At 37.9% G+C, this 62,243-nt stretch overlaps 8 protein-coding genes and 1 long non-coding RNA gene across 18 annotated transcripts; 6 read left to right on the top strand and 3 right to left on the bottom strand.

Annotated features, from left to right (window-relative positions):
• Nucleotides 1-6,939: 6,939 nt before the first annotated feature.
• LOC141606859 (putative polygalacturonase) lies at nucleotides 6,940-10,890 on the top strand. Of its 2 annotated transcripts, none has more exons than XM_074426198.1 (6): nucleotides 6,940-7,617; nucleotides 8,405-8,722; nucleotides 9,268-9,388; nucleotides 9,555-9,729; nucleotides 9,819-9,889; nucleotides 10,018-10,890. In XM_074426198.1, exons 1-6 carry the CDS (start codon nucleotides 7,582-7,584, stop codon nucleotides 10,662-10,664), a joined length of 1,368 nt encoding a protein of 455 aa, XP_074282299.1. In that variant the 5' UTR covers nucleotides 6,940-7,581; the 3' UTR covers nucleotides 10,665-10,890. The 2 variants fall into 2 exon arrangements, with proteins under 2 accessions (XP_074282299.1, XP_074282300.1); XM_074426199.1 differs by having other exon boundaries at nucleotides 7,171-7,593.
• A 1,811-nt stretch (nucleotides 10,891-12,701) lies between these two features.
• On the bottom strand, nucleotides 12,702-14,302 carry LOC141609522 (uncharacterized). 3 transcript variants are annotated; one of them, XM_074428564.1, is made up of 3 exons: nucleotides 14,173-14,302; nucleotides 13,983-14,067; nucleotides 12,702-13,875 (listed from the first exon to the last, which is right to left on the bottom strand). In XM_074428564.1, the coding sequence occupies exon 3, from the start codon at nucleotides 13,831-13,833 to the stop codon at nucleotides 12,850-12,852; it is 984 nt and encodes a 327-aa protein (XP_074284665.1). In that variant the 5' UTR covers nucleotides 13,834-13,875; nucleotides 13,983-14,067; nucleotides 14,173-14,302; the 3' UTR covers nucleotides 12,702-12,849. The 3 variants fall into 3 exon arrangements, with proteins under 3 accessions (XP_074284665.1, XP_074284664.1, XP_074284663.1); XM_074428563.1 differs by having other exon boundaries at nucleotides 12,702-13,907; nucleotides 13,983-14,092; nucleotides 14,173-14,300; XM_074428562.1 differs by having other exon boundaries at nucleotides 12,702-13,907; nucleotides 14,173-14,300.
• Nucleotides 14,303-16,199: 1,897 nt separating this feature from the next.
• On the top strand, nucleotides 16,200-19,537 carry LOC141608866 (F-box/LRR-repeat protein At4g14103-like). Its single transcript, XM_074428211.1, has 4 exons — nucleotides 16,200-16,263; nucleotides 16,381-17,249; nucleotides 17,913-18,080; nucleotides 19,154-19,537. Exons 1-4 carry the CDS (start codon nucleotides 16,200-16,202, stop codon nucleotides 19,535-19,537), a joined length of 1,485 nt encoding a protein of 494 aa, XP_074284312.1.
• Nucleotides 19,538-20,152: 615 nt separating this feature from the next.
• On the top strand, nucleotides 20,153-25,757 carry LOC141606854 (uncharacterized). 7 transcript variants are annotated; one of them, XR_012526858.1, is made up of 6 exons: nucleotides 20,153-20,641; nucleotides 21,572-21,744; nucleotides 23,121-23,249; nucleotides 24,442-24,597; nucleotides 25,303-25,371; nucleotides 25,486-25,757. It is a non-coding gene; the product is annotated as an uncharacterized LOC141606854 (long non-coding RNA). The 7 variants fall into 7 exon arrangements; XR_012526853.1 differs by having other exon boundaries at nucleotides 20,154-20,641; nucleotides 21,565-21,744; XR_012526852.1 differs by having other exon boundaries at nucleotides 20,155-20,641; nucleotides 21,565-21,744; nucleotides 25,308-25,371.
• A 2,231-nt stretch (nucleotides 25,758-27,988) lies between these two features.
• On the top strand, nucleotides 27,989-29,717 carry LOC141608865 (F-box/LRR-repeat protein At4g14103-like). The gene is made up of 2 exons (XM_074428210.1): nucleotides 27,989-29,248; nucleotides 29,346-29,717. The coding sequence occupies exons 1-2, from the start codon at nucleotides 27,992-27,994 to the stop codon at nucleotides 29,715-29,717; spliced, it is 1,629 nt and encodes a 542-aa protein (XP_074284311.1). The 5' UTR covers nucleotides 27,989-27,991.
• Nucleotides 29,718-31,599: 1,882 nt separating this feature from the next.
• On the top strand, nucleotides 31,600-33,375 carry LOC141608864 (F-box/LRR-repeat protein At4g14103-like). Its single transcript, XM_074428209.1, has 2 exons — nucleotides 31,600-32,901; nucleotides 32,982-33,375. The coding sequence occupies exon 1, from the start codon at nucleotides 31,600-31,602 to the stop codon at nucleotides 32,665-32,667; it is 1,068 nt and encodes a 355-aa protein (XP_074284310.1). The 3' UTR covers nucleotides 32,668-32,901; nucleotides 32,982-33,375.
• Nucleotides 33,376-39,826: 6,451 nt separating this feature from the next.
• Nucleotides 39,827-40,741, bottom strand: LOC141609521 (transcription factor UNE12-like). The gene is made up of 3 exons (XM_074428561.1): nucleotides 40,630-40,741; nucleotides 40,179-40,238; nucleotides 39,827-40,064 (listed from the first exon to the last, which is right to left on the bottom strand). Exons 1-3 carry the CDS (start codon nucleotides 40,705-40,707, stop codon nucleotides 39,897-39,899), a joined length of 306 nt encoding a protein of 101 aa, XP_074284662.1. The 5' UTR covers nucleotides 40,708-40,741; the 3' UTR covers nucleotides 39,827-39,896.
• Nucleotides 40,742-48,019: 7,278 nt separating this feature from the next.
• Nucleotides 48,020-50,006, bottom strand: LOC141608862 (F-box/LRR-repeat protein At4g14103-like). The gene is made up of 3 exons (XM_074428208.1): nucleotides 49,008-50,006; nucleotides 48,330-48,500; nucleotides 48,020-48,259 (listed from the first exon to the last, which is right to left on the bottom strand). Exons 1-3 carry the CDS (start codon nucleotides 50,004-50,006, stop codon nucleotides 48,020-48,022), a joined length of 1,410 nt encoding a protein of 469 aa, XP_074284309.1.
• A 6,109-nt stretch (nucleotides 50,007-56,115) lies between these two features.
• LOC141609520 (F-box/LRR-repeat protein At3g59190-like) lies at nucleotides 56,116-58,259 on the top strand. Its single transcript, XM_074428559.1, has 4 exons — nucleotides 56,116-56,204; nucleotides 56,403-57,433; nucleotides 57,542-57,709; nucleotides 57,849-58,259. The coding sequence occupies exons 2-4, from the start codon at nucleotides 56,411-56,413 to the stop codon at nucleotides 58,230-58,232; spliced, it is 1,575 nt and encodes a 524-aa protein (XP_074284660.1). The 5' UTR covers nucleotides 56,116-56,204; nucleotides 56,403-56,410; the 3' UTR covers nucleotides 58,233-58,259.
• The last annotated feature ends 3,984 nt before the right edge of the window (nucleotides 58,260-62,243 follow it).

The following is a 62,243-nucleotide window of genomic DNA, read 5'->3' as shown; positions in this document are numbered from 1 at the left end:
CGTTGTAGTTTAGCATTTATTTACATTTCGATTTGAGAAAGATAGTTTGGAATAATGTATTGTACTTTCGGTTTGGTTTCGAGGATTGTATTTATTCATTAAACTATTTACAATAAATGTTGTTTTTGTTTTGTCTATTTGATTATCATACCTCGGGCGACCGAGATGGTGATGTCTTCATACCTGAGTGGTCCCGGTAAGGCACTCGGAGTATGGGGGTGTTCTGAGAGGGATCTCCCTCGTCCGTAAAAAGGAAAGAGCCCACCCCTGCGTCGCGATGCTTCGCCGCAATCGCGCCGGCGAGGAGATGCGTCCTCCGAGCAAGAAGGCCAAGCATGGTACGAGATATATCCCGTGGCTCGACTTAGCCGGTTCATTAGGCGTTCCGATGACAAGCTCTCCTATATGTCCATGTATACCGACACGGATGTTTTAATTGATTTTTGTAGATCAACCGTCGGCAGCCGCCGTTCTCACCGTGTATGCGGCAATTAGAGAAGCGACTGAGAAGGCGGGTGATAGAAATGTCGCCGTCGATTCCCTACTCCGAAGGTTTCCCCACCGAGCTTGTGGCGGAGGGGATGAGAATATGCAAGAGGTCGGCGAAATGGACTCGGCTAGCCGGCTCCCACATTATGGAGCAAGAGAAGACCATGGTCAAGCCGCCCACGCTCGAGCGGCTAAGGCCGGAACTCGACGCGGCGAACAAGGAGGCTAAAGAGGGCCAAGGCCGAGGCCGAAGAGGCGTCCGTCGAGAGAAAACTCGGGAGGACGCTGAAAAGGAAGTCCTTCACGAGAGAGCCAAGGCCGAGGCCGCGACGGGTGAAGCCGCTAAGTCGCCGGAGATGCGTGACCTTGTTCAAGCACGCCGACCTTTACCGTACGCAGAGGGACGAGTTTAGGGGCTTGTTCCAGGTCCAGGGGAAGGTGGTTCGGAACAAGGATGTTATCATCGCCCAAAGGGAGGAGGACATTGAGACACTCCAAACCGTTCTCCTCCCTAACATGTGCGCCCAATACCGGGACCTGGCCGAAGAAGCTGCCAGGGAAGTGATAGGGAAGTGATTGGGGAGCTCTTCCCTCTTGATGGCTCCTTTCCGTGGGACAAATTTGACGAGCTGTTTGATGACAAGCTCGAAGCTAAGGAGGAAGCCGCGAAGGAGAAGGCCAAGGAGGAGGTAAGGGTGAAGAAGGAGGAAGAGGCGGCCGCGGAGAAGGCAGCCCTCGCTGAGGAGGCTAAGGCGGCCAAAGAGGAAGCCGAGAGGATGAAGGCAGCTGGGGCCGCTGAGGCTGAGGCTGCCAAGAAGGTTGAGGTTGAGGCTGAGGCTGCTGAGAAAGCTGAGACGGCTGAGACAGCTTCTGGGTCGCCCATTAAGGACGATGTTGCTAACGCTGATGGCAAGCAGCAACAGGCATAGGGAGACGGGCGGTCGTCACCAGGCTCACCCGGCGTCTCGGATAGCTTTAGCTGTTAGGGGGCCAATTATTAAGCCTTTCCTCCCTGCCATCTTTTGGCGCTTAAATGATATGTTTGTAACCTTTTGCCTTTCTTTCCCTTGTATTTTGTACAACTTTGGTAGGTTGTGTTTTGGCTTATCCTTATGGGGACGGCCGTCGTCTGTATTCTCCTTGTAACCTGTTATAATTTTTAATAAGAGTTTGCTTATTTTGCCTCTGGCTTGGCCGAGGTCTTTTCTTGTCTTCGTCTGAGTTGTCTTCTTACGTTATTAATTGAGCGCTTCTTTTGTTTCTACCTCGGCCTGACCGAGGCAGTTAGAATGCGTATCTCAACTGTGTTTAACGTTCCTAGGGCGTGCTGATCGCTTTCGCGAGTATCAACCGCGCTGGTAGTGACTGCCATGACGTCCGCTTCCTTATAGTGATGGCCGTGGCGTCTACCTCTTGGAGTGACTGCTGCAGCGTCTACCTCTTGGGGTGACTGCCGTAGCGTCTACTTCTTGGGGTGACTGCGACGACGCCTATTTCTTGATGGTGACTGCCGTGGCGTCTACCTCTTGGAGTGACTGCTGCGGCGTCTACCTCTTGGGGTGACTGCCGTAGCGTCTACTTCTTGGGGTGACTGCGACGGCGTCGCTTGATGGTGGATCGCCGTGGCGTCTACCTCTTGGAGTGATCGCTGCGGCGTCTACCTCTTGGGGTGATCGCCGTAGCGTCTACTTCTTGGGGTGACTGCGACGGCGTACGCTCTTGATGGTGACTATGGGGGAAATGAATACTTTTATGGAAAACTTGGACGATTCTTCATTAGATATAAACATGCGTCGGGGTGCCCACAGTTGTCTTGGGCACCTCCGCCGCTTATACAAAATTTTCCCGAGATTGTCAGTGTCCTAATGGCTCATCAAAGGTGCACCCTCCATGTTTGTCAGCCGGTGTGTCTTGAGGGAGCGTCGGACCTGGGAATGTACTGTATCTGGAAGGACTTCAATTTGGCGGTGTCGGCTTTCACCCTTTCCAGGTATCTTACCATCCCGTCATCTCGAGCCTCATACTCTCCCCTGATTTGGTTGGCCACCAATAGTGAGCATGTTTGAACCACGACGTGCTCCGCCCCGGCAGCCCTAGCTAATTCGACTCCATTTATCACCGCCTCGTATTCGGATTCGTTGTTTGAGGTTGAGAAGGTAAATTTTAAGGCGTGCTCAAACACGTCCCCGTTTGGGCTGGTGATAAGAATGGCGACTCCCCGAGCCGTTCGCCGTGGGGGACCCGTCAGTAGTTATTTCCCATACGCCGGGATGCGACTCTTCTTGGTCGGTCGGGGTTCCTTCAACCATGCCGACGTCGGTATTCATCGGGTCGCCCTCCTGCTGCAAGGATGTGCTCTTCCCCTTCCATGCCTTCTTTGCCACTTTGAGGGATTGCATGTTGCACCCTCTGGCGGATATCTGGGTGTTGACCACCTCGTCCTTCTTGTCCTTGGAGACGAGCTTATGCGCTTCCCCCCGGTCCGAGACATACATCAGTGTCAGGGCCCGGATTGACATTACTGCATCAGCCTCGCTCAGGGTGACGCGGCCTATGAGGACGTTGTAGGCGGACGAGCCGTCAATGACTACGAACTCAAATAGGACATTCTTTGCCGCATTCCCTTCGCCGAACATCACCGGATCGATCAACCCTGTGGGTACCAGGCCGGCCCCGGAAAAAATCGTACAACGGATTGGTGCGGGGGCTCAAGTCTTCAACCTTCGACCGAGGTTGAGAAAGCACTCCCGAACATGATGTTCGTGTAGGCGCCTGTGTCAATCAGGCACCTCTTGACCAGGTGGTTGGATATGTCCAAGTGGACTACAAGTGGGTCGCTGTGAGGGGCGATGACTCCCTCGTAGTCCTTCTTCCCAATAGTTATGTCGGGGATGTTGGAAGCGGGGACCGCTGTTTTGGGCACAAAGTTGATGGCCTGATACAGCTCGTTCAGGTGCCGTTTGTGCCCATGAGCGGACCCACCGTTCTCGTTGCCCCCGATGACAACATGGATCACTCCTATCCGTTCAAAGACGGATTTCTTATTTGAACCGCCGGCCTCAGTCTTTTGGCCTTTGGCAACATACTTGTCGAGGCTCCCCTTCCGGATTAGCTCTTCAATGGCATTCTTCAGATGCCGGCAGTTGTCATTAAGGTGACCGGTGTGGCCGTGATATTCACAGTACTGGCTCGTGTCGCCGTCTCCCTTCGGCTTGGGGGGCCTTTCCCACTTTTGGCCCTCGTTCTTGCTCAGGGCGAAGACCTCGGCGGCAGATACGACCAGGGGGGTGTGGCCATTGAACCGTTTCTGGTAGTACGATCCTGAACTCCCCCCAGCGCCCGCCGAGTTCTGCTTCCTGGCAGATCTATCAGACCGTGACCTATTATTGTCACGGCGTCTTTCATCCGGGTTGTCCTCCCGGTGGCTCTTCTTTTCTGAGTGCCCCGCCTCGCTGTGGCCTACCCAGGTCTTGTGATAGTCTTCCACCTTGATGGCCTGGTCGGCCATCTTCCTAGCGGCGTCTAAGCCCAAGCCGCCGCACTTGATGAGCTCGTTTTTTAAGTCTCCCCTTGGGAGGCCTTTCATCGCCGCGAAGGTCGCCACTCATTTGTTCACTCACGAATCTGCCGAACCTTGGCGTCGAACCTCTTTACATAGCTTCGGAGAGACTCGCCTCCCTCCTCGCTTGATAGTCGGGAGGTCCGATGTCTCCACGGCCCTCCTTTTATGCAAGAGTCTTGGGTTAAGAAGGCGTCCCTTAGGTCGGCGTAATAAAGATACCGAGCCGTCGGGCAGCCCCTTGTACCACCCCCGAGCCATCCCATGCAAGGTTGTTGGGAAGACTCGGCACGGACTTCGTCGGGTTGCTCCCACACCGACATGTACGACTCAAAGGCCTCGGCATGGTCGGTGGGGTCGCTATCCCCTTTGTATGTGAATGCCGGCAACTTTAGCTTGGTTGGCACGGCGGTTTCAAGGACGTAGGCATTGGGGGGGTGTCGACCACGTGTCGAACGACACGCGCGATCGCTCCTCGCATTCCTAGTCGGCTCCTCTCCCCGTGGCGGGAAGGGCTTCTTCTCCGACTCGGGTGAGTCGGGCTTCTTCTCCGACTGCGGTAAGTCGGACTCCTTCTCCGACTCGGCGAGTCGGACTTCTCTCACTCCTCCGAGGCAGCCTCGTCGGTCTTTGGCGGCGACGCCGTCTTCCCGCGGTCCGGGAAGGACTTAGGTCTACCACTAGCACTTTGGGCTCCTCCGGCGTCTTGACGGGGCCAGCTTCTTCCAGTGCTCCATTCAAGTCTCTTGGAGTCACATTCTGGGCCCTGGTCTCCTGGACGGGTTCCGCCGCTCTTGTCGGTGTGACAGTGTGAGCCGACGTACTACCAATGAGGTCCAGGAGTAGCTTCGGTTTTCTTTGCATCAACCACATGTCCCATGATGGTGAACTGGTTGGGCGGGCGGCGTATCTCGGTATTATTGGCATCCGTACTCCGGTTGAATTACCCGGCCGGTGGAGGGTCGCGCAACTCGTAAGCGTGGACGGTATTATCTTGGCAGAACTCGGTTTCGTCAGTTACGAATACCTCTTGTTGTTTTGACATCTTCTTAGCTTTTTGGGTGAGTTTTTGTTTTGGTTTTTTTTGTTTGGGAATGAATGTGACTAGCTTCTAGTATCTTTCCCCACAGACGGCGCCAATTGTTCCGGGTGTAATTCCAGAGCAGTTATTTGTTACCACCCGTGCTTGTAGAATGACGTCTTTGGTTGAATCCTCCTTGCGGTCTCCTGAAACGATGAACAAACTGAGGGCTCGGCTTTGGACCGAGCGAACTCACTCCGACGCTCAAGTCAGTAAACTTAGAGAGATAAGTTGTTGTTACTTGGTGAAGTATATATTGTAGAGAGATAAGGAAAATATTACCAGATGAATAGCGATTCTTAGGTTAAATTCTGGATCTCCTCCTCAATGAGAGTTGGGGAGTATTTATAGACTTTCACCTTTTGTCACGTAGTGGCCAAGTGGCTAGCAGGTGGAAAGACTGATCTACCCCTCGGCCGAGGGACCCATGGCAGGCCGGCGGGCCCTGTTGAATCACCGCCGAGGGTCTTGGATATGAGTTCGCGGATGTGTGCCTCGGTGGCTAGTTGCCCAGTGGGACCCACGAGACAGCCGACAGGTTGCGTCGGTTAAATTTGTCTAAGCCGTTGACTTCTTGTGGATATCTTTCGACTCTTTCAATATGTTGGATTTGGGTGGGGTGAGAATATCCCATCACTATTATATCAAGTTATTTAGTAATAAAAGTGGAGTAGTTTGTAACAATGTACATTTAAGTGCCTAGGGACTCCCATATACTTGTCTTTATCCTCTTCATATGTGTTTTATTCGACCCGTCTTTCCAAAAAAAAAAAAAAAAAAAAAAAAAAAGGGCTCAACATCACATGAACTTTCAGCTCCCCTGTATGCCAATCAATCACATTGTTTTCATTCTGTTATCTTTCTTTTGTAATTTAAGAGACAAACACTGTAATTAATTTGTACCATAAATCTATCTTTGTTTTTCTCTTGCCTACTCTACTCCTTCCTTAATCACCTTTGCAATTTGGCAAGAGGGCCGTTACTTGAAATTTGTCGGCTACACATTCCTTAATATGATAATTTAATAAGATTATTGTACAACATACAACGATCCATTACGATTATAATTTGTAAATTTCATTTAAAATTATCCCAAAATGAATACATTCAATACTCGTATATATAAATTTTGTATATTTGAGTTATAATGACTATAAGTATGGGATAACTTTGGTATATAACTAGTATAGATCTCGCGCGAATGCGCGGTTTTTTAGATAAGAATATTAAAAAAAATAACAATTATACAACTGATTTTAACTCAATTTGAAATTTAATTGTAAAATTTATTATTATTAATGTTTTGCATTAATCGGCTGGAAAAGGGAAAGTTCGTAGTTATAATATAATGAAAGCCCAATTACAGATGTAATAATAATAAAAGCCCAATTAAAGATCTTATATAATGAAAGCCCAATTATAGCCAAATTTATTTAGGCGGGAAAATTTGGGAGATTTCTTATTCTTTTAGTATAAGGGGATAAGATGTAGTATAAGAGGAACTCTAATAATTTAGATATTTTATTTTTTAGGTGTTCTTTTCAGACTCCAACAGTCGAACATGCTCCTCGAGTCCTTTCACAAGCAAACACTCCGTAAAACACATTATATTTTTATCTTTTGCATAAATTATAAGACCTAATGACTACAATCCAAACTTAGGGTTTGATCTCACGATTAACCAAAGTAATGGACTAAAATATCACTTTCGCGAATGCAAATGGCTAGAATATACTCATACCGATTTGTAAAAGTAGATGATTCAAAAGATATCGTCCGTAACACTCCTCTTCAAACTTATGCGTAATTTATACTCGATTTTTCTCATTTATTAATGAAGAATTATCCATATAAGTTAAATTAAATTAATCGTATATTATATACTAGGATCTTATTTTAAAATTGGAGTCAAGAACGTTTTTCTTTACATATTTACCAAATCAAAATTATTATACGGAGTATTTCCTTTTCCATGCAAGCTTTAGCTTCATGAGTTGTATGCTAAAGATTTATGATCATAGTTGTGCTAACATTCGCTGTCATTTCCTTAAATTAATAATTAATAATTAATAATTTCCTCTATATTTTCTCAATTATTAATTCTATTCAATTTCTCTCTCTCTTCAAACTCCTTCATCTCCATGTTCTTCTTCCCTCTTCTTCATTCACCTGTCACGCTTGATTACCCCATTTATTATTTTGTCGTTTACATAATCACACTTATTTAATATTAAATAAATAATAAAAAATAATAATAGAGGGGGCACAAAATATTTAAAAAAGATTTGATTTTGATGTTTATAATTTACCCTGGTCCATTATTATAAATTATTTTCTCAAGGGTTTTTATTTATTTATTTTATTATATTTTTGCAAGATTTTTTTATTTTTTTTTGCTATAAATTATCTCTCTTCTACACATTGCACATTTTTTTGCAGAAGTTGTGACCACATGAAGATGCTAGTAAGTATGTTTTTTGATTTAAGGGTATGACAATTTCTTGAATTAAATGTTATTTATTTTATTTTCCTTGATTTTTGATGTCAACAACATTACCCGAGTGCCTCAATAGTTCCCGCAAATTGTGGGGTAAGGGGGTCGGATGTATGCAGCCTTACCCTTGTGTTAGCAAAACAAACTCTTGATTTTTGATGTAATTACTAATTAGTGTTAATTAGCAGATTTCATGATCTGGGTTTGCTGTAATTTGATGATTTTGAGTAGATCCTTTGTTGCTTGTGATTGAATTGTTGTTATTTTTGCTGAATTTTGCTCAAATTTTGCAGATTTTTGTGATTTTTTGATGGAATTATGTGTTTGATCTTGTTTTCTGTTTTGGCTGCAATTAAGAATACCCAAATTCTTACATGTGACGTCTCACAACCGATTTAAATTATGTTAAAACGAATTGTGAGACGTCACAAGCTTGTGACCGCCACCAGCAAAAATAGGTGGAATGAATAATGTACACTGTTATACTGTTATTTTCTGCTATCTATCTTTGTTATAATTGGATTTCTGAAATTTTGAAGTGTTTTTACTTTTTACCATGTTCATCTATCTCTTGCTTTAGTGTATTCTCAAGTTCTACCCATTTATTGCATAAAGATCCATGCTTTTTGATCAAGTAGCTTTGAATTTACTCCTAGATTTTTTTGTCAACTTGCCTTTTATGGTTAAATGATGTTTTTGATTGTTTTTGGTGTGCATTGTTCTTCTGATGTAATTTTGGTAGTTGTTGCTAATAATTTTCCGTCGCCCGGCTGTTATATAGGTGGCACTGCTTCTGCTCTTTGTGCTTTGCAATGCAGTAGATGGTATTGGAGAAGAGAACAAGGATCAATGCGAATACAAGCCGCAGTTGGATCCTAGACCGCATAGTGTATCCATTGTGGAGTTTGGTGCCGTTGGGGATGGAAAAACATCGAATACCGGTGCCTTTCAAAATGCTATTTTCTATCTGAACTCATTCGCGGACAAGGGTGGGGCCCAATTGTACGTGCCGCCTGGCAAGTGGCTTACCGGTAGTTTCAATCTTACAAACCACCTCACCCTTTTCTTGGAGAAGGATGCTGTTATCATTGGATCTCAGGTTCGGTTTGCGCTCCTTAACCCCATTGCATTGACAGTTTGCTGTTGCGATTCATGTTAGCTGACCTAAATCATTGGAGCTGAAACTTTTTCACCATTACTCTTATGGATATTACGACATGTATTGTTTAATGTTCATAGTAAAATTACTTTCCTGGGTAGGGATTTGGCACATTATTGGCTCGCATGAATTTCAACTTGGTGCATGCTAATTTGATGCCAGTGGTCTTGTATGTGATATATTGTCTCACAATGTCACACCGGGACAAATTAGCTATTTATATACACCATAATACTCATAATTATATGGCCAATAGACCGGTCTCACATATAACTAAACGTGATTTGTGTTTAAATATAAATATAAACTCTTTTGTTGGAGAAGTCATCCGGAACTTGCATATGTAGTCATAATTTCCTAGTTCCCACCAGCATGAAGATAATGGACTAGTTGGTAGACGAAAACAATCTATTCCTATATGAGATTAGTCGTTGATCCACTCAAAATTTGTCGGACATCTTAACTAATAGCCTTAACCTTTGTAGGATCCATCCCATTGGGGAATCGCCGACCCTTTGCCGTCATATGGCAGCGGATTTGAGCTTCCGGGAAGTAGGTATAGGAGCTTGATAAACGGATATAACTTGCAAGATGTTGTCATAACAGGTGATTACCGTCTAGCCTTTCTTGTTTTGTTTTGTTTTTATCATGAGTATAGGCCAATGCTGATGCTGATGCTGATGCTGATGCTGAATGGTAATTCGTGTGATCCATTGTTTACGGAACCCCTTCTGACAATATAATTTGTGTGTATCGACGGATACTGAACTAGGCAACAATGGGACTATTGACGGCCAAGGATCATTTTGGTGGGATGCCTTTCTCTCTGATACATTGAATTACAGTCGCCCTCATCTCGTAGAGATTGTGGATTCTGTTGGAGTTGTGGTTTCAAACTTGACATTTTTGAACGCACCTGCATATAATATCCGTCCTGTCTATTGCAGGTATCTTGGTCAACTTTTTCATTGTTTCTTGATTATGAATTTAGTTTCTAAAAAGATCACAAAATTAATTGTACTTCAATTGAATGCAGCCATGTACTAGTACAGAATATTTCAGCTTTTGCTCCGGCGTCATCTCCTCACACAGTCGGGATTGTCCCTGGTTAAGTTTCTATCCTTGCTTTATTTATCTGGTTAAGTCTCTTTTCATTTATGCCTTTATTTCCAAAAGTCGGGTTGTTTTTTGAAACTATGAATTCAGATTCTGACTAGGTGTAACTGTGAATTCAGATTCTTCCGATCATATGTGCATAGAGAACAGCAACATAAGCATGGGTTATGACGCGATATCCCTTAAAAGTGGGTGGGACCAATACGGCATTGCCTACGATAGGCCGACTACTTACGTCCACATTAAAAATGTCCAACTTCAAGCATCAACCGGTTCTGCCATAGCATTTGGCAGCCAGATGTCCGGTGGCATTTCCAATGTTCTTGTCGACGGTGTCCATATAAGCAACTCTTTCTCTGGTATTGAGTTTAGAACCGCCATTGGCCGAGGTGGCTACATGGAAAAAATAACCGTCTCTGACATCGTGATAGAAAATACCCACACCGCGTTCAATGCTAGCGGGCAGTGGACCAATCACCCAGACGGGGAATATGACCAAACAGCCCTTCCTGTTTTGGGTCAAATTACGTTAGAAAAGGTGGTTGGCTCTAATATCACAATCGCAGGAAGTTTCTCTGGAATCGAGGAATCTCCTTTTAAGTTCTCACTCTCGGATATCTCCTTGGCTCTCAATTCAATCTCTACTACTCCTTGGATTTGCTCCAATGTTGTCGGTTCTTCTAAGAGCGTCTTTCCCGAGCCTTGCCCTGAGCTCGAGAATTCTTTATCCACCCGAAGTTCTGATGGTTTGGTCTCTTCTCTATAAACCCTATTCATCACAAACATAAAAAAAAGGACAGATTCTTTGAAAATAAGCTACAAGTTCAATTACATTTATTTGGTCATTTATTTTTATCTTATTGCATTCTTGCATGTTACAATTAGTGTACAGCTTCATTTCTTCATTCTTGTGTAAACAAATTTTTGGTAGTGATGACAGAAATTATTATTATTAGTAGTATTAATATACATTGCTCTGTATTTTCATATTTTTCTCAGTTTTTTCTTTCTTTCTTATTTTTAGCATTAATCAGTCATTAGGTGAGACCAAGCTGTTAAATGTCAGCTGAAACCAATGGATATGTTTATTGATAAATTCTCTAATAAGGTCGTTTCTGACACGTGTCGAGTGTCGGATACGGCTATTTTGTGCAATTTTTTCAATTTTTTGGTTGAAAGTGAAGTGTCAAAAGTGTCTTGTCGTGGCGGACGCACGACACGACAACAAAGTGCCGTTTCAGAGTAACATAGTTATAAATTCGTTGTATGGTGTACAACGATCTTATAGAAGGCCGAAAAGTCTAACCCTTGACCTGTATTGGTAAATGTAAGTGTAAACAGATCCAGATGATGATTTATGTCAGCAGACCCCAAATCGTCTTGGGACAAAGACTTTGTTGTTGGGTTGTTGTTAGAGTGAGTTGTCAGGTTTTGGCTTTATTAAGGGAGTGTGAGCTGTTAGTTGTATACTTGTATGACTTTAAGTCAAGGAGATTGTCAATTCTTGTCTGCACTAAATAAAGGCATATATGGTGTGTCAAACATTCCTAGTGGAATCCCAGGTAATGTAATTATGGAATGCCCCTCTTTGTATTCTTAAATCTTACCTAATCATTGGCATCCTATTCTATTCCTTCTCACTTTTTATATAGTTTTTTTTTCTTTATTTTTTATGTTACTATTTTATTATTCTTTATTACTCCGTATTATATATACAGGAAATTGAATCGAATCATTTGGAGTAATTAGGATCGATGCCATTATGATTAGTATTATATACTCCGATTAAATTATAAAATTATAGTTTTATAATTGTAGATTGGTTGGTCAATCTACTAGTTAGGCTGGAATCTACTAATTTCACCCACTATGTTTACCAAACACGGCATTTGTATTAATTATTTTCTTTTTATATTTTAGTTCGTCTTTTGATTTAGTTGTTGGCGGTTTAATGATTCATGGCGGCCATCATTTTGGTATTAGAATTTGCTTTTCTTGTCAAATAGGGAGTAATAAGGTTTATATTCAATATGGGATTTTTTTTTTCGCAAATCCTTATAGTGAGTGATATTGGCATTATCGCCCCCAAAAAAGAAAAGCTTTACTTTCGGATTTTTATTCCTTCACATCTTCCAAAAAGAAAAAATAAAGAGATTAAGAAGCTTTAACTTTTATTTGGGCGTGTGTTTCAATTTTACCTTCCTCCTAAGTGAAAAAGGTGAAAATGGGGACGAAAATATCGTGAAATCATAGTTTTAAGGTCGAAAATCGTACTCTATTGGATGATACATTTACATCTTCCAGTTAAGGACAAGACATACATCTGCATTAGATAGTTGCTCATTGCGAAACTTCCGTCTCTGAGAGCTGAAGTTTTGTAACGAGGTTGAAGCCTTGCTATTAAGAAACTATGTTTTGCATAACTATCGTCTTTCTTCAGTCTTTTGGCCTTGTACATAGCTTCACAACTTTGTATTTACTATCTAGTACTGCTTCCGTCCCAATCATTATTTTACCTTTGATTAAAATACACCTCACAAATAATTAAAAAAAAAAGGTAAATAAATTATCGGGACGAAGGGAGTATCATATAATGCTCTCTTGTCCCATGGAACTTAATGCTACACTGGTTGCTGCTAATGATAAAAAGTCATGCTTTTCGCTTTTCTTTTTAATCGCTTTTCCTTTTACTTTAGTATGGATGGTTGTCTTTACTAAACGCGATTCCTGTCTTATAACTCGCTATCAGTATAACTCCCTTCGTCCCAGTCATTTGTTTATTTTTGATTAAAATACCCGTCACAAAGAATAATTAGTTTCAGAAAAAACAAGGTAATCTACAAATAATGTATTGCTTGTATGGATTCTTCTATGGCCACAAGCCAAGAATCCTATTCCTTGTTAACAAATGTCATCACCATTACCTCTGCAATGAAATTTATGTTATATTCCTATACTATTGTACATGAATTTGGATTCTCATCACTGAATATAGAAGGGACATTCCCGGAACTAGTACTGTCATACTGATATGAATCCGTATCGTAGTAATAGTCTGTCCGATGACGAGGTGTGTATCTTGGTGGTGACTGAGCGTAATGGTATTGTGTGACCGAAGGAGCCGGTCTGTACATATTATAACTCTGAGTTGCATATACTTGCTGAGGTGGTTGCTCATGGTAAACAGCTCGAGGTGGTGGTGGTGGTGGTGGATCATGATAACGAGCTCGAGGTGGCGGTGGTTCATGGTAACGGGTTTGAGGTGTTAGTCGTTCATAATAAACATCTCGAGGTGGCGGACCTGGTGGTTCATGATAAAATGGACGAGTTGGTGGGTCACTGTAGACAGGTCTACGCTGCTCGTGGAAACCAGGTTCGTGATAAACTGGCCTGGGCCGATCACTATAACCAAAACTCGGTCCAGGTTGACTGCTCCATGGGTTACCGTAGTTATCACGGTATCCAGGGCCGTATCCATGTCCATATCCATATCCATATCCATATCTGCGACCATTATCGTGTGGGTTATGATACGTCACATGAACCTCCTCTTCCTCATCAGCATCTGATGGTCCTGGTCCTGCTCCTGGTCCTGCAGACCCTGACGGGTGGCTTGGTTGCATATCAGCTTGCCCGGGTGTAGGGTTAGATTCCTGTTGTGGCGGTTGAGTTGGGGGAGGGTGCTCATTAGGTGGCTCTTGTGGCGGAGGAGGAGGAGGAGCAGGAGCAGGAGGAGGAGCTTCTTCTGATCGTGGAGGTTCTGCAGGCTGAGGCTGAGCATCCCCTAGGGCCGGTCCCTCTGCAGGCGGAGCTTCTCCTTCTGGTGGAGGGGCTCCGCCATCTTGTGTGGGTTCTGTAGGCTGAGAATTCGGGTCAGGTACTTCTGTGTGGGAACATAATGTAGCAACTTTCCGGACTTTTTTTATCGCTTTCATGATTCTTTGAGGATCTGCTCGTCCGATGATTGTTAACTTCTGCTGTGGGACGTCAATGTAAAGTTCATGTATCCCTGCAACAAGTAGAATTCAGCAAACTCATAACCAAGAAGATTATATTGGGACGGAGGAAGTAATAATAAACTTACCGTTTAACCCGTGTAAAGCCTTTTTTATTTTCTGCACGCATCCGTTGCAGTCCATCCTGACATTTATCTCGGTGATTCGAGGTCTCTGCAATTTGATCATAGCAGGAAAACTGAGAAAGGCTTAGAAAGGCTAAAGATTAACTACTATCTAATATAACTGAATACGTAAGACGAGATTATAGAGCCATACCTCAAATTCTGAAGCCATGTTGCAAGAAGAAGGGTAAGGAGAGGTGAAAAATTGAGAAAGAATAGGTGGCATTATATTTGTATTTGAAGAAGGAATATATAAAAGGTTAGAGGTGGGACAATGCAAAGGAATAACTTTTAATAGATGATGAGGCCATGGAAAAGAGATGTAAAGTTGTACGTAACGATTTCGGATCGTAAATGACCCGACGGAGGGAATGGCCAAATTTACGAGTTCCAAGTCGACTTTTTGTGAGTGGAAAATGGCCCGTGCGACTAATTTAATAAATTTGAGGGAGTATTTGAGACGGTAATTGAGAAAAAGTGTTAAGAGAAAGAAAGGAAAAAAATATCGAGTTGTTTAATATGAATTAATTATGTTAATTAGGGAATCAGCCACCCAAAAAGAAAGATGGAGATATGTAGGAGGAAAATATAAATATCAAATATTATAGTGTTGTGCAGTTGTAAGATGTTCATCATGTAGTGCTCAAATTTTAAGTCAAAGTAGCTTTTAAAGAGATGGAGGATGTCCACTCTAAAAGAATCCTTTTATCAAAAGAAAAGAAGAGTTCACATTGCCTAATCCTTTGGATTTGTTTTAAGGGTAATGCTAAATACAACCTAGTTAAATACCTTCTAATTTGGGTATTAATGTAGGAATTAAGAACTAAATTACACATTAATCAATACAATTAATGCATATATTAAGAATTTATTTTCTCTTTTGGTTTCTTAAATACAACTCAGTGGGTTGTATTTATCATTACCCTTGTTTTAAGGGTTTGTGGTTTCAATAATATTTCATAATAAAAACAACATTACCCGCTACTGGTACTTTAATTACTCTCGCAAATTGCAGGATGAGGGATTCCGAGTAATTACTAGATTATACAATCAGTTGTATGGTTTAAAATTCGAGCTGTGTATTAAAGTTTTCGAGTTTTGTTTAAAAAAATCTGAGTTATATTGTAAAGTTTTTGAACTCACATAAAAAAAAAAAAAAAAAAAAAAAAAAAAAAAAAAAAAAAACCTCGGAAAAATTACACATAAACTCGGATTAATGTATAGAGTTGTACAATGCTTATTATACAACTGGTTGTATAGTAATATTTGTGGGATTCCGAGTAATTACTAGATTATACAATCAGTAATACAGAACTACTATTTAACAAGAGAAAAAAACGTAACCACTTTAGCGAGTGATGAGAAACATACGAGTATCCATTTTAGCTACAAGTATGAGTTGTAGTGTTTGTGTTATGAGTTAATAATTGTATACTTAAGTAAATAAAATATTTTCCTTAAATTGATCATATTTTTTATTTGAGTATGACAATTATCGATCTCTTATTCTAACTAAATTATACTCCTATTATAGTTAGCTTAGCCTGGAGTTTAATATAAATACAATGCCAATATATATTATCAATTTATGAGGACTTCATCTTAATGTTCCGATTTCGTTCACTTTTCATCCTAGTATAGTAGTAAGTCATCCTTTTCTTCACTTAATTTAATTTGAAGTATTTCTTCTCTTATGATGATTATTTTTACTGAATTTATCTCATTTCCTTTAACTAATCTTGCCCTAATTCTTGTTTAAGACCGTCTTGAGTCTTGACCTAAAATTACTCTGACACCCGATTAAAACAGGGATGGATTTTTTTAAAAGCCGTGAGAGGTCTTAGTGTAAGACAGTCTTAAGCAAGACCAATATAAACTTGCCCTTTTGCTTGTTTATCATCAAAGTTTATTCCTTTAATCATCATTATTATCATTCTCTTATGAAGATTATTCTGTTTTTCTGTTGCTTCCGGAATACTTCCTCTGTCTCAATCATTTTATGATAAATAATTTTGCGCACACAATAATTACTGTTTTGATTGGGAGATTATGTTATTTCGACTGCTATTTGCTTGTTATCTAGTGCTAATTGTCTAGTTAGGGTTATTTTATCACTTTGTCATCATCAAATTTAATAGTAGTAAATTGGATTTCGCAGTATAAATCAACGAATTAGATTCGATGTATATTTTCGGAGTTTGGATGGACAGTTTGGACCGGAAACAGAAAAGGTGTTGTACAAGTCGTAATTGTGTGGATAGATTAACCAGTTTACCTGATGAGTTATTGACTCGAATTTTATCAATGCTCTCAACCAAGGACGCTGCTGCGGCCCAAGTACTATCCAAGAAAATGAGATGAGCTTTTTGTTGGATAACAAATCTGGACTTTGATAATTCTCCTGTATCACATTGCGTCGAACATCCATATTTGGTTGAGCGGTTCTCTCGTTTCGAGTCATTTATCGACAATGTACTACATAAATTATCTCAGTATCAGCAGCCTCTTACCCGGTTTAGACTTTGTTTGGGCTCGGACAAAACCATTAGCTATTGTTACTTCGACAATAATCACACATGCAAGAAAGCCTGTTTCCCTGAACCCGCCCGTCTTTATGCATGGATATCTTACCCGTTAGCCCAATGTAGCCTTAGGGAACTTGACCTATCCTTTCATGTAAGGAACTCTTCTGAATGTAAGCTTCCCCCGGAAATTTTCACTCACCAGTCGTTAGAGGTGTTGAGGCTTGATATCAATCTTGAGATTATTAATGGTAACAACAATGAAATCCCGGTTATTTGCCTCCCGAACTTGAAACTCCTTCACTTCCGTTCCTTTGTTTTTACTGAGGACGACTTCCTCACAAGGCTTGTTTCGAATTGTCCTGTCCTTGAAGACCTCTCTATCAAATGTTGGTGGATAAAAGCGGATCGTTTGATTATTACCTCTAATTCGCTTCGGAGATTTGTCTTCGTTATTCTCAAGTATCATAATGAAGAGAAAAATAGTGAGCTTGTGCATATCAACACCCCTAATTTACAGTATTTTAAATATGAAGACATGTTAGCATTTAACTATATATTACATTTGAATTCGCTTGTGGAAGCTTGCATCGATGTTAGGCGCCCGTTGCAATTTGACAACTTCGACACTTCTTTCCGGAAGCAGCTTAGTCTTTTAAGAGCCTTGTCTAATATTAAACATTTAACTCTGCTCGGATGGTCTATTGAGGTTAGTACTCCGTAATTTATTTTATGATCATATAAGTTTTTTTTTTCGGAAAATTCACGTGGTACCCTCGAACTTTGCCATTTTTCACGTGGTACCCAACTTTTTAAGTTTGTGCACATGATATCCTTGAAATTTGATTTTCAAGCACAACTTGTCCTTTTTATCGTTTTTAAAATTTTCAATTGAGCATAAATTATAGTCCAGAAATCGGAATTGTCTAATTTTTTTTTTCCAAATTGATTAACTCTTCGAGATCTATAAATTGATAAAACGAAATTGGTCATTCGGAAATTTATGATCGAAGATATGTTTGATTTGAGGTTTTCGTTAAAAAAAACTCTATAAAATGTCAGTCATCAATTTTTTTTTTTTTTCAAATCGTAGATTATGACGACATAATCATTTAACGAAAAAAATTGGCCGATTCTGAATTCCGATCTAGGAGTTATGCGCAATTGAGTTTTTTTACAGCGACAAAAAGGATATATTGTGCATGAAAATCAAACATGGAGAGTATAATGTACACAAACTTAAAAAGTTGGATACATGTATAAAATGACAAAGTTCAAGGGTACCACGTGAATTTTCCGTTTTTTTTTCCAATGATATTGTCTATAAATGTCTTAAATGCCTAATTGCTACTTTATCTTTTGTTTATTGAAGGGTTTCTATTATGCTGCTGTGTTAAAGGATCCGCTACCTATGTTTAGTAATCTAAGAACTTTAAAGCTGGATGCACTATGTTTTTCAGTATGTAACGCTATATGGGATATTGTGTTGTTGTTGATCTTTCATCGTTCACCTTTGCTAGAAGAACTTGTTTTTCTGCAGGTTAGTCCGTATTTTCTTCCCCGTCCTAATTTTTGTGACTATCGTACAATTAAAAATTACTCTCTTTTAAAATCCTGTTTTCTAAAATTACTCCCTTATATAATTTTTTTCTAAAATTTCCCTTAAGATGCACTTTTATCAACAATTGCTTCAAAACTCAAATTTAGGTGACATATTACGTCTGATTTGAACTTATTCTCCATTGTTAAACGTTTTAAAGTATAAGAGCATCTCCAATGGTTGAAAAAAGGGACTTGCTTGCAACTTTTAGAAATTGTAAGCTAGTAGCTTAACCATTGGAGTTGTACATATAGATTAGCTTCGCTCAAATAATTTCAAGCTAGTAGCTCCATGAAGCTACTTGCTTAAATGGATCCACAAGCAAAATATAACCAATAGAAAATTAGTTGTCTCATTTATAAAGTTTTTATTTTTTATTTAGAAATTAAGAATTAAATAAATTAATAGAAAATTGTGTTAGTTAGGTCTCATCAAGCTAATACTAAATTGACTTCACCATTGGAGTAACTTGTAGCTTGAAATTGTTCTTGCTCAAAAAAAAAAATGATGTGGCGAAGGTAAGCTAGTATCAACTAGCTTACCATTGTGGATGCTCTAAATTGGCTAAGACACAAACGAAATAAGTTCATAAATGATGGAATAAATAACTTAAGTTGGTATTTTGAAGCAATTTTTGATAAAAGGGCATTTTAAGGGAGTAGTTTTAGGAAAAAATTATATAAGGGAGTAATTTTAGAAAACTGGATTTTAAAAGGGAGTAATTTTTAATTTACTCTACAATTAAACCCAATTTTAGAAAAAAATGCCATATAAGGAATAAAAACTTAACTTTTTTTTTTATTAAAAGGCGGGGTAAACCCCGAGACCTACAACGAGTAGGGTCCCAAACAAGTTTACAAAACGAAAAACAACACAAAAAAAACAAATAAAAAAACTTAGCAATTGCCCGCATCAAAACTCAAATCGCGGAGTCGTCCTTTGCCCTATCCTTTTCTCCTTCCATGTTCTAAATAAAAACCTAACTGTGTTGCAAAATGGTGTGTTGTTTGCAGGGTTTCTATTATTCGGTAAATGATACATCTGATACATGTGATTTTCATGATCGAGCCGATTCTGAGACTGCTACTTTTATAGCTGCTTGGGAAGGAGCTAGTTGGGGAGTAACTCAAACAATCCCTTCATGTTGCCAATCTCATCTCAAACGAATCATGATTTACAATTGCCATGGCCGTGACCAAGAACTTAATATGATGAAATTTCTTCTTGGTAGAGCATCCGTTTTGAAAGAGTTTGTTATATCCATGTCAAAAAGACCTGAAGGAATCCAATTTGATGCTCCTAAGTTTGATAAATTTAAGAACGAGCTCGAAAAGATACCGAGGGCGTCCAACTCATGTTCTATAATATATTCCGATGATGAACCAAACTATAATTGATTTTTTCATAATTTAATTAGGTTCAATGTAATCATGAAAACTCATGTCCGATTTTTGTTATTCTTATTTACATTTCTGCACTATATTGTTGTATATCAGTAGAATTCAGTATGAGTTATGGTGTTCTGTACACCAAACTCATATCCAAGACGATTATAATGGGACGGAGGAAGTAATTGAGAACATTTTTACGAGAAAGAAAGGAAAAAGATTGAGCCGGCTAATATGAATTAATTATGTTAATTAGGGAATCATAATGAAAATAATATCACCCGGTATTTTAATAGCTACCGCAAATTGCGGGGTAAGGAGGAACAAGATATACATACGCACTTTTACTTTTGTAATAGCGATACCAAGATGATGTTTCCACAATCATACAAGCTGAAAATTGCGTCGAAAATTGCATCAAAGAATTGTTTTTTTACCAGAGAAATAGACGTAACCACTCTAATGAACCATTTTGGCTATTTCATACTAATAATAATAAATTACATGCTTTTTTTGTTTCTTTTGTAGACAGCAGAGAAACATATCCATTTTAGCTACAAAATTATAAATATGAGATACGGCTTATATGAGTCCATGTTAATTGTACATCTACCTACCTTACAAAAAAGTGAGCAAGGTACTTTACTGTTCATCGATGAATAGTAACTTATTCGCACAACTTTGGCAATTTTGCTCTCAAAACACAGCATTTCAACTAACCTAAAACAAGTCGCTCACTCGCTCCTTTCACTTCTCTCTCACTCCCCTCTCTAGCTCTCTCCGCTTCTCCTGTCCTCTCTTCTTTATCTCCTTCACTAATCAAACCTCCTTCCCCTGAAACTAACCTCATCTATGGCGACCCGATTAGATCTTGATAGTAACCTGATTAAAATAAAGACGATATGCCTGATCAGCGTTGGCGTATTCGTCAGATCACCCCTCCACGAGAAACTCATTTCTGAAACATCTCATACAGTTCTTGTCGTCTAAGTTTACAATAACAAGATTAAGCATCCTCCACACACCTGGGCGAATCATATACAGTTTCATCGAATCAATATTAAGCATGATTCTCGTCTTGAATGAAAGTCTCATCTAAATGACATATATATGGTAAATTTTTATCTTTTGTTAGATAATTGTTGTTTATGTGATTGATTCTCTGATGCGTATATTTTCAGCGGTTTATTGGTGTCGTTATTGTATTTTCATCCCCAATCCTTATATTACACTCATCAATTGGCTTGACAAATTTATACTTTCAATAAGTAATGGTGATTCGTTTTGTCTCAATGAGGGGACACTTTTCCTTTAAAGATCATAAAACATTATTCTGATGGTTCTGAAGATTAAGATGGTAAAAAGGCATTTTTTTTTCGTTTTGTTAAATCCGGATGAAAAATTAGGGGTTTTGATTTGATGAAATACAAATGTGGCCCTTTCCATATACTTCATCTTTTATTTTTTATTCAGTTACCTGCTTTATTGCGATTAGTTCCCCTGGATTCTATGTATTTGTTTGAGTTAATTTGTTCATGTATTTGATATGTTTGATATTATATTGGGTTATGGCTTGACCTGGGTTTCCATTGATACAATTTGATTTATTATGTTAATTATAAGAGACTAAGGAGGAGAGCGAGGCGAGGATTATGAGCTTATTTAATTTTTCGATAAGTGGAGCAATGGGTATTTGGATTATGCTGAAATTGAGGCGGGTTTAACTGGGCTTCATAATCAGTTTGATCTAGGGATTTGGATCCATTCATCCCTTTCAACTCTCACCCCCTTCGAAATCAATATAATGGTTTGCTCCATCCCGCTTCTTCCTCAAACACCCAGTTTTGCTCCCTCCTGCTCCTTCCTCTTTTCTTCATTTCAGTTAGCTACCTTACTTTTGCAAACCCTAATTTGTTATTAATGGTCACCACCACTATACTTGATCACTTTCTTGGTATATCTATGTTCCTCCCTCTTTTTTACAGGAATGGGAATGATTATCTATTTTTTACTAATACGACAGTTTTCTTTGCAAGGGTGTAGTCCTATTTGATGGACAGATGTAGATGTGCAAGGCCTGCTCCTATTTGATGGACAAAGATGTTGATGTAGTGACGTTTCGTAGGAAAGAACAAAAAGAGAAGAACGAGAAGCAATAATTGAAGCTTATGTTACTCGCTCTCACAACACCTATTCATCACTTCTGCTTCTCTTAGGTATGTCACATAGTTTTTGTATTACTTCCTCCTGTTAGTATTAGCTTGGCACTTTTTAATGGAGTACGTATATAGTATTGTAGCCTATAGTATTGGAAATGGTAGGATATTTGGAACTGATTCTGATAGAATTCTTTTCATATACGGAGTACTGGCTGTTTTGTGTTGGGTGGTACTCAAATGGAAGCTCTTGTTACTTTAGGACCCCAAGTATTTTGGACATTTCATATGAATTACAGTTTTTGATTTTGACAATGCCCTAAATCTATTATCCTTCATCAAATTCAAAGAACTTTAAATTACATCCGTCCTTATGGAGTTGTTAACCATATGATTAATACGAGCTTTTGGAGTAGTTAACCATGTGTTCATTCATAGCCTACATAAGTAAGAGGAGATCAAAGACAATCGTTTGATGATTTGCTAATGGAGTAGTTAACCATGTGATTTATACGAGCTTTTCGCAAGTTCGATGATTTTAGATGAGGTAAATCATATTTTGATGGTACTTCATAATTAAATGTTGCCTTAGAATGACATTTGTTGGTTTTTGAGCCTTTGATTTCGATTTTGAGATACACTAGCTTTGTTGTTAGTTATAAATATAATCAATGGTTGGTAGAAAGCAACAACTTCGGGGAAAATGGCTGAAAATATTTGAACGGAAGTTTATACTCGTATTAGGCATAGTCGCAAATACTAATTTATTACCTTGTGTTTCTAATTAGATCTGAGAGCACAACCTCGTGTTATAAACATTCAGTTTCAGAAGAAAGTGAAACGGCAAGTAATAGAGCCAATTTCTTGCCTATTTGTTGTTGTATTGTGGCCGTATATGTGGCATTAATGATGGCATTGAATGGAGAAATAGAGTGAATCTGGGGATTAGAAATGAAGTCTGGTTTGAGGTTCTAACTGATAAGCTTGAATGTGATTTACTCCTGGAATGAAGAAAATACTTGGAAAAAATAGAGCGGGTTGTTCACAATTCCGAGAATTAGTTTGGAGGTACTACCATAGAATTAAGTTGTTAATTTTTTTTTGATATGCATTTCATGTTATTCCTAAATGTCAATGAAAAGGTGGTATATTCATCTGGGTAAATAATCTAGCACGCTTTGTCACGCTTATATCTCTCTGTATGTCTATTTTGTTGTGCAAGTTGCTACTGAGGGTTTTCTATGTGTGTGTCTGCGGTTAAAAATCTATTCTTTTACTTGGGTTTACTAGATACTTCCTTTGCTACTTGGAGAAACTAATGACTAGAGTTTACTTTGGTTGAACACCAAGTACTGTGCGACTTTGTTAACCCATAGTATGGAGATAATTGAATTTGTATAATTTCAAATGGCATATTACCGTCAATGTATCTGCAGGTGATGAGTCACTTTGCAACTGCGGAGCACGAGAAAGAAAGATTACAATATTTTGCCTCACCTGAAGGGCGTGAAGGGCGTGATGATCTGTATGAATATAACCAAAAGGAAAGGAGGACCGTCCTTATGGTAATTCTTTGGTTTGTTTATAGCTTATGTAAATACACTAATATTTAAGATTTCTCAAATACACTAATATTTAAGATTTCTCTCATTTATGCGGATCCATTTCAAATGAATTTAAGGTTTTAGAGGATTTCCCTTTTGTCCAAATGTCTTTGGAATGCTTAGTCCAGGGCTTTTCTCCATTTCCTCCTCTCCAACTGCTCATCCCATAGAAGTCCATTTGACCGTGATCATTGTCTCATGCATGGACAAAGCCTTAAGAGAAAGCGGCCTGGTCTTTGCTCAAATTGGCTTGCCGGAATTGATCCTGAACAAGGCATTTGCCTTATAACTTTTACAGAAATTCAAGTTCCATCAAAACAGACATTCTTATGTGACTTTTCTGTGAGGATGTCTCTTATCCCTCTGTAAAAACTGTGTCAAAAAGATCTCTTCTACATAAACAAGGGGTTGTAGTTCCAGTGTGGTTTCAGAAAGGCTTACTTCAGGCCCCATCTCCATCACTCCAGCTTCCTGGTTTAGAATAGGGTACTTAATATGTAGGGTTCTACGGATTTTTTGCAAAGGTCTATTTGAATAACTTTATTCCTCGTCACCATTACCACTTTGGGGAGAGGAATTTGCATTTTTACCTTACAAGTTCTCATTATAGGCTATGTTTTGAAGCCGAGTAACCATGTCATTAACACGTTAGCGTGTGGTTTCTTAGGAAACCGCTATTATAGCAAACTATGTATCATACAAAATTGGTGGCTTGAATGTCGCTAAAATGATTTTTTTTTTTTTGCATTGTGTTGCAAAATTGTTGCTTAGAGTTAGATTGTGATGGGGTATTGAGTTTGGGTTGATGGGTTATCGTTTTTTATATTTAGAAGTTGATTTTCATCAAAAAATTCCTTTTCTTATTGTTTATTATTTTGTTTGCCGATTTTTGAGATGGTTATTTTGTGGGGCTGGAGTTGTGGGCACGAGCTTGGAGCTGGAGATTCGTTAAGTTCTCCTCAAAGGCTAGCGATTTACGGCCATGTATTGCTTTTGTTAGCGTGTGGTTTCTTAGGAAACCGCTATTATAGCAAACTATGTATCATACATACTCCATCTTTTGCCGTTTAGGATCTTTATGTTAGTTAGCTTTTGAGTTATAAAGCTTCTTGTGAAATGCTTAATTTCTACTTTTTTTTGGTGTTGTATGTAGGAGAGCTCTCGACTATGAGCAGAAAACAAATGTTCCACAAATGAGGAACAGGTAGAACAAAATCAAGCTATGGAGCCGAGTTTATGGGAATGGCTCAAGAAATTGAAAAGCTTTGAGTAGAGCACCTCAGCATGGACATGAGAACACATGGACTTGGTAACTAACTAAAATTCTTCCACATTATCTATTTCTTACCTGAAGGGGAGCCTTGGCGCACCGGTTAAGGTGTTGCTTTGTGACCATGAGGTCACGGGTTCAAGTCCTAGGAGCGGCCTCTTGCCAAAATGGCAAGTGAAGGCTTGCCCTTATTACACCCTTGTGGTGGGAACCTTCCCCGGACCGGACCCTCGCCTAGCTGGGACGCCATCGTGCACCGGGCTGCCCTTTTTTATCCATTTCTTACCCGATTTTTCAGGAGCTACTGCTGGGTTTTAGTAAAAAAAATAAAAAATAAAGATTAAAACCTTTTGGTTGAAGAGATTGAATTGTGCACTTGATTTAAGAAAGTTATTGTCCCATTGGAGATTGAAGAGATTGAAATAGCAGTTGTCCTATTGGTAAATGATTAAATTGGGAGATCGAAGAGAGTAAAGTGTGTTTTTTAATTTAGTTGATCCGTGATTGTTGTTTGTGTTTGTGATGTGAATAAAAATTGAATTGTGCACTTGATTTAAGAAAGTTGAACGGTCATTAAGGATTGGGGATTGTTTCTATTTAAGGCGAGTGAGAATTGAATTGCTATTGTTTTAAGAAAGTTGTACAGTCCTTAGGACTACCGTAACTCTAAGCATTAACGAGAGTTGATTGTAGGAAGGATATATGAGAAAATTCTAGGAATATGACTTGAGTGTTTAATTGAAGTGTAGGATTCCCGTCGTAGAAGGTTGAATTCTGATTTGAAAGGAAACGTAATTGTTGGTTATCATCACGGTCTGTCCCCATTATCTCTTTCCTTTCACTATCCCATATAATCCTCATAAAACCTATTTTTTCATGCTTGTGATCCAGCACCTAACATGACTTTGGATTTTGATGATAAACCAGGTAGAAGAGTGGGTTCCGATGATGAAATTGACGGTAAAGCCATGAATAAGATAGAAGCAAGAAGGGATGAAGGTAGCAAAATTGTGATTAACAAAATTTCACATCTTTTGGTTAGATGTTCAATTAGTTTGTACCGTAGCGATAACGTATCAACTACAATATTGATGTTGAATGCCAAATTTTAAGCCTTTTCAAACCATGTTAAATTCTTGGGCTCTCCTTTGTTTTAATCTCGAATTACTTCATTTAAAGAAAGAACCTCAGTTTTGTAATGGATCGGCTACACTCTTGATAAACGTGGATCAAAATTTTTACCAACAAACATTAGTTTCTATTCATTTTTTCTAGAAAGATTTCAGGGAAAAGGTGTGATTGTAATCAATCCTCTTAACTAATGAAAATCATTTAGTAAGTGTTAGCACAATAGTTTTAGTTCGAATTTATTTGCCTTGAGAATATGATAGTCGAAAGTTTTCTCAAAAACCAGGTTCTAAGATTAGAAAGTTAATGTATTAAGATGTGTTCAATTACTTAAAGAATATGGTTGCCAAATGACATTGTGCGCACTGGAAAGTTGTAAGAACACTATATTACTAGGAACGACAAATAAACGGTATAGATCCATCAACTTTACTTTAACCTATTAACACCAGCAACATGCATTGATCATAGCCCAAGAAACAAGTCGAAATATCTTGGGGTATCGCGCGCAACGCGCGCGATACAACAACTAGTTTGTACAAATGTTCCGCTGCCTTTAAAGGCAATGATGCACTAAAAAAACAAATATGCTTATAATCGTTGGTTGGCGCAGTGGTAGTATGGGCTGCGCTTGGTAGGGAGGTCTGCGGATCGATCCCCCACAACTGCGATTGGGAGGGGTTCAAATACCGTAATCCTTGGACACGCTCCGAAATCCGGATTAGTCGGCTCAATGTGGTTCGAATTACCGGATGGTTTAGACCAAAAAAATTACTTTTTTTTTTTGAGGGAATATAGCTAAGATGTGAAACAGTAGTTGAAAACTAAGCTCACTAAATTGATGAGAGCGATTATTAAATATACTAAAAACTAACTAAGATGAAACAGATAAAAAAACAAAAAACAAAAAACTAACTCTTATGAGACGTCTTAAAATAATATATTATAATTATTTAATATTATAGATAGATTGAAACGTCTTAAAATAATATACTCCCTCCATTCAACTTTTATCATTTCATCCCAATATAATACCCCTCACATAAATTGGAGAAATGGGGTGATAATTGTTGAATGGAGGGAGTATTATAATTATGTAATATTATAGATAGAGTGAAGAGTACAAAAAAATTAGAATTAGGTACCGGATTTCTCAAATGCTAGCCCCAAATAGCATTTCATTTCAGGTAATTTATTTGCTTAAATAAGTTACCACGTACTTGTCGAACCCTTGAAAAAGAAAAGAAAAAGATAACCAAAATTGGTCAAATGAATTACTTTAGTTAAATAAGCTACCTGATATTTTGTTTTTCAAACATAACAAGTTTATATGGAGTATATTATTTAGATATTTAAGAGCAAGTCTTGCTTAAAACTGGATGGTAGGTAGGGCTACGCATAAGCCCAAACCTGGATCGGACTGTACCAAATCGGATTTAACCGAAGACCGGAAAAAATAATTTGGTAGACCGAGGACCGGATCTAAAGAAATTGGTCTTAGTCCGAACCTAACCTGTATTTTTCGGTCCTAGACCGAAATTTATGATTTTTTATCTTTAAGTCTCAAAATAGTTGATTAAAATACGTAACTACCCATATTTAAAGCACAAATATTATCCTACAACCAGTTGTATAATAGTATTGTACAACCGCCTCAAAGTTGTTGAGTTCTTACACAAAGTTGTTGAGCTATTTTACAAGTTATTGAGCTATTTTACGAAGTATTGAGTTTAATAATTATTCTGTTAAGCTCAATAACTTTGTACGATAGCTCGATAATTTTGTTAATATAGCTCTACAACTTTGTAACAAAGCTAAACTACATTGAATAAGTTGTATGTATATACAATCAGTTGTATAATACATTACCGTATTTATAGTATTGTTTTGGCTATAAAATACTTGATTACTTTATAAATTTGAGATCGCAAAACACCTATATTTCGGTCCATTCAGTCCCGACCGAAACTAATCGGTCTTGGACTTAAATCTCTCGCGGCATCCTTCGACTTCATCTTAATTTCCAAAATCTAACTAAATTTAGTTCAATATAAATACAAAAAATTAACAATTTACCTGGACTTATCTTAATGTTGGATTTCGTTCACTTTTCATCAAAGTAGTAAGTCATCCTTTTCTTCACTTATTAATTTAAAGTATTTTTTGAACTTTCCTTTTTGCTTGTTTATTTATCATCGAAGTATATTTAGTACTAATTGTGTAGTTAGGGTTAGTTTGTGAATTGTGATCATCAAATTTAATTGCAGATTTTCGTTTCGCAGTATAAAACAACGAATTAAATTCGATGTATATTTTCGGAGTGTGGATGGATAGCTTGGACCGGAAACCTAAAAGGTGCCGTACAAGTAGCAGTTTACTTGAGCCGTGTTCTGAGGATAGATTAACGAGTTTACCTGATGATTTACTGACTCGAATTTTGTCGATCCTACCAACCAAGGATGCTGCAGCAACACAAGTACTGTCCAAGAGAATGAAACGACCTTTCCGTTGGATATCAAGTATCGACTTGGATGATTCTCATATATCATATTGCGTACAACGTCCCCATCTAATAGAACGATTCGCTCTTTTTGAGTCATTTATCGACAATGTATTGCATAAATTATCTGAGTCGTCGTCTCAGCAGCCTCTTACCCGGTTTAGACTTCATTTGGGCGGGGACAATACCATCCTTCCTCGTCGATATTACAACGGCCACAAATGTAAGAAAGCTTATTGTTTCCCAGACCCCCAACCCGCCCGTATTTATGCATGGATATCTTACCCGTTAGCCCATGATGGCCTCAGAGAACTTGACCTATCCGTTCGTGTAAAAAACCCTAAAGAATGTAAACTTCCCCCGGAAATTTTCGCTTGTCGATCATTAGAGGTGTTGAGGCTTGATATCAAACTTAAGATTACTGGTGAGTCTGGAGACAATGAAATCCCGATTATTTTCCTCCCGAACTTGAAACTCCTTCACCTTCGTTCCTTTGTTTTTACCGAGGACAACTTTGTGACTAGGCTAGTTTCAAACTGTCCTGTTCTTGAAGATCTCTCTATCACTTATTGTCGGTGGCTGAAGGCGGACCGTCTTATCATTTCCTCCCATTCCCTTCGGCGATTTGTCTTCATTATTGACAAGTATAATAATGATATAGAAAAAAACAGCGACCTTCTTCATATTGACGCCCCTAATTTGCAGTATTTTGATTATTTCGACAATTTAGCATTAAACTATATATTACATTTGAATGATCTTGTCGAAGCTTGCATCGATATTACGTTCCCGTTGAGATTTGGCACTTTCGAGACTTCATTCCGGAAACAGCTTAGTCTTTTAAGAGCCTTGTCTAATGTTAAACATTTATCTCTGCTCGGATGGTCTATTCAGATTTTTTATTATTATGCTAAGTTAAAGGATCGACTACCTATGTTTCGTAATCTAAGAACTTTAAAGCTGGGTGAATTATGTGATCAATTATGTAACACAAGATGGGATATTGTGTTGTTGTTGATCTTTGATCGTGCACCTTTGTTAGAAGAACTTGTTTTTATAGAGGTTAGTCCGTATTTTCTTCTCCGTGCTAATTTTTGTGACTATCTTTCAATTAAAAACACGATTTTAAGAAAAAATATGGTGTGTTGTTTGTTTGCAGGGTTTCTTTAGTGATCCAGACTATACATGTGTTTATCATGCTCCAAACCATCATATTACTGCTCCTTATGAAGCTGCTTGGGAAGCTGATAAGGGAGTAACTCGAATAATCCCTTCATGTTTCGAATTTCATCTCAAACGAATCAGGATTTACAATTGCCATGGGCGTGACCAAGAACTGAATATGATGAGATTTCTTCTTGGTAAAGCATCCGTTTTGAAAGAGTTTGTTATATCCATGTCAAAAAGACCCGGAGGAGTCCTATTTGATGCTCTTGAGTATGGTCATTTTAAGAACGAGCTCGAAAAGATACCGAGGGCATCCAACTCATGTTCTATAATATATTCCGATGATGAACCAAACTACGATTGATTTTTGCATTATTTAATAAAGTTCTCTGTATTTTGACTATCTATTAATACTTACAGTTCAATGTAATCATGAAAACTCATGTTCTATTTTAGTTTGATTGATTAATTGTCCGATTTTTGCTATTCTTATTTACATTCCCTCGGGTAATTTTAACCGAAAAGGTGTCGTCGATGGTTGTTTTCGGAGGGTTGTTTTTGGGCTGGTTGGTGGAAATGTGGAACCATGACGGCTTAATTGGAGAATTGTGGTGGTGCTGTCATTTAAAGGTTAACGAAGGAGGGAATATGATGGTCATCGGGTAATTTAAAGGTAAGTTCTGTTTTGGCATCGAAGTGAGATTGAGATGTATTATTTGGTCACCTTGACTTTGGCTCATTTGCTTAAAGTTTGTCCTAATTGACCCACCTTGTTTAATTGAGATAAAAATAACTAGTAATAAATCGACAAGATAGTGATAGGGCGTCACCCGGTGACGCCCAAATTAAGTGCCACCCTCTCACAACCATTCTTAATTGAAGGGTTCCCCACTCACCCTATGTGAGAGGGTGCGCCCAAATTGGGTGTCACCCGGTGACGCCATTTCATTTTCCTTAAAATAACGATATTAGAAAGTATTGAGAGATGTCAGCCCGGTCAGCATACGGTCCAGCCCGGTCATCCCCTAGTGTCGAGCTAGTGCCACGACTTCCTCAGCCCGGCCCGGCCCAAACACAAAATTAAAAAATATAGAGGCCTAGCCTGACCCGACACTAGCCCGTTATTGAGTGGGCCTGTTAAATGCCCAGCACTGGCCCAGCCCAACCCGGTTCTCATTAATGTTGTGTCAGTGGTGCACCCACCCAGCCCAGCCCCCTTAGCCCGACCTGGTCCAGTGTACACCTCTAATGATAGGGGCATTTAAAGAAGATGGGGCTAAAAAGTTGGATTGTTACGAGATTAATAAAAGCTTGGATCATTATGAGAAGAGAGTGTAAAGATGAAGTGAGATTATTCTCGTTAATTAAATCCTTATCTATATTGTAGTAGCTAATGAACTACACTTACGAGCCAACTTGTGTAATAAAAAATTCTAGCAACATAGTTCGTTATTTACTTTCTTTTTACGGACTTTGGGGCTTGGCCGGGCCGGGTAAAAAAAACAGGCAATGAGTTATATCCGGCCAGAGTTATATCGGGATTATTTTGGGTCGGATTATGAATTTTACGAGTAAGTCTCCTGAGAAACCAATTACAAACTGATGAAAAACTAATAAGGTACAATGGTACATATGTCATCAAACCCCAATTAATTGCACTCACATTATTCTCAATGAAATGAAAATGGTGGTTGATGGAAAGAAAGCAAGACATGGGTAGTTAGATACCATGGATATGTTATCAGAATTGCCAGATTATATCATACATCATATAATTTCTTTTATGGGTACCGAAGAAGCGTGTCGGACGAGCATTTTGTCGAAAAGGCGGGCTCATATTTGGTCCACTGGCTTAATTCTTGTGTTGATTTTAAGCCTCAATATTTTCCTCGTCTAGTGACCTCTTCTGTCATGTAAAAAAGCCTGCAGAATGTAAGCTTTCCACTGAAATTTACTAATTCTAACCAAAATTATATTTAGTTTAATTTTTTATCAAATTTAATTCTATATTTATGTAAATAAATTATTTTCCTTAAATTGATCATATTTCTTATTTTGAGTATGACAATTAACGATCACTCGGTATATGGTGGCATACTTTCCAATTTATCAGGACTTCATCTTAATTTCCTATAACTAAACAGATTAGTTTAATATAAATACAATGCAAATATTATCAATTTATCAATTAATTTCACGTTTTGGATGTTTATTTTCTTCTGTGTTTTTTTTAAACAGGATTGACGATGGCGAGTTTGGACCAGAAACAGAAAAGGCGCTTTACAAGTAGCAGTTTACTGCGGCCTGATAGATTAACCAGTTTACCTGATGAATTACTGACTCGAGTTTTATCGATGCTCCCAACCAAGGATGCTTCTGCGGCCCAAGTACTGTCCAAGAGAATGAGACGAGCTTTCTGTTGGATAACAAGTGTGGACTTGGATAATTCTCTTATATCACATTGCGTTGAACGACACCCTCATTTGGTTGAGCGTTTCTCTCTTTTTGAGTCATTTATCGACAATGTACTACATAAATTATCCGAGTATCAGCAGCCTCTTACCCGGTTTAGACTTTGTTTGGGCTCGGACAAAACCATTAGCTATTGTTACTTCGACAAGAATCACACATGCAAGAAAGCTTCTTTCCCTGAACCCGCCCGCCTTTATGCATGGATCTCTTACCCGTTAGCCCATTGTGGTCTCAGGGAACTTGACCTAAGCTTTCATGTTAAAAACCCTGCAGAATGTAAGCTTCCCCTGGAAATTTTCGCTCGTCAATCATTAGAGGTGTTGAGGCTTGATATCAATCTTGAGATTAATGGTAACAATGAAATCCCGGTTATTTGTCTCCCGAACTTGAAACTCCTTCACCTCCGTTCCTTTGTTTTTACCGAGGACAACTTTGTGACTAGGCTAGTTTCAAACTGTCCTGTTCTTGAAGATCTCTCTATCACTTATTGTTGGTGGCTCAAGGCGGACCGTCTTATCATTTCCTCTCATTCCCTTCGGCGATTTGTCTTCATTATTAACAAGTACAATGATATAGAAAAAAACAGCGACCTTCTTCATATTGACACCCCTAATTTGCAGTATTTTGATTATTTAGACAATTTAGCATTAAACTATATATTACATTTGAATGATCTTGTCGAAGCTTGCATCGATATTACGTTCCCGTTGAGATTTGGCACTTTCGAGACTTCATTCCGGAAACAGCTTAGTCTTTTAAGAGCCTTGTCTAATGTTAAACATTTAACTCTGCTCGGATGGTCTTTTGCGGTTTGTCTCTCCCCTTTTAAGAGCCTTGTCTAATGTTCAACATTTAACTCGGTAATTAATTTTATGATCATATATATAAGTTTTCTTGTTTTATTGAAGGGTTTTTACTATGCTGTAAAGTTGAAGGATCCACTACCTATGTTTGGTAATCTAAGAACTTTAAAGTTGGGTGAACTATGTGATTTAGTATGTAACGCAAAATGGGATATTGTGCTGTTGTTGATCCTTCATCGTTCACCTTTGTTAGAAGAACTTGTTTTTCGGGAGGTTAGTCCGTATTTTCTTCTCCGGGCTATTATTTAGGAAAAAAACACCTAACTGTGTTGTAAAATGGTGTGTGTTTGCAGGGTTTATTTGATTGGGGAGACGATACATGTCCTTTACATAATCCAGACGATTCTGATAAAGCTCCTTATGAAGCTGCTTGGAAAGCTCTTAGCTGGGGAATAACTCAAACAAATACAATCCTTTCATGTTGCGAATTTCATCTCAAACGAATCAGGATTTACAATTGCCATGGGCGTGACCAAGAACTGAAAATTATGACATTTCTTCTTGATAAAGCATCCGTTTTGAAAGAGTTTGTTATATCCATGTCAAAAACACGCGGAGGAATCCTATTTGATGCTTCTAAGTATAATAAATTTAAGAATTCAGTCGAAAAGATACCGAGGGCATCCAACTCATGTTCTATAATATATTCCGATGATGATTAACCAAACTACAATTGATTTTTGCATAATTTAATTAGTTTCTCTATATTTTGACTATCTATTGATAGGTACAGTTCGATGTAACCATGAAAACTCATGTTCTACTTCGTATTATTGTTTGATTGAATGATTGCCAGTTCGATGTAACCATGCAATATGGTTTTGTGGAACCGCACTCACAGTGTTAGATTTCTGGCAGTTGGTCGTTCTTGGTCAATGATGTTCCTCTTCATCGTCACAAAAACTTTAGAAAGACGGTCTCTTAATAGTGTTATTGACAGACCTCTGGTAAAGTTATTTAATTTATATTTTCCATGTTATGTCTCCCACTAATTTAGTGAGAGTCGGGAAACGGTCTCTCACGAGACCTACTGATTGTCAGGATTTGGCAGCACTGAGAGAAGTGACAGGCTTAAAACCATGATTTGGATTTCACCTTTACCCTCATGATGTATACACCCTTGTGATGGGACCCTTCCCCGGACCCTCGTCTCGCACAAATACTATTATACAACCAGTTGTATAATGAGCATGGTACAACCTTATACATTAATCCGAGCTTATGTGTAATTTTTCTGAGTTTTGTAAGAGTTTATTTTTTTATGTTTAAGTGTGTGAGTTCAAAAACTCAGCTCGGATTCTACATCATACAACAGGTTGTATGATCTTTGTCTTGCGGGGACGCCATCGTGCACCGAGCTGCCCTTAATTACAATATTAGTTTCAGTATGAAAGTCACAAGATGATGCTTATGCTTGTTCATCTTGGCGAAGTTGGCGAAATTTCATCGTTATATAAGATGTATTGCTCCATGGGTTACCATAATTATCACGGTATCTAGGGCCGTATTCATGTCCATATCCGTATCCATATCTGTGACCATAGTTGTGTGGGTTATGACTTATGATATGTGACACGAACCTCCTCTTCCAATTTATGGACTTCATCTAAATTACCTAAATCTGACCAAATTATATTTAGTTTAATATAATTATTATATAAATACAAATATTATCAATTTATCAGGACTTCACCTTAATGTGTTCTGATTTCGTTCACAATCAAACTAGTAAGCCATTCTTTTCTTCATTTAATTTGAAGTTTTTATTTCTTTTATGATGATTGTTTTAACTGAATTTATCTGATTTCATTGAATTAAACTTGCCCTAATTCTTGTTTTAAGTGCTCTTGCACCCGATTAAAAAAAGATGGAAATAAAGAAAGGTCTCTGAAATTTTGACCTAAGACGGTCTTAAGCAAGACCAACCGACTTGCCTTTTTGCTTGTTTATCATCAAAGTTTATTCCTTTATTATTCCTCTAATCATCATTATCATTCTCTTACGAAGATTGTTCTGTTTTTTTTCTGTTGCTACCTGAATACTCTCTTCGTCTCAATCATTTGTTTAGCTTTCGTTAATAAATAAAGTTAAACAAACATAAGCAAATGACCGAGACAAAGGAAAATTCTGATATATAATTCTACCCACACAATAATTACTGTTTTGATTGTTATCTAGTACAGTACTAGTTGTGTAGTTAGGGTTAGTTTCTCATCATCAAAATTAATTCCAGATTGCTTTTCGCAGTATTAGTAAACGAATTAGATTCGATGTTTATTTTCGGAGTCTGGACGACTTCCTCACAAGGCTAGTTTCGAATTGTCCTGTTCTTGAAGACCTCTCTATCACTTGTTGTTGGTGGCTGAAGGCGAATCTTTCTTATATTCACAAGGGTTGCGTACATGAAAGGAGAGGTCAAGTTCCCTGAGCCCACAATGGGCTAACGGGTAAGATATCCATGTATAAAGACGGGTGGGTTGGGGGTCTGGGAAACAATCTTTCTTACATCTGTGCCCCTTGTAATATGAACGAGCGAGGATTTTTTTGTCCCCGCCCAAATGAAGTCTAAAACGGGTAAGAGGCTGCTGAAACAGAGATAATTTATGCAATACATTGTCGACAAATGACTCAAAAAGAGAGAACCGCTCAACCAAATGGGGATGTCGTTCTACGCAATATGATATAGGAGAGTCATCCAAGTCGATACTTGTTATACAACAGAAAGATTGTTTCATTCTCTTGGATAGTACTTGTGTCGCAGCAGCATCCTTGGTTGGGAGCATCGACAAAATTCGAGTCAATAAATCATCGTGTAGACTGGTTAGTCTATCCACACAACATCTTTTGAGGTTCGAGTCCATACTCGCCATCGCCTCTCCTGATCAACAAAGAAAATAAAATAAATCTAACCAGATGAGCATTATCAATCATGTGATATGCACGTCTTAAATGAGAATTTGTCAATATTAAGAACAAGCTGACGATTAGAAGCAATAAAATTAAATCAGGTACAAAGGAATGGACTTTGTGATGAAGAATCCCCCTACTACTAAGAGAATAAAATTCTCTTAGTAGTTTCCCGCCCAAATGTCTTCCCACTTTGATGGGCCTGACTTATGAATTGTAAATAGCGCAAACCACGTTCTAAGTTGGGCCATCGACTTAAACTAATTGATTTTACATAATTTGGCATCATTACTAACATTTTAAGTTGATAATTCTTGGAATCTTATACATGGAAATAAATTATACTTTAACTTTTCTAATTATACAATCCTATATGGAAACGAACTATAATTTGCCCCACGAATTATGCAATGCTAACAATATTATTTCGAAAATCTCAAATCACAATATCTCGAACCACAATAAATTACCCCAATATACAATTTCTCATATCAATTAATCAGAGATAAAATTCGAAAAAATAACATCACATCATTTACCCCTAATATATTATGCAATCTCCCTTACTACTAAGTAAATAAAAACTCTTAATAGTTTTCCCGTCTATGCTACCTACTCAGAAAAATGGGCCATCTCTTTGAATGGCAAACTAGATAATAATTGGGTTATAATAATTTATTGGTCCATAATAAATTGGATCCCACTACAATTCATAAAACAATGTGATATATTGATCAATTACATCCCCTTACTATTAAAAGAATGAGAGATTCTATTATTTTTTTTCCCTAGACAATATTTACTCATAATTGGGCTCCTTTGTAAATGTTAAACTATAAATAAATAATGGGTTACTAAATGGTGTTCCATTATACCATCTTATAAACTATACATAAATTCTTTACTCACATTATTAAATTAGTGTATATTTTAACAAAAATTACAATATTAGTTATACATTTCACATAAATATTTTATATGGATAAAAAGAATCACGTGTTATTTATGTATGTTAATTTGAGAATCTTATTTATAATAAACAACTTTTTAATTAAAAAAAATAGTTCTACTGCAAACTTCATTCAGGCTAAAATGTCTAATTTTATCTCTGTTACCTCTTATTACTACACACTAGATTTTGTGCCCGTGCGTTGCACGGGTTTCAAATTTGTCCTTCCTCTAATTGTTTAGACCTTTTAACATCATTTTGAATTATACGTAAAAGTTGTATTTCAATTACTCAAATAAGGTACTCCGTATAAATCTTCCTATTCTATTAATTTGAACATCTTTCAATAAAGTTTCTTTCTTTTCAAAAATTTATCTTAATTAAGGGAGCCATAAAAGGAAATAAATCCTTAATATTTGTATTAATTACATTGAGTAATGTGTAATCTAATTCTTAATTCCTAAGTTAATACCTTATATAGAAGGTATTAAATGCTTAAATACAGTCTAAGGGCTGTATTTAACATTACCCTTAATTTTATACTCCCTCCGACCCAGACCAAAGGTAACAGTTACCTAAAATGGACGAACCATACCAAAGGTAACATACTATAAATGACATATTTTTTGACAATATAATCCTTATACCCTCCTCATATTTACACAAATGTCATCATGTGGCCCACCCACTAACTCCTTATTTAACTCACCTAAACCCATTTAATAATACCCACTACTCATGTGGCCCACTCACCAATCTTTCCATCTTTGCCCCTCCTTTTTACCTCTTTTCTTAAATAACCCATTTTTCACCATGTTACCTTTCGTCTGGGTCGGAGGGAGTATAAGATTAAGAAGTACGTTTATGAAAGGATTCTAGGAATAGGAATTACAATTTGTTAGAATAAGAGGATAATTACAAATTATTTTAAAGTTTTATCCTTTAAGTTTTTACTTTTCAAATTTATAGATAAATTTTTTAATGGAATATAATTTAGTAATTTGTAAATTAAGTTAGTTATCCGTACGTACAAAATGCATACACTTTAGTACTTTAGAGTTGCGTGTTTGCAAATTGCAAATATGAATTCCATCTTTTGATGGTATATATAGCCATATAAGTTTATGATTTTGCAGTGGTACATAACTTATTTTAAAGTTTTATCCTTTAAGTTTTTTAATGGAATATAATTTAGTAATTTGTAAATTAAGTTAGTTATCCGTACGTACAAAATGCATACACTTTAGTACTTTAGAGTTGCGTGTTTGCAAATTGCAAATATGAATTCCATCTTTTGATGGTATATATAGCCATATATAACTAACTATACATAAAACCGCCTTTTTTTATTGTTAGTCAATAGTTAATCTTATGTTTTTTTATTCCAATATCATATCAACTCATTATTTATCTATGAACTTCGTATATTATTAATACTCCGTATATCTTTATCTTTAAATCTTTATTTTTAAAATTTGGTACTTCATAAAACCTCAAAAGCCAAACACCAAACATTTGTTTTAGTTTAGGAGTAAGTCATTATATATATTAAGGAGGAAGTATGTTTTCAAAGGACTTGGAAGAGGTTTAGTCAAGTAGGAGTTGATATGATCTTTATTATGTTTGGGTAATCTAGTTCTCTGAAACTTGAGATCACGAAATAACATCTAATATTATATTGATCACAAAACTTTTTTTTTCTTAACTCAATCGAGAGCATTTATATGTCATGAGGTGTAATAATTACCTTTATATTCCATCTTGTATGAATATGAATATTGAGTATGCTAATACCAAATAATAAGAATACTAACGAAACAACAATTCTAGTTACTTACAAACTTAGCTTTTCAAACCAATCCAACTAAGAATACTAACGAACAATAATTCTAGTTACTAATCACAAACTTAGCTTTTCAAACAAATCCAAGGAAGAGGACGTTCATTAGTACTTTTATGATAGAATTAAGTATTTCTTATTTATATTTTAAAAAAAATATAATAGTTTGAAAAACTTGGAGTCTATTACGACTCTATGAAATAGTCTACGATCATAAGCTCACAAATTGCTGATTTTTCACTTCCTTAAGCATATTACGATAGTTCGTTATACTCCATGTACTTATATGTACTCATAGCTTTTAATTTTTATTGGGTCTTCATTGCTCCACAATTTACGCTTTCGATTAACTCTCTCTTGATCAAAACTCAAAAGTCTAGAATAGTTAGACAGTTAGTAGGACTTCTAAACCAAGACGAAGCTACCCTTTGGCCAAATGGGCCATGGCCCGGGTGAGCTTTGAAAGATATTATATAAGTGGAAAATTCATCAATATTCTGCAAGTGGCATAGAGGTTACAAGTTGTTCATTAGTGAGATACTAACATGCCATGGGATCTTGTGTTCGACCCTAAAAAAGGCGAATAAATGATTTTGACAAAGTGATTATTATATTTTTTAACATTCATTTTCATCAAGAATTTTTCCTATAGAGCGGGAAACCGTTTACCATTATAAGTACTCCTTGTTTAATTTCACGACTTTAAGATGTTTCGCCTTAAAAAAATTTCATCTTATATAAGGCTTGTTTGTTTCTAATTCTTTTTCATCGTATAATAAAACTATTGTATGTTAAAATGTTTTATTAAATATTGCAGAAGAAAACGATGTATAATAAAATAAATATTTAGTTGTATGTTTAATACGGAATATAATACTCTAAATACCATACTCGTACTTGTTCTGGTCCATTTTTTTTTTTAAAAAATATCTTTCACAAAGAATATAAAAAGTAGACAATCGGAAGAAAAGTTTATCTAAATAATGGTGTCACGACCTATGATAAATGAGAATAAACATCAACAAACTTGATTAAATCGGCCCTGGTAGCGATTTTGTCCTAGCTTCGTCCCTGACCATGTGCAGCTTGTATCCAAAAAGTGACTAATGAGGCCTATTAGTGAGCAACAAGAAGAAATTAACATTATAGAAGTTCATGTCTATATTTCAGTAGGTGTGACCAAGTTAATACTGTGTTTAGAAGCGTTTGCAATAGGCACCTTAAAGTTGTTGGTATGGGGCGTAGGCGTAGCAGGAACATCTACTCGAAAAGCAATTACATTCAGTATCCATTCATCAATCAAACATCCCCGATTAGAAATTTCGTTTATTTTGAACTCATAATATTGATTTTCAGATTTCCAATAAACGAACTGAAATGAAATAATCATGGTTTCCAAACACAACCTAAACGAGTTTCTACCTTTTCCTAACGCAGTGCAATTTTATTTTTTTACATTTTGCGGGTATGATAGTTCCGGTAAATATGACATGCAAATGATCCACCTGAAATCTACAGTGAGCAGCGTAAGGCATCAATGGATGTCGTCGGTGTCATATGGAGCCCTTTACTTTCCAACAGTTGTAATGTTGTATCTTGGTTTTCCTGGATTAAGCTTCCAATTTCTTTTTCAAGAGGCTCTCTTATCAACTGGTCTTGAGGATGGTAGTGCCCGTACCCCTGCAATTTGAATCGTCGTTGTATACATAATTAGACGAAAAATACGATGACAACTTTAAGGTCTAGAACAAAACTTTTAAAAGGCTTTTGATTTTGAAAAGATGGTTGAAATACCTCCAGATAGCTTAAAGGAGCAGTGTGTGATCCGCCTCCGAGTTTGCTTCTGCTCAGTTCCTGCAATTTTAGTAGAGCTATTGTTAATACCACAACAGTCACTCAACATGCAAGCATGAGGGTTATGTTATTTCGACTCCTCACTTTGCAGCCGGATCTACACGACAGTTATCGGTATGAGTATGGAATCCACACCCTATCCGACTATCTTACCACTCCGACATTCTCTTAGCAAACAGGGTGACAGATGCCTTGCATGACAGAAGTAAAGGAGACGACTTTATGAAAAATCAACCGTCTATGATAATTAATGGTCAATAAATTTTTTCACAAACCTCCTCAAATAATTCAAATTTATAAGTATATATCCTCTTTGTATCCAAATGCGTATCCTCATACTAAGATAGAGTCCGTGTGCCTAAAACTTTCAGCGATGCTAAGTCCGACTTACCTTGAGTTGAAGTTGCAAATACTTGACATGGGCAACAACCATGATCTTTCTCCTGAAAATCACATTGAAAAATTCCATTAGTTATGGCATAGTCATCTATATTATTATCAATGTTACTATAGATAAACTACACAATATATGAGCAATATAGTGAATCATGCAACAATTAAAGAAACCAAAATAAAAGAAAAGATTAGGATGAAAATATTAGTAGGCCTTTTTCAATGAAGAATCCAAATACATATACATATATATAGTGGAGGGAAGGGGTGGCTACTAACTACAATACGTTTTTAATAGGGGTATAACTCATCTTATGATTAAATAATAGATTCTAAAATTGAAACTTTATCACTTCTAAAATCCTATGTAGATAGAATTTGCATAAATATTGGGATAATTATACATAATATTATTTTAAATAAAAATTAATTAGGTAATTTAAAAAAGTTGGAGTCTCTAGAATTGCCTGAAAAAAGCCTCTTTTATATATATACTAGATTTAATGCCCGTGCGATGCACGGGCCTAGAGTAATCCACATTAATATTCTCTTTTGGATTTGCAATGTGATTGTTCTCCATATAATAGAAATGCAAAATTGATTTCTTAGTTGCCTATAAAGAAAAATAGGAGGTGTAATTTCTTAGGATTTAGATTCTGTTATTTGGATTGAAACTGTGAACTGAACTGATTTGATATGGACTAAACTTATAACAAATAAAAAACTTAATAACAGTAAATATTAACATTAACATTACCAGGCCAATACCAATAACAATAACAATAACAATAACAATAATAATAACAATCCCTCCATACAACTCCAATTGTCACATCTATTGTAACTGAACGGAACTTATAAAAATTAAAATTAAGTCAAAAGAACAGGACCTTACAATATAAAATACTCCATAATAAATTGTGATGCAAATTCGCACGTATGAAAACATCTTTAAACGTAACTCAACATTTTCATCTTTATAGTTGAATATATAAAACCAAGTTTGCTCATATTCACAACCAAAATAGTAAATCACTATCTTAACCATAGTATACTCTAAGCTTTCCCTCCATCAAAATTAGAATTTCAAACTAATTGGAATTAAAGGGCAATTTAGGAACTTAACAATATAATTAATTGTAACAATAATATCCATTGGCAAATAATCTTTAAAATTCACGTTTTTCATGATTGTTATTCATTCACTTTGAAAATTTCATCCCATCAATGGAAAAAATGTTGCAAAATTGACGATAAATACATTGTTTGCTCAATTTTTTTCTTAAAAAGACCAATCCCATACATCTATTGGAACTATTAAAAGAGGATCTAGCTAGACATATAGTGTAAAAATGGCGGCCAGAAGATCGATAATTATAGCTGCATAGTCATGTACTTTGTATGATATAGTGATGGGTATGATAAGTGATGAAGATGGAGAAGAGTTTGTTATGATATGTAATTATATAGATTAATTTTAATTAGTATATTTGATTAATGTAATAAAAGATTATGAATTACGCTCTTACCCTACGATGTTGGCGCAAAAACGAAAACTTTACTATTTTTAATATTTTTTAAAAAAAATTTAATTAGGGTGTTACCGAAATTTGGTAACACCCGGTGTCACCCTAGCACTCCCCTAAATAAAATTATTATAAAACCATGATTCATGATTATTTTTTCTAAATCATTGTTGATATTAATTTTTCAGTGAAAACTAAATCAATTAAGTTAACTTTAATTATATTAACTTGAAAGGATTATAATTATCTTATTATTGATAATGAGATCATCTCAATTTATTTATATTTTTTTTTTGTAAAGATCAGTATTAGAGAATATCATTAGAATATCCTTGTCTTCTCTAATCTTATCTTTATTAATTCAGAAGACAATACTCAATCCAGGACGTGCCACGTCATTAATACAACCTTTTTTTTTGGAAATTCATGTTATGGTGGGACCCGTTAGTGTGCAAAGAATTTATTTCTTCATAATTCCGTCAATACAAACATGCGACAATAATTCCGTCTTAGAACAAATACTATGAAATAATACTATGAAATAATTTTATACATTCCGAATAAATGAAATTAATGGCATATAAGCGGTATGAATTACAAATCGGAATAAATGAAACTAATTAAAAATTATAGAATTTACATAATTTTACAAAAAAAAATGAATAACAAAAAATTACATAATTACGAGAAGGATTTATATTTAATTATGGGATTGAATTACATATAATGCGAATAAATTATAAGCATAATTTTTTAAAACTAGATAGTACGATATATTTGGAAAAAAAAAATCATGACGGAGTATTTACTTACAGTTAAAAACTCGGCAACTTAACTACTAGCCGCGCACATCGAAAATGGTAGGTGACAATGATAGTCCACCGAGTAAATTTACTCTTCAACAAACGTCGTGAATGTTCATTTCCAGTTAGATCACTGATCTATATTAAACATGTAGATCACATGTAGATCACTGATATAGAACTATTAGATAATTACAATAGAAATGTAAAAATAAAATATTCATCAAAAAATATCTATACCGTCCTAAATACATACCCGTGCAATTTTGCACGGGTTTAAAACTAGTATTCTCTAATATAATATAATAATCCTAATACATATTCTCTAATAATAATCAGTAATTTCGTTTCATAAGAAGCAAGGTTACAACTTACACAGATACATGTATTATATCTAGATCCTTACGAAGCATAAACTCCAAATTAGGCCAAAAGACTATATAAATTTACATCTGCTCGAACACTGACTTAAAATTGGATCTAACGAACAATGTCCTCAACTCTTCTGCTTCGACCAGTGAAAACTCTAATATTCCTTTCGCTCCATATTTCGTACACCTTGTCTAAGATTGATATCTTGCAGATTTTATTACGTGAGTTTTAAACATTGTTAGAGTCAAACTCGTTACCAACCTAGCTGAGTTGGATTGTAGTAACGAACACGGAACACCCATAACCACATGTACGATAACCGTTTTATTTTACAACACAAACATTACCAAAGATGTGTCTTCAACCATTGATATTTTCTAGCAGTGTCGACATGTCGTAAGTCATAACAACACTTGTGTTAGACCTGTTAGTGTTAATCTAAAGTGTGTGTTCTATCATGTGTCAGTATATGTAGCACAACATATTGAATCTTGTTAGGAAGATGTGATAATGGAGCTCTTCTAGTTCCGATTAGTGGCAAAGCGACAGTTTTATCTCGCTCTTCTCCCATACATGATATGTAGAAATAATAGTTTTATCAACCAAAATCTTAAGATGATAGTTGTGGTCTAACTATTATAATTATTTCTATTACGCCCCCTCACTTGAATGTCCATTGGGCTTGAAGAGTGGTTAATACACAGGCTCCGCCAAATCATGTGCTGAAATTCCACTTCGTGAATTATCGGGGTTGCCATGATTCAAACCCGTGACCTTCGGTTAGAATATTAGGTTAAGGTAGCGTTATCTATTTACTACTCCGTACAATTAATATATAAAAAACATGATTTAAGCAAATTACTTACCAGTACAATGGATGAATAGCAAATTAAGTCGGCTAATTTCCATGACAAATAATTACTATAACAAAGACGTTAAATTTCATAAACAGAATGTAAATAGTTGTGTTACGGTTTATCCACCAGAAAAGTTGGGATACATAAAAAAATTAAAAAAGTTAATAATTTTATGATCAAAAGTAAAAAATAAAATAAAAGAAAACGTCATAAAAATATACATAATTACCTTCAGTATGTCCTTTATAACCATCTTTTGTTTCTTGTCTCATGGATATCTGCATGAATAATATATATAGTGTATTAGAAAAACTTAAAAATCAAAGCAAGCATCATAAGAATCAAAGGGGAAGGGAGATGAAGGGTATTAAATAGACTCTTAAATAAGGGAGATGAACGGTATTAAATAGACTCTTAAATAAGGCAAAATTTGTGGAACGTAGCATTTCAGGAAAAAGAAGACGGAGTATTAGCATAATATAATGATCGTAAACAATACAATTTCCTATGCATAAATTAGGGGGGGAGGGGGGAGGAAATATGCACACAAGAAAATCTCGGACACCGTATATCCTATATATACACCCACCGAGAAATTGAGTTGTATTCTACTTCTAGTTTCCTACTCCCTATTACGTTATTATCTAGGGTTATTTAATGAGAATACTCTGAACTATTGACGTCCTTCTCAAATTACTCCAAACTATAATTTAACCCACATTATACTCAACTATTACACCCCTCATCTCTTAATAGAATTAGTGGAAAGGCTACCTGTTTAGCCGGTTTACTTTGCTCTTCAAGTACTCCAAGGCTCCAAGCTAAGTTTAACATTTAAACATCCCTAATCATCATCCTTGTTTAATTGGTTCACCCCAATTACCCTTATTTGTGTTCTCATCAACAAATCTCGTCAATTGCAGAATAAGGCAAGCAGATCAAAAGTGGGAGTTTAGAGATCTCCTCTAGATAATTGATTTAATCATCAATTATCTTTGCCTATGATTTCACTACTAATCAAACAGTTCTCTTCAATCACATTTTTGTTCTCTTTCTTTTCAGATCGTTCATTACCATCATCATTCATCATTCAAAAACGCCATTAAAAATTCTTCTCCCAACCTTCATTAAACTAAGTTATGGTGGTAAGAGATGATATGGTGGTTGTCGATGAGCGGTATGGTTGGGTTTGGGTTTGGGTTTGGCTGAGGAGTTGTTGAAGGGCGGTTATCGTTGACTCGTTGCACTGATTGGCTTGGTTTTTGTTGTTGAAATTGGAGGTTAGATCCGCCAAAGAGGGGCAGAGGCTAGAGTCAACAAAAACACGACCTGGTTGTGCAGGGGCGGCAAGAGGTTGGTCGGAGGTACTAATGAGAGGTGATTGGGCATTGGGTTTGGGTATTGACCCGAGTTTACTAATCATGCCCTTTTTTTATCACATTTTCATAGTTTCATTTGGCATTGGGTTTGAGTCTTAGCCTGGGTTTAGGGATAGAAAAGATTAGGGTTTTTTACAACTAGTTTTGTTTTTTAATATCCATGATTTTACCTTCAATTGATTTTATGCAATCAATTGTTAAGATTGGAGGAATAGAGGAGGATGAAGATTACGTAAAAAAAAAAAAAGTGGGACCTTTGAATGCACTTAACCTGCCATCACAGGTTAAAAAAATTGCAATTCTATTAAAAGATGACGGGTGTAATAGTTGAGTATAATGTGAGTTAAATTATAGTTTGTAGTAATTTGAGAAGGACGTCAATAGTTCAGAGTATTCTCGTTAAATAACCCTATTATCTATCATTAAACTATTCCAACCTGATAAAAGTTGATGTCTGTCATACTTTATCTATACTTATTATTCTTCTTATTTTATAGTTATAGTTATTATTATTATTATTATTAAGCATTATTTATTTATTAAGGTGTTTCACAAAAGTTGGACTCTTTATAATCGCTCGAAAAAAGCTTCCTTTATTAATATAGATAGATAGATAGATAGATAGATAGATAGATAGATATTGATTATTAAAATTTACTTTTATAGTGAGTTTAAATATTAAATTCTCTATGAAAAAAACGATCTAAGAAATCGCGCTTTCGCGCGGGATCTACACTAGTTTAGTACTAATCGGATGAATAAAGGGAGGACTTACTGATTAGGTAGTGAAATTTCTCAGGGTTCTTGAGAAACGACAATCCTTGTTTAAAATCGTCTTAATGTAAGACGGCTTTAAGCCTATCGATCAAAATAAATGGAAAAATAAAAGAAGGTTTCAGAGCAAGACAGTCGGACACATGGTAGCAAACGGTTAAACCGGGCCCGGTTCAAATCAGGGCAGTTTCGGAGCAATTTCGGATTTGTATAAGTCCGGGTCAGGTCGGGTCAGAACGGTCCATTTCGGGTTTGAGTCAACTATTGTCGAGTATTTATGGATAGTGCAACAATAAACATTCTAGCCGGGTTCGGGTCGAGCTCGAGTCTCGGGTGTCAGAACGGATTATTCGGGTTGGGTCAATTTTGTCAAGCCTAAGTATGATGGACCTTCTATTTGAATGATCAATCTTACTGCCATGGCGCTATCGGGTGGTACTTAATTTCATTTTTTCGTCGTTTTCGATATCATCCTTCCCTTCCTCTTTTTCCAATTTGAGGTTGTTAGAGGATCGATGTTAGAATATTACGGTATATTGTAATATACCGTAATCGAATAATATTATTATAGAATAAGAATATTATGCTCCTACTATTGGAAGATACGATTATTATCTTTAAATCTTTGGAGTAGTATAAATATGATATCATTGTAATTGTTTCAGATACGAATACAACGATTTTTGTGGAGCACCGACAGTCGGACACATGGTAGCAAACGGTTAAACCGGGTCAGGTTCAAATCAGGGCAGTTTCGAAGCAATTTCAGATTTGTATGAGTTCGGGTCAGGTCGGGGCAGAACGGTCCATTTCGGGTTCGAGTCAACTATTGTCGAGTATTTATGGATAGTGCAACAATAAACATTCTAGTCGGGTTCGGGTCAAGCTCGAGTCTCAGGTGTCGGAACGGGTTGTTCGGGCCGGGCCAATTTTGTCGAGTCTAAGTAGGACGGACCTTCTATTTGAATGATCCTTCGTACTGCGATGGCGCTATCGGATAGTCTTAATTTCATTTTTGATCGTTTTCCAATATCATCCTTACCTTCGTCGTTTTCTAATTTGACTTATTTCAGGTGTTGCATATAAATGATCCAAGACTTCCGGAGTGCAATTAGTAGATTATACAACCAGTTGTATATGGTTGTATGGTGTAGAATCCGAGCTGTGTACTAAAGTTTTCGAGTTTTATTAAAAAGAATCTGAGCTATACTTTAAAGTTTTTGAACTCACACACTTAAACAGAAAAAAAATAAACTCTTACAAAACTCGATAAAATTGCATATAAGCTCGGATTAATGTATATGGTTGTACAATGCTTATTATACAACCAGTTGTATAGTAATATTTGTAAATTTATTTCTACCAATGTAAATACAACCAAGTAGTAATTTCATTCTCGTCGTTTTCCGATATCATCCTTCCCTTGGTCAGTCCGGCACAATTCACGGTGGAGGTGCTACTAGACCTCTACTCGGGCCAGGCTAGGACCGGGCTGGCCAGGGGGCGGGCAGAGCTCTCCTGGTCAAACCCGAGCCAGGGGAAGGGCGAGGCTTGGCCGGGCCGAGCTGGGATATGCTTGACCCAGGTTAGGGCTCGAGACGAGCCAAGGGCTGTCCGGGATGGGATATGCTTGACCCGGGCCAGGGCTAAGGACGGGCCGGGCTGGGATTTTAAGGCTCAGGCCGGGTTGCATAAAATAACAAACTCCGTTAAAATGGATGCGTTACCAAGAAGAAATTTGATCATATTTACTTCTCTATCACTTCCACAACATCTTTTTATAAGAATTCGTTTGAGATGAGATTGGCAACATGAAGGGATTGTTTGAGTTTTTCTCCAACCGTTCGCTTCCAATGCAGCTACCTCCAGAACCTCAGGATAATCAGACACGCATGTAAATCCATGTTCAAAGAAACCCTGCAAACAACACAACATTTTACGACACAATCTTGTAAACAATAACACGGAGAAGAAAATATGGGCTAACCTGCGGGAAAAAAAGTTGTTCTAACAAAGGTGCACAATGAAGAATCAACAACAGCAGAATATCCCATCTTGCATAACAGTATGTATTAAGTAATGCAGTCATCTTCAAAGTTCTTAGATTGCGAAACACCGGTAGCTGCTGATCCTCCAACACACCAGCAATGTATAAAATCTTCAGTAAAAGAAAAATGGAGATTATGAATTTGTATAGGTTATACTCCCTCCGTCCCGGTCATTTGTTGTCCTTTTCCATTTTTAGGTGTCTCAGTCATTTGTTGTCCTTTCTATTTTAAGAATGAACTTGATGAGTAATTTGATCATTCTCATTCAATTTGTTCCACTTGTCATTTAGTTATTGGTCCTCTCCTCTTTCCTTGGTCTTTGTGCCAAAACCAAATGACAACAATTGACCGGGACGGAGGGAGTAATATATAAGTCGGGAAAAAAATGGAAATGGAAATGGAACTGGAACGGAGATAGTAATATACTCCCTACGTCCCGGTCAATTGTTGTCCTTTGGTTTTAGCACAAAGATCAAGAAAAGAGGAAGAGACAATTACTAAATGACAAGTGTAACAAATTGAGCGTGAATGATCAAATTGTTCATCAACTTCAACAACTGACCGGAACAGGGGGAGTATAACTTGCGAGGATGAAAAAGGTGGAGAGACGAATTAACCTCGACAAAGTAACCATGAAGAGATAAACGTTCAACATTAGACAAGGCTCTTGCAAGACTAAGCTGGGTCCGGAAAGAATCCTCCAAAGTTTCATTTACCAACGGGTAATCGACATCGATTTCAGCTTCGTCAAGAGCATTCAAATTTGTAATAGAGTATTTATATGGTAAATTGCCAAAGTAGTCAAAATACTGCAAATTAGGGGTGTCAATAAGCACAAGATCACTGTTTTTATCTTCATGGTGATATTTGCGAATAATGAAGACGAATTTCCTAAGGGAATGTGAGGAAATGATCAAACGATCCGCCTTCAGCCACCAACAAGTGATAGCGAGGTCTTCAAGGACAGGACAATTCGAAACTAGCCTTGTGACAAAGTCGTCCTCAGTAAAAACAAAGGAACGGAGGTTAAGGAGTTTCAAGTTCGGTAGACAAATGACGGGAATTTCAGTTTCACCATTAATCTCAACATTGATATCAAGCTTTAACACCTGTAATGATTGGCGAGCGAAAATTTCCGGGGGAAGCTTACATTCTGCAGGGTTTTTTAAATGACAGGAGAGGTCAAGTTCCCTGAGACCGCAATGTGCTAACGGGTAAGATATCCATGCATAAAGACGGGCGGGTTCAGGGAAACGGGCTTCCTTACATGGGAGCCTCGTGTTGAAGACGCAACTGCATAAATAAATGATGGTTTTGTCCAAGCCCATACGAAGTCTAAACCGGGTAAGAGACTGCTGAGACCGAGATAATTTATGCAATACATTGTCGACAAATGACTCAAAAAGAGCGAATCGCTCAACTAGATTGGGACGTTTTACGCAATGTGATTCAGGAGAATCATCCAAGTCAATAGTTGATATCCAACAGAAAGCTTGTTTCATTCTCTTGGATACTAATTGGGTCGCGGCAGCATCCTTGGTAGGAAGCATTGACAAAATTTGAGCCAATAACTCATATGGTAAATCGGTTAATCTATCGACACAACACGGCCGCATTAAACTGTGACTTGTACACCGCCTTTTCAGGTTCGAGTCCATACTAGTCATTGTCCCTCCTATCAAAACAAGTTAATTAAAATCCAATATACTTTAATCATGATACTACAATTACAAAATTAAATTTCTAATCATTGTCCATACTAGTCATTGTCCTCTCTATCACTTGTTGGTGGCTGAAGGCGGATCATGATACTACAATTACAAAATTAAGGTATTTTGTAATTGTAGTATACTCTAATCATGATACTACAATTACAAAATTAAATTTCTCAATTTAGTCTTTAGTTTGATTTGATTTTAATTAACACTAATAACAGTAAACTAATAGATGAGTTTTAAGAAAATACCTTAATTTCTCAATCTTGCAACTATACACTTTTGATGATGTTTCCCTAACTTTAAAATTGTTTATTGATGGCTTATTTTTTTCGCACCCAAAAAAAATTGATTAATTTAAATCTCTCCGTATATATATAGGGGGAGGAGTGATAACAAATCCTAGACTATTTTTTTTGGACAATGCTAGGGCGCCACCGGGTGTTACCGAAATTCGGTAACACCCTAATAAAAAATAATAAAAAATCTAATTAAGATAAACACAATTTTTATTTTTGCGCCAATATAGAAGGGTAAAACTGGAATTCTAAATTTTTCATCTTCTAATCCCCACCAAAATGTTACATAATCACCTGAGTGAAATGTTCCTCACCGATGAACTTCTCCAAATTTCAACTTTCATTCACATGTAAATCCAGTTAAGGACCAGAAAACGTGGTGCCCAAAAGTTTGTGATTTTCATTTACAGAAAACTTCAATGTCAACCGATTTCATAGCACACCTACATGAGATACCAAACTTTTCTTCTTTCTTTTCTCCAAAAGTATCGAATAGATGTCATAGTTATTAGACTCCATAACAATTAGCAAGTTATTAGATTCCATAGTTGTTCAGCAACTAGTAATATCGAAGCAATACGATAGAGAAGCAAAATTGACGAGCTAATTTTTTAATGTAACATTAAATACCCATAATACCCTTTTTAATTTACCAATTTGAAATTTGAAAGTTTGAGGAGGGAAATAAAAATGGTAACAAAATTACATTTACACCCTCGGTGTTACTGAAACTCGGTAACACCCGGTGTCGCCATCTCATTTTCCTTTTTTTTTTTTTTAGGAAATCCCAAGACCTCTACGGAGTGTTTTACCGAAATTGTTCTATTTCTTTACTTTTCCTCTTTATTTTTAATTTTTTTAATTTTTTTTTTTGTTACACTTTATTTTTAATTTATTAGGAGCATGGATGATTGCTTGTTCTATTTCTTTACTGTTCCGGGTGTAATTCCAGAGCAAGTATTGTTACCACCCGTGCTTGTAGAATGTCGTCTTTGCTTGACCTCCTCCTTTGACCTCTCCTGAAACAATGAACAAACTGAGGGCTCGGCTTGGCACCGAGCGTACTCACTCCGACGCTCAAGTCAGTAAACTTAAAGGGATTAAGTTGTGATGCTTGGCTAAGTATATATTGTAGAGAGATAAGGAAGATATTACCAGATGAATAGTGATTCTTAGGTTAAAATGTGGATCCCTTCCTCAATGAGGGTTGAGGAGTATTTATAGACTTTCACCTTTTGTCACGTAGTGGCCAAGTGGCCAAGTGGCTAGCAGGTGGAAAGACCGTTCTACCATCGGCCGATGGACCCATGTCAGGCCGGCCGAGGGGTCTTGGATGTGAGTACGCGGATATGTGCCCCCTACCGGCTAGTTGCTGGCCGAGACCCAGTGACAGCCGGCGGTGGCGTCGGCTAGGCTGTCTCAGGTGTTGACTTGCTTTGGATATCTTTGACCTATCTCAATATGTTGACTCGGTCAGCGGGTGCAGAATATGCCCCATCAATTTGCCCCCAGCGTAGTCTATGCCGTGGTATGGGCTCCGATGTGTGTTGAGCGTATATTCTGCGATTCCGAAAAAGTTCTTCATCGGCGAGCTTCTTCGTCGGCTTGGTCATGTTGAGGCCGTACCATATCCCCCGGCTTGGCCGGGGTCTTTATCTCATTTTAATAAGAGTTGGTTTATTTTACCTCCGTCTTGGCCGGGGTCTTTATCTCATTTTCATCTGAGTTGTCTTCTTACGTTATTAATTGAGCGCTTCTTTTCTGTTTCTACCATCGGCCTAGCCGGGGCAGTTAGAATGCGCATCTCAACTGTACTTAACGTTTTTAAACATGTTGGCCTGTCGGTGGCGTCCTCGTTCAGGCTCGGTCTTAATTAGCCGAGGCGTCGGATTTGCGCTTCCCAACGGTCGTTGTGAACATGTTAGCGTATCGGTCGTTGTGTCCCCGCTGCTTCCCGGCCTTGGCCGAGGGAATCGGGGTTACGGCGCGACAACGTTCGTATTTATAGACGATATTGATCGCGTCCTTGTTCACGCTCGGTCTTAGTTAGCCGAGGTGTCAGATTTGCGTCTCAACTGTACTTATACGTTCTTAAGCTCGGTCTTAATTTGCCGAGAGCAAGTCGCGTTTCCCTCGTCTCTTCCGGCTTTGGCCGGCAACCGAGTTTACGTTCGACATTTCTTGTTGTAAATATCTAGGCATATCGGCTCGTTCCTCGTCGCCCTTGGGGCTAATTAGCCGAGGTGATCGAGGTTTGGCGCGTCTGTCGTCGTAAATATGTTAGCATGTCGGCTCGTTCCCCGTCACTCCGGCTTTGGCCGAGGTGATCGAGGTTTTGTTTGTCTGCTTGTTGTAAATATCTAGGCATATCGGCTCGTTCCCCCGTCGCCCTCGGTCTTAATTAGCCGAGGTGATCGAGGTTTTGGCGTTGTCTGCCGTCGTAAATATGTTAGCATGTCGGTTCGTTCCCCCGTCACTCCCGGCTTTGGCCGAGGTGATCGAGGTTTTGGCGCTGTCTGCTGTTGTAAATATCTAGGCATATCGGCTCGTTCCCCCGTCGCCCTCGGTCTTAATTAGCCGAGGTGATCGAGGTTTTGGCGCTGTCTGTCTTGTTGTAAATATCTAGGCATATCGGCTCGTTCCCCGTCGCCCTCGGTCTTAATTAGCCGAGGTGATCGAGGTTTTGGCGCTGTCTGCCGTCGTAAATATGTTAGCATGTCGGCTCGTTCCCCGTCACTCCGGCTTTATTTGAGGTGATCGAGGTTTTGGCGCTGTCTGCTGTTGTAAATATCTAGGCATATCGGCTCGTTCCCCCGTCGCCCTCGGTCTTAATTAGCCGAGGTGATCGAGGTTTTGGCGCTGTCTGCTGTTGTAAATATCTAGGCATATCGGCTCGTTCCCCCGTCGCCCTCGGTCTTAATTAGCCGAGGTGATCGAGGTTTTGGCGCTGTCTGCCGTCGTAAATATGTTAGCATGTCGACTCGTTCCCCCGTCACTCCCGGCTTTGGCCGAGGTGACCGAGGTTTTGGCACTGTCTGCGTTCGTATCTGTAGACATATTGATCGCTTCCTCTGCCGGGCCTTTGGTTGGCCGAGGCGGCTAGATTTGCGTCTCAACTGTACTGAGTTATACGTTTCTTCTTCTTGGGGTGACTGCCCGGTGGCAACCGTCGGCGTCTTGACAGGGTCAGCTTCCTCCAAGGCTTCGTTCAAGTTTCTCGGAGTCATATTTAGGGCCCTGGTCTCCTGGACGGGTTCCGCCGCTCTTGTCGGTGTGACAGTGTGAGCCGACGTACTACCGATTAGGTCCAGGAGTAGCTTCAGCTTAGCTGCATCAACCACGTGTCCCATGATGGTGACCTAGTCGGCGGGCAGCGGCGTATCTGGTATTATTGGCATCCCATAGTCCGGTTGGATTCTTCGGCCGGTGGAGGGCTGCGCAACTCCAGAATTGTGGATGGTATCATCTTGGCAGAATTCGGTTTCGTCAGTCACGAATACCTCTTGTTGTTTCGACATCTTCTTAGCTTTTTGGGTGGGTTTTTGTTTTGTGTTTTTAAGGGATTTGACTAACTTTTAGTATCTTTTCCCCACAGACGGCGCCAATTGTTCCGGGTGTAATTCCAGAGCAAGTATTGTTACCACCCGTGCTTGTAGAATGTCGTCTTTGCTTGACCTCCTCCTTTGACCTCTCCTGAAACAATGAACAAACTGAGGGCTCGGCTTGGCACCGAGCGTACTCACTCCGACGCTCAAGTCAGTAAACTTAAAGGGATTAAGTTGTGATGCTTGGCTAAGTATATATTGTAGAGAGATAAGGAAGATATTACCAGATGAATAGTGATTCTTAGGTTAGATTTCTGGATCCCTTCCTCAATGAGGGTTGAGGAGTATTTATAGACTTTCACCTTTTGTCACGTAGTGGCCAAGTGGCCAAGTGGCTAGCAGGTGGAAAGACCGTTCTACCCTCGGCCGATGGACCCATGTCTGGCCGGCCGAGGGGTCTTGGATGTGAGTACGCGGATATGTGCCCCGGGTGGCTAGTTGCTGGCCGAGACCCAGTGACAGCCGAATTGGCGTCGGCTAGGCTGTCCCAGGTGTTGACTTGCTTTGGATATCTTTGACCTTGCTCAATATGTTGACTCGGTCAGCGGGTGCAGAATATGCCCCATCATTTACTTTTCCTCTTTATTTTCCCTTCCCTTCGTATAAAAGGTTAAAGAGTGTTTTACCGAAATTGTCTTATTTGCCATGTACATACCAAGTATTAGTACATCAGTTCATAGACTATACATCTGAGGTAGTATCTCTTATTGTTTATTTTCTGAGTTTTATTTTAAATTTTTTGAGTTTTACTTTAGTATAAAGTTTTTGAGCACATTTACTAAAATATTATACTAAAAAAATATAATATTGCTCAAAAACTATATCTATAAATGGTAATATGCTCAGAAAAAATGTGTATATGCTCAAAAACTACAAGGTCTGAGGTACTACCTCAGATGCGTAATTTTTTTTTCTTAGTAGATGGATTATACATCTGATGTATTACCACCAATTCTATAGTTTCTGACTAATATAATAAAAAAATTGAGTTTTTTTTTTTAAATTATGAGTTATATTATAAAGTTTCTGAGTTTAATCACTTAAACATGAAACTCTAAAAAATTACAATAAAACTCAAAACATTACATATAAATTTAGTAAAATTTGAGTTTTGAAGGAAAAAGAATTAAAATCTAACTTGTAAATTTTAATAAGCTCAAAAAAAAATATAAATATGCAATAACAAATAAAGTTTGAAGTAATAAGCTCAAAAAATATACATATATGTTCAAAAACAAAAAAGTTGGAGGTAGTACATCTGATGTATGTTCTTTTTTCTCCTCCACGAGTTACCTAAGGCATCCAAGTCATGCGCTATAATATATTGCAACGATGAATCAAAATCTTCTTATAATATCATCATCTGATTGTAGTTTACATATTTTAAATATTCGTCCACTGCACTATCGATGTGTGCTCCTATTACGCTCCCTAACTCAAATGCCCATTGGATTTGAAGAGTGGTTAGTGCACAAGCTCCGCTCCCTCACTCAAATGTCCATTGGGCTTGAAGAATGGTTAGTGCACAGGCTCCCTTGTACCGTGTGTTGAGATTCCATTTCGTGAGTTATTGAGGTTGCCAGGATTCAAAGGTGATGGTTACGACTCAACTATTATAATTATTCTTATTATTTAGCATTCAAATAAAAGGTCTATCATCTTAGACTTGACAAAATTTACACGGCCGGAATAACCTGTTCCGACACCCGAACTCGAGACTCGAGCTTAATTTGAATCCTACCCAATATAAGCCGACCAGAATGTTTATTGTTGCACTATCCATAAATACTTGATAATAGTTGACTCGAACTTAGAAATGACCCGTTCCTCCCGACCTGACCCGAACTCATACAAATCCGAAATTTCCCATATCTTAATTGATCCAGCCTGAACCCGACCCGGTTTAACCCGTTTGGTACCATGTGTTGGACCGTCCATGTTACAAACACGGCATGATTGTGAGTCGCGTGTTGCTCTCCAACCCCTTATCTCTCCGCAAAAATCCCCAATATCCCATCAATTTTTTTTCCGGGTCAGTTAATCTTGCTTAAGACCGTCTTAAATATGACCTCTCACAACCTTCTTTTATTTCCCCCCTTATTTTAATCGGTTTCCGTCTTAGATTAAAAAAGATTTTAATTTTAAACAAGGATTGTCGTTTCCCAAGAACCCTAATAAATTTCACTACCTAATCAGTAAGTCCTCCCTTTATTCATCCGATTAGAGTACTGAATTGTTCATCACAAAGTCCATTCCTTTGTACCTGATTTAATTTTATTGCTTCTAATCGTCAGCTTGTTCTTAATATTGACAAATTCTCATTTAAGACGTGCATATCACATGATTGATAATGCTCATCTGGTTAGATTTATTTTATTTTCTTTGTTGATCAGGAGAGGCGATGGCGAGTATGGACTCGAACCTCAAAAGATGTTGTGTGGATAGACTAACCAGTCTACACGATGATTTATTGACTCGAATTTTGTCGATGCTCCCAACCAAGGATGCTGCTGCGACACAAGTACTATCCAAGAGAATGAAACAATCTTTCTGTTGTATAACAAGTATCGACTTGGATGACTCTCCTATATCATATTGCGTAGAACGACATCCCCATTTGGTTGAGCGGTTCTCTCTTTTTGAGTCATTTGTCGACAATGTATTGCATAAATTATCTCTGTTTCAGCAGCCTCTTACCCGTTTTAGACTTCATTTGGGCGGGGACAAAAAAATCCTCGCTCGTTCATATTACAAGGGGCACAGATGTAAGAAAGATTGTTTCCCAGACCCCCAACCCACCCGTCTTTATACATGGATATCTTACCCGTTAGCCCATTGTGGGCTCAGGGAACTTGACCTCTCCTTTCATGTACGCAACCCTTGTGAATATAAGCTTCCCCCCGAACTTTTTGTTAGCCAATCATTAGAGGTGTTGAGGCTCGGTTCCAATCTTGAGATTAATAATGAAACTGATTTTCTCGTAATTTGTCTCCCTAACTTGAAACTCCTTCATCTCCATTCCTTTGAGCTTGCTGACGATGATTTTGTCACTAGGCTAGTTTCGAGTTGTCCTGCTCTTGAAGACCTCTCTATCACTTATTGTTGGTGGTCGGTTTTGGATTGTGTCATCATTTCCTCCCATTCAATTCGGAGATTCGCCCTCGTTATTTTCAACTATGATGATGAAATGAAAAACAGTGACCTTGTGCTAATTGACACCCCTAATTTGGAGTATTTTAAATACACCGGCAATGTACCACATAAATTCTCTTTTGCTCATATGAATGCTCTTGTCGAAGCTTACATGTTTATTGAGTACCCTTTGCAATTCGACACTTTACTGCCTTCTTTCCGGGTCCAGCTTAGCCTTGCAAAAGCCTTGTCTAATGTTCAACAATTATCTTTGCTCGGAATCTTACCTGAGGTTCGTCTTTCCAAATTTTTTTGTCCTATATGCTCTATGATATTGCAGATTTTCTTTTTTGCTGGTAGTAGATTTCTTATGTAGTTTGAAGGTTTTCTTTTATTGCAGATTTTCTTTTTTGCTGCTGAGTTGAAGGATCAGCTACCGACGTTTCATAATCTAAGATTTCTAAAGCTTGGCTCATTACTTAATAAGTTCTGTAGCGGAAGATGGGATATTGTGCTGTTGTTGATTCTTCAATGTTCACCTTTGTTAGAAACACTTATTTTTCCTGAGGTTAGTCCGTATTTTTTTTCCTGTCTATTATATAGGAGCTGACAAAATGGTGCTGTTCCTGTGAATCTGGATATTTGTACCATTAAACCTGATTTTGTAAAAAAATGATGGATAGAAAAGCTAATTGTGTTATTTGCAGGGTTTTTTTGAACATTCATCAAGTAAATTTGTTTCTGATTTGCCGGATGATGTGGAGGCGGCCACTTTGGAAGCCGATGGTTGGAGAACAATTGAAAGAATCCCGTCATGCTGCAAATCTCATCTTAAAAAAATCGTGATTAGCTATTGTTGTGGATGTGACCAAGAAGTAAATATGATGAAATTTCTTCTTGGTAACACATCAGTTTTGAAGGAGTTTGTTATATGCTTGCCAATAAAGAATCGCATACCTTGTGACGGAGTTCGATCTGAAGCTCCTAATTTTGATCAATATGAGAAGACAATTGAAGAGCTGCCGAGGGCATCCAACTCATGTTCTATCATATATTGCAGCGAGCCTTTATATCCAACCGGCGCCTTGTAATTTCCATTTTTGCGTTATTTAATTAAGTACTTGCTGATGCTCTTTTGTTTCCTTATTTCTCATATTTTATTAAAGATTATTTTATTCGAGTATTTTTTTTTTGTATTGAATTGTGAAGAAAGGTTGAATTTTGATCCGCTAGACTTAAAGAGAAGAAAGAAAACGCCGATTAATTTGGAGAATGTAATTCTTATTCAAGTAAACTATGAATTTCAGCACCTGAACAACAGCACTGCAATGATGAGGATCATTGAGCAAGAACGACCAACTGCCAGAAATCGAACACTGAGACTGTAGTTGCACACTTGCACACAGCAACAGTGCAGGCTGGTTCATCATCGGAACAATAATATAAAGGATTATTTGACAGGAATAATTCAAACTATAGACGGTCTTCTCAAAATAATCCCAACTTCATTCAATCTCGGAATAAACCGCACAATTGACCCTCGCTTCTCATAATAGACTCGAGTAATTTCCAACCTGTTATCTCAGGTAAGATGATTGGCATGCAAATTTAAAAAAATAAATAAAGAGAAAATAATAATCTCTCTATAATTTTCATCCCAAACCCCACTGTTTAGTGTTTACATATAGTTTACTTCATCTTCTTGACCTTCACCATTAAAGTACCACCTTGTCACCATCTCCGGCCATTGCTACTAATTCCATCATCGTCAATCACACCATCAACAATTCACCATCACCCTATCTCCACCACTGCCACCAAAATCACGAATCTCCACTCACAAACCTTGCATCCAATGAACACTCGCCACAAATTCAACCCAAAAACCTGCTTTAACTTTGTCGGAAATACAGTAGAATTAAGAAATCACAAATTGATATTTTTCCCAAATTAATTAACTTATCAACCCTAATTGAAAATTTCCCCCAAATTAATTTGGGGTTAAAGTTTCAGAAACAATCACACGCACCCACTGTTGGTGGTAGGTGGCGATTAGGGGGGTGATATAGACGATGAAAAGAGAGCGCGGTGCATGTAGTGGTGGTAGGGTATGGTGGTCGGAAATGGTGAAAATGATGTTCCGTTGCTACTCAAATTTTGCGTGGCCGTTTTATCTCAGTGTGATTTCCAGAGAATTTTTTTCTGGAACCCTGGAATCCCGAAAAACCGTGTATTATACACTTCAATTTGATTTGGTAGTTCGGGGAGTGTCAGACAATCACAGGACTGCATTTCTTTTTCTCCGGTTTTTTCTATCACACGTCCCTAGAGGTAGAGGAAGACCGATCTGATACGTGGTTGTTGAGTGATAGAAAGCGATATGAGAGTTCTGGGGCTTGAGGAGAGTATGGTGACGAAGATGGCACAATGGAGGGAAAGGATACATGTGGATTTTTAGTATTTGATGTTTTTTTGACAGATTTAGTGTTTTTTTATTTAATTTAAAGAAATTAATTAATTTATTTTTCTCTTCTTTATTACACTTTTTCACCAACCACTTTCTTATAGATTTTACCTGGTTCATTCCGGATCCTTAACTCTATTTCGGTTTTTAAAAATCGTTTTAATATTTTCTCTCGATTTAAATTTTAAGTTTTTATAAAAGAAAGACGGAATTCGATTTTAAAACCCCTAAGTTCACCTTGACTTTCCATTACATTTTCGTTCTTCCTTTTTGTTTTTCATCTTCCCTTTTTTATTCGCATTTTGAGGCGTGCGTTCACCCACGGACTGTTCGAAAAGATGATTCATGTGAGCCGACCCCAAATCATTTTGGGATTAAGGCTCTGATGTTGTTGTTGTTGTTGTTGTTGTTGTTTTCTAACACACGTCATAGTTCTAACACACGTCATAGTTCATTTCACGATTATCCAAGGTTCGACGAATGCTGGTTTATGGCATACCGGCACCCCCAAATGTTTTCCGTTGCTACTCAAATTTTGCGTGGCCGCTTTATCTGACCCGAGGAACTTTCAGTGCGATTTCTGGAGAATTATGTTCCGGGACCCTGGAATTCCGAAAAACCGTGTATTATACACTTCAATTTTAACCGTTCGGAATGTCGTACATGACCCTGTTTCTTTTTCTCTCGGTTTTTGTATCAAGCGTCCGAGGTCATTTCAGGAGTTAACCTATTCGATTTCAGCCTCGGATAAAGACTATTAATACATTTTTGACGATTATCCGAGGTTCCACGAATGCTGGTTTATGGTATAACGGCACCCCCAACTGTCTTCCGTTGCTACTCAAATTTTGCGTGGCCGCTTTCTCTGACCAAGGAACTTTCTGTGTGATTTCCGAAGAATTTTTTCCGGGACCCTAGAATCCCGAAAAACCGTGTATTTATACACTTCAATTTCAGCCGTTCAGGAGGTTGTACCGGACCCAGTTTCTTTTTCATCTGCTTTTTCTATCACGCGTCCGAAGTCATTTCAGAAGTTAACCTATTCGATTTCAGTTTCGGATAACGAGTATTAATACATTTTCAAGATTATCTGAGGTTCGACGAAAGCTTGTTTATGGCATACCGGCACCCCCAAATGTCTTCCGTTGCTACTCAAATTTTGCGTGGCCGCTTTATCTGGCCCGAGGAACTTTCAGTGCGATTTCCGGAAAATTTTGTTCCGGAACCCTGAAATCCCGAAAAACCGTGTATTTATACACTTCAATTTCAGCCGTTCGGGAGGTCGTACCGGACCCAGTTTCTTTTTCTCCTGGTTTTCTATCACGCGTCCGAGGTCATTTTAGAAGTTAACTTATTCGATTTCAGTTTCGGATAACGAGTATTAATACATTTTCAAGATTGTCCGAGGTTCGACGAAAGCTTGTTTATGGCATACCGGCACCCCTAAATGTTTTCCGTTGCTACTCAAATTTTGCGTGGCCGTTTTATCTAACCCGAGGAACTTTCAGTGTGATTTTTGGAGAATTTTGTTCCGGAACCCTGGAATCCCGAAAAACCGTGTATTATACACTTCAATTTCAACCGTTCGGAATGTCGTACCGGACCCCGTTTCTTTTTCTATCGGTTTTTCTATCAAGGGTCCGAGGTCATTTCAGGAGTTAACCTATTCGGTTTCAGCCTCGGATAAAAACTATTAATACATTTTTGACGATTATCCGAGATTCAACGAATGCTGGTTTATGGTATACCGACACCCCCAACTGTCTTCCGTTGATAATCAAATTTTGCGTGGCCGCTTTCTCTGACCCAAGGAACTTTCTGTGTGATTTCCGGAGAATTTTGTTCCGGGACCCTGGAATCCCGGAAAATCGTGTATTTATACACTTCAATTTCAGCCGTTTGGGAGGTCGTACCGGACCCAGTTTCTTTTTCTCCTGGTTGTCTATCACGCGTCCGAGGTCATTTCAGAAGTTAACCTACTCGATTTCAGTTTCGGATAACGAGTATTAATACATTTTCAAGATTATCCGAGGTTCGACGAAAGCTTGTTTATGGCATATCGGCACCCCCAAATGTCTTCCGTTGCTACTCAAATTTTGCGTGGCCGCTTTATCTGACCCGAGGAACTTTCAGTGCGATTTCCGGAAAATTTTGTTCCGGAACCCTGAAATCCCGAAAAACCGTGTATTTATAAATTTCAATTTCAGCCGTTCGGGAGGTCGTACCGGACCCAGTTTCTTTTTCTCCTGGTTTTCTATCACGCGTCCGAGGTCATTTCAGAAGTTAACCTATTCGATTTCATTTTCGGATAACGAGTATTAATACATTTTCAAGATTATCCGAGGTTCGACGAAAGCTTGTTTATGGCATACCGGCACCCCCAAATGTTTTCCGTTGCTACTCAAATTTTGCGTGGCCGCTTTATCTGACCCGAGGAACTTTCAGTGTGATTTCTGGAGAATTTTGTTCCGGAACGCTGGAATCACGAAAAACCGTGTATTATACACTTCAATTTCAACCGTTCGGAATGTCGTACCGGACCCTGTTTCTTTTTCTCCCGGTTGTCCTGTCACGCGTCCGAGGTCATTTCAGAAGTTAACCTATTCGATTTCAGCCTCGGATAATGAATATTAATATA

The sequence above is a fragment of the Silene latifolia genome, chromosome 10 (assembly GCF_048544455.1).
Source record: "Silene latifolia isolate original U9 population chromosome 10, ASM4854445v1, whole genome shotgun sequence".
Classification (NCBI taxonomy): domain Eukaryota; kingdom Viridiplantae; phylum Streptophyta; class Magnoliopsida; order Caryophyllales; family Caryophyllaceae; genus Silene; species Silene latifolia.
Note: the sequence above shows the minus strand (reverse complement) of the source record. Positions and strands in the feature narration are given on the sequence as shown.

Bases quoted from the DNA above. Each gene is read 5' to 3' on its own strand.
- LOC141609521 (XM_074428561.1), bottom strand. From the start codon at position 40,707: ATGGAATTTTTCAATGTGATTTTCAGGAGAAAGATCATGGTTGTTGCC. The intron at 40,239-40,629 runs GTAAGTCGGACT...CTAAAATTGCAG, and splicing joins ATTTGCAACTTCAACTCAAG to GAACTGAGCAGAAGCAAACT. The intron at 40,065-40,178 runs GTATTTCAACCA...TTCAAATTGCAG, and splicing joins CTCCTTTAAGCTATCTGGAG to GGGTACGGGCACTACCATCC.
- LOC141609522 (XM_074428562.1), bottom strand. From the start codon at position 14,244: ATGCCACCTATTCTTTCTCAATTTTTCACCTCTCCTTACCCTTCTTCT. The intron at 14,068-14,172 runs GTATGGCTCTAT...ATCAAATTGCAG, and splicing joins ACATGGCTTCAGAATTTGAG to AGACCTCGAATCACCGAGAT. The intron at 13,908-13,982 runs GTAAGTTTATTA...TACTTGTTGCAG, and splicing joins GGCTTTACACGGGTTAAACG to GGATACATGAACTTTACATT.
- LOC141608865 (XM_074428210.1), top strand. From the start codon at position 27,992: ATGTATATTTTCGGAGTGTGGATGGATAGCTTGGACCGGAAACCTAAA. The intron at 29,249-29,345 runs GTTAGTCCGTAT...GTTTGTTTGCAG, and splicing joins AAGAACTTGTTTTTATAGAG to GGTTTCTTTAGTGATCCAGA.
- LOC141608862 (XM_074428208.1), bottom strand. From the start codon at position 50,006: ATGCGGCCGTGTTGTGTCGATAGATTAACCGATTTACCATATGAGTTA. The intron at 48,501-49,007 runs GTTAATTCGTCT...CTTTTACTGAAG, and splicing joins TTCATGGTTACTTTGTCGAG to ATTTTATACATTGCTGGTGT. The intron at 48,260-48,329 runs GTTAGCCCATAT...TGTTGTTTGCAG, and splicing joins AACAACTTTTTTTCCCGCAG to GGTTTCTTTGAACATGGATT.
- LOC141606859 (XM_074426198.1), top strand. From the start codon at position 7,582: ATGAAGATGCTAGTAAGTATGTTTTTTGATTTAAGG. The intron at 9,730-9,818 runs GTATCTTGGTCA...AATTGAATGCAG, and splicing joins ATCCGTCCTGTCTATTGCAG to CCATGTACTAGTACAGAATA. The intron at 9,890-10,017 runs GTTAAGTTTCTA...CTGTGAATTCAG, and splicing joins CACAGTCGGGATTGTCCCTG to ATTCTTCCGATCATATGTGC.
- LOC141608864 (XM_074428209.1), top strand. From the start codon at position 31,600: ATGGCGAGTTTGGACCAGAAACAGAAAAGGCGCTTTACAAGTAGCAGT.
- LOC141609520 (XM_074428559.1), top strand. From the start codon at position 56,411: ATGGCGAGTATGGACTCGAACCTCAAAAGATGTTGTGTGGATAGACTA. The intron at 57,434-57,541 runs GTTCGTCTTTCC...CTTTTATTGCAG, and splicing joins TGCTCGGAATCTTACCTGAG to ATTTTCTTTTTTGCTGCTGA. The intron at 57,710-57,848 runs GTTAGTCCGTAT...TGTTATTTGCAG, and splicing joins AAACACTTATTTTTCCTGAG to GGTTTTTTTGAACATTCATC.
- LOC141608866 (XM_074428211.1), top strand. From the start codon at position 16,200: ATGTATATTTTCGGAGTTTGGATGGACAGTTTGGACCGGAAACAGAAA. The intron at 17,250-17,912 runs GTTAGTACTCCG...TGTTTATTGAAG, and splicing joins TGCTCGGATGGTCTATTGAG to GGTTTCTATTATGCTGCTGT. The intron at 18,081-19,153 runs GTTAGTCCGTAT...TGTTGTTTGCAG, and splicing joins AAGAACTTGTTTTTCTGCAG to GGTTTCTATTATTCGGTAAA.